Genomic DNA, 72089 nt, shown 5'->3' on the forward strand with positions numbered 1-72089 from the left:
AATAAATGAAATGAAAAATACAGTAGTAGCCATCAATAGCAGAATTACTGAGGCAGAAGAATGGATAAGTGACCTGGAAGACAGAATGGTGGAATTCAGTGCTGCAGAACAGAATAAAGAAAAAAGAATGAAAAGAAATAAAGACAGCCTAAGAGATCTCTGGGACAATATTAAACACAAGAACATTCTCATTATAGGGGTCCCAGAAGGAGAAGAGAGAGAGAAAGGACTGGAGAAAATATTTGAAAAGATTATAGTTGAAAACTTCCCTAACATGGGAAAGGAAGTAGCCACCCAAGTCCAGGAAGCACAGAGAGTCCCATACAGGATAAACCCGAGGAGAAACACACTGAGACACATAGTAATCAAATTGACAAATATCAAAGACAAAGAAAAATTATTGAAAGCAGTAAGGGAAAAACAACAAATAGCATACAAGGGAACTCCCATAAGATTAACAGCTGATTTCTCAGCAGAAACTCTACAAGCCAGAAGGGAGTGGCATGATATACTTAAAGTGATGAAAGGGAAGAAACTACAACCAAGATTACTCCACCTGGCAAGGATTCAAAAAAAATCAGATTCAATGGAGAAACCATTCAGATTCAATGGAGAAATCAAAAGTTTAAAGACAAGCAAACGCTAAGAGAATTCAGCACCACCAAACCAGCTCTACAACAAATGCTAAAGGAACTTCTCTAAGTGGGAAACACAAGAGAAGAAAAGGACCTACAAAAACAAACCCAAAACGATTAAGAAAATGGTAATAGGAACATACATATCGATAATTACCTTAAACGTGAATGGATTAAATGCTCCAACCAAAAGACACAGGCTTGCTGAATGGATACAAAAACAAGACCCATATATATGCTGTCTAAAAGAGACCCACTTCAGACCTAGGGAAACATACAGACTGAAAGTGAGGGGATGGAAAAAGATATTCGATGCAAAAGGAAATCAAAAGAAAGCTGGAGTAACAATGCTCATATCAGATAAAATAGATTTTAAAATAAAGAATGCTATGAGAGAAGGAAGGACAGTACATAATGATGAAGGGATCAATCCAAGAAGAAGATATAACAATTATAAATATATATGCACCCAACATAGGAGCACCTCAATACATAAGGCAAATGCTAACAGCTATAAAAGAGGAAATCAACAGTAAGACAATAACAGTGGGGGACTTTTAACAACTCACTTACACCAATGGACAGATCATCCAGTTAGAAAATTAATAAGGAAACACAAGTTTTAAATGACACAATACAGCAGATAGATTTAATTGACATTAATAGCATATTCCATCCAAAAACACCAGATTACACTTTCTTCTCAAGTGCACATGGAGAATTTTCCAGGATTGATCACATTTTGGGTCACAAATCAAGCCTTGGTAAATTTTAAGAAAATTGAAATCATATCAAGCATCTTCTCTGACCACAATGCTATGAGATTAGAAATCAACAGGGAAAAAAATGTAAAAAACACAAACACATGGAGGCTAAAATATACGTTACTAAATAACCAAGAGATCACTGAAGAAATCAAAAAATACCTAGAGACAAATGCCAATGAAAACACGACGATCCAAAACCTATGCGATGGAGCAAAAGAAGTTCTAGGAGGGAAGTTTATAGCTATTCAAGTCTACCTCAAGAAACAAGAAAAATCTCAAGTAGACAATCTAACCTTACACCTAAAGGAACTAGAGAAAGAAGAACAAAAAAACCCAAAGTTAGCAAAAGGAAAGAAGTCATAAAGATCAGAGCAGAAATAAATGAAATAGAAGCAAAGAAAACAATAGCAAGGATCAATAAAACTAAAAGCTGGATCTTTGAGAAAATAAGCAAAATTGATAAACCTTTAGCCAGACTCATGAAGAAAAAGAGGGAGAGGACTCAAATCAATAAAATTAGAAATGAAAAAGGAGAAGTTATAACAGACACTGCAGAAATACAAAGCATCCTAAGAGACTACTACAAGCAACCCGATGCCAATAAAATGGATAACCTGGAAGAAATGGACAAATTCTTATAAAGGCATAACCTTCCAAGACTGAAGCAGGAAGAAATAGAAAATATGAACAGACCAATCACAAGTAATGAGATTGAACTGTGATTAAAAGTCTTCCAACAAACAAAAGTCCAGACCAGATGGCTTCACAGGTGAATTCTATCAAACATTTAGAGAAGAGCTAACACCCATCCTTCTCAAATTTTTTCAAAAAATTGCAGAGGAAGGAACACTCCGAAACTCATTATATGAGGCCATGATCACCCTGATACCAAAACCAGAACAAGATACTACAAAAAAAAGAAAATTACAGACCAGTATCACTCATGAATATAGATGCAAAAATCCTCAAAAAAATACTAGCAAACAGAATCCAACAACATATTAAAAGGATCATACACAATGATCAAGTGGGATTTATCCCAGGAATGCAAGGATTCTTCAATATATGCAAATCAATCAATGTGATACACCATATTAAAAAATTGAAGAAGAAAAACCATATGATCATCTCAATATACACAGAAAAAGCTTTTGACAAAATTCAACACCAATTTGTGATAAAAACTCTCCAGAAAGTTGGCATAGAGGGAACTTACCTCAACATAATAAAGGTCATATATGACAAACCCACAGCAAACATCATTCTCAATGGTGAAAAACTGAAAGCATTTCCTCTAAGGTTAGGAACAAGACAAGGATGTCCACTTTCACCACTATTATTCAACATAGTTTTGGAAGTCCTAGACACGGGAATCAGAGAAGAAAAAGAAATAAAAGGAATACAGGGGCTTCCCTGGTGGTGCAGTGGTTGAGAGTCCACCTGCTGATGCAGGGGACATGGGTTCGTGCCCCAGTCCAGGAAGATCCCACATGCCACGGGGCGGCTAGGCCCGTGAGCCATGGCTGCTGAGCCTGTGCATCCGGAGCCTGTGCTCTGCAATGGGAGAGGTCACAACAGTGAGAGGCCCACGTACCACACACACAAAAAAAGAATACAAATTGGAAAAGAAGATGTAAAACTGTCGCTGGTTGCAGCTGACCTGATGCTATACATAGAGAATCCTAAAGATGCCACCAGAAAACTACTAGAGCTAATCAATGAATTTGGTAAGGTTGCAGGATATAAAATTAATGCACCAAAATCTCTGGCATTCCTATATACTAATGATGAAAATTCTGAAAGAGAAATTAAGGAAACACTCCCATTTACCAGTGCAACAAAACAAATAAAATACCTAGGAATAAACCTACCTAGGGAGACGAAAGACCTGTATGCAGAAAACTATAAGACACTGGTGGAAAAAATTAAAGATGATACAAATAGATGGAGAAATATACCATGTTCTTGGATTGGAAGAATCAATATTGTGAAAATGACTGTACTACCCAAAGCAATCTACAGATTCAGTGCAATCCCTATCAAATTACCAATGGCATTTTTTATAGAACTAGAACAAAAAAGTCTTAAAATTTGTATGGAGACAGAAAAGATCCCGAACAGCCAAAGCAGTATTGAGGGAAAAAAACGGAGCTGGAGGAATCAGACTCCCTGACTTCAGATTATACCACAAAGCTACAGTCATCAAGACAATATGGTAGTGGCACAAAAACACAAATATAGATCAATGGAACAATATAGAAAGCCCAGAAATAAACCCACGCACCTATGGTCAACTAGTCTGTGACAAAGGAGGCAAGGATATACAAGCAAGAAAAGACAGTCTCTTCAATAAGTTGTGTTGGGAAAACTGGACAGCTACATGTAAAAGAATGAAATTAGAACACTCCCTAACACCATACACAAAAATAATCTCAAAATGGATTAGCGACCTAAATGTAAGACCAGACACTATAAAACTCTTAGTGGAAAACATAGGAAGAACACTCTTTGACATAAATCACAGCAATATCTTTTTTGATCCACCTCCTAGAGTAATGGAAATAAAAACAAAAATAAACAAATGGGACTTAAAGCTTTTACACAGCAAAGGAAACCATAAACAAAAGGAAAAGACAACCCTCAGAATGGGAGAAAATGTTTGCAAATGAAGCGACTGACAAAGGATTAATCTCCAAAGTTTTGAAGCAGCTCACGCAGCTTAATATCAGGAAAATAAACAACCCAATCCAATAATGGGGAGACGACCTAAATAGACATTTCTACAAAGAAGATATACAGATTGCCAACAAATACATGAAAGGATGGTCAACATCACTAATTATTAGAGAAATGCAAATCAAAATCACAATGAGGTATCACCTCACACAGGTCAGAATGACCATCATCAAAAAATCTACAAACAATAAATGCTGGAGAGCATGTGGATAAAAGGGAGCCCTCTTGCACTGTTGGTGGGAATGTAAATTGACACAGCCACTATGGAGAACAGTATGGAAGTTCCTTAAAGAACCAAAAATAGAACTACCATATGACCCAGCAATCCCATTACTGGGCATATACCCAGAGAAAACCGTAATTCCAAAGACACATGCACCCCAATGTTCATTACAGCAATATTTACAGTAGCCAGGTCATGGAAGCAACCTAAATGCCTATCAACAGATGAATGGATAAAGAAGATGTGGTACGTATATACAATGGAATATTACTCAGCTATAAAAAGGAATGAAGTTGGGTCATTTGTAGAGACGTTGATGGATCTAGAGACTGTCATACAAAGTGAAGTAAGTCAGAAAGAGAAAAAAATATCATATATTAATGCATATATGTGGAACCTAGAAGAATGGTACAGATGAACTGTTTTTCAGGGCAGAAATTGAGACACAGATGTAGAGGACAAATGTATGGACACCAAGGGGAGAAAGCAGCGGGAGGTGGGGGTAGTGGTGTGATGATTTGGGAGTTTGGGGTTGACATGTATACACTAATGTGTATAAAATGGATGTCTAATAAGAACCTGCTGTATAAAAAGATAAATAAAAGAAAATTCAAAAGAAAAAAAAAAGCTGGTTTAGTGGTGCTGAATTTTCTTAGCTTTTGCTTGTCTGAAAAGCTTTTGACTTCTCTATTGAATCTGAATGAGATCCTTGCTGGGTAGAGTAATCTTGGTTGTAGGTTTTCCCCTTTCATCACTTTAAGTTTATCCTGCTAGTCCTTTCTGGCCTGCAGAGTTTCCGCTGAAAAATCAGCTGATAACCTTATGGGGATTCCTTTGTATGTTATTTCTTGTTTTTCCCTTGCTGCTTTTAATATTTTTTCTTTGAATTTAATTTTTGTTAGGTTGATTAATATGTGTCTTGGTGTGTTTTTCCGAGGGCTTATCCTGTATGGAGCTCTCTGTGCTTCCTGGACTTGGATGACTATTTCCTTTCCCATGTGAGGGAAGTTTTCAAGTATAATCTCTTTAAATATTTTCTCAGACCCTTTCTTTTTCTCTTCTTCTGGGACCCCTATAATTTGAATGTTGGTGTGTTTAGTATTGTCCCAGAGGTCTCTGAGATTGTCTTCAATTCTTTTCATTCTTTTTTCTTTATTCTGCTCCTTGGCAGTTATTTCCACCACTATGTCTTCCAGCTCACTTGTTCGTTCTTCTGCCTCAGTTATTGTTACTGATTCCTTCTAGTGTATTTTTCATTTCAGTTATTATGTTGTTCATCTCTGTTTTTTATTCCTTAGTTCTAGATCTTTGTTAAACATTTCTTGTATTTTGTCCATCTGTGCCTCCATTCTATTTCTGAGATTCTGGATCATCTTTGCTATTATTACTCTGAATTCTTTTTCAGGTAGATTGCTTATTTCCTCTTCATTTATTTGGTCTTGTAGGTTTTTACCTTGCTCCTTCATCTGTGACATATTTTTTACCATCTCATTGTTTTTTCTTTTAATGTGTGGGATTGTGTTCCTGTCCTACTGGTTGGTTGACCTGAGGCTTCCAACACTGGAGTTTGTAGGCTGTTGGGTAGAGCTGGGTCTTGGTGCTGAGGTGAGGAACTCCGTGAGACCTCACTCTGATGAATATTCCTTGGGGTCTGAGGTTCTCTGTTAGTCCAGTGGTTCAGACTCAGTGTTCCCACCACAGGAGCATCACCCCAACCCGAGGCTCATGACAAGATCCCACAAGCTGCCTGGGGTGGCAAAAAAAAAAGAACAATAACAAAGTAAAAAATAAAATTAAACTAAGAAACCAACAGATATGTTAGGAAGAATATAAAAATAAAAATATGGATGAATAACCAGAAGGTACATCAGTACCACAATAGTAAAATAGAGGAGGAGGGAAAAGAAAAAAAAAGGTGTGTGTGTCAGGTAAAGGCCTTGGCTGCTGAGGGTGGGGCCTAAGCAAGGCCGAGGTTTGGGCTGTGGGTGGGACCAATTCTCAGGACCCACAGGGCTGGAAAAGGTCATGGGGGCTGTGGGGGGTGGGGCTTAGGCTCAAGGAACAGAAGGTGCCCAGGCGTGCCTCCCACCTGGGAGCCCAGCAGGCTTCTTGGGCTCGAGGGCAGGGGACCTCACCTGGGAGCCCAGCAGGCTTCTTGGGCTCGAGTGGGCAGGGCAAATGACCTCCTGTTCTTTCCTGCTCCTCCAGTCTGGGAGGGCCCCTCCTGCCTGACTCTCCTGATCTCCCCTCAGCCTCCCTCCAATGCCCCCAAGGACACATGTGGTCTGGAGGGGGTTTGGAGGGCAGGGGACTGGCCTGGGAGCTCAGCAGTCTCCCTGGGCCGAGTGGGCTGAGCAATAGCCCTCTGCTCCTCTCCTGCTCCTCTTGGATGGCTCCTCCAGCCTGCCTCTCCTGATCTCCCCAGCCTCCTTCTTATGTCCCTGGACCCACACAACATGGATGGGGCTTTGGAGGGGTGGGGTACCAGCTTGGGAGCTCAGCAGACTCCCTGGCCAGAGTGGGCCAGACGATTACCCTCCACTTCTCTCCAGCTCTTCCTGGAGAGTCCCTCTCACCTGTCTCTCCTGATCTCCCCAGCCTCAGGGGTGCCAATCCTGTCTGGCCTCCACTTCCCCTCCCCGCTCAGTCTCCCTGCATCCTACCCATTCACTTTGGGTTTCCTCCCATCTCCTTGGGCATCAGAGTCCTTCACCAGTGGCTGGCATGCACCCTAGTTGTGGGGAGATGCTAACTCCACATCTTCCCATACCACCATCTTGACTCCACCTCTCTTTTACTATTTTCTAATTCGAATGTTTGTTTTTTCAACTGTTGAGGTTTCTTAAAATATTTATTTATTTTTATTTATTTGGCTGCACCGGGTCTTAGTTGTTGCAAATGGAATCTTCATCGCCATGTGTAGGATCTTTGTTGTGACATGTGGGATTTTTTTTTTTTCAGTTGCAGCATGCACGTGGGATCTAGTTCCCTGACCAGGGATCAAACCTGGGCCCCCTGCATTGGGAGCATGGAGTCTTAACCACTGGACCACGAGGGAAGTCCCTTAACTATTGAGTTTTGAGCAATTTTTATAGATTCTGGTGTGTATCCTTTGTTACATCATTTGCAAAGAAAAAATCTTGATGAAGTCCAGTTTATTGATTTTATGGATTATGATTTTAGTGACATATCTAAGAACTCTTTGGTCATCTGCCCTAGGTCCTGATGATTTTCTCCTCTAAAAGTTTTATAGTTCTACATTTAAATCTGTGATCCATTTTGAGGTACTCTTTTGTGTTAAGTGTGAGGTTCAGGTCTAGGTTCATACTTTCGCCCATGAATATCCAATTGCTCTAGCACCATGTGTTGACAAGACTCCACTGAATACCTCAGATCACTTGGCAGTGCTTATGTGGGGCTATTTCTGGCTTCTCTATTCTGTTCCATTGATCTATGTGTCTATCTCTCCACCAATAACAGACTCTCTTGATTACTGTAGCTATACAGCAGGCCTTAATATTGAGTAGAATTGATTCTTCTCACTTTATTATTCTTTTTCAAAATTGTTATTTCCTTTCCACATAAATTTGAGGATAATCTTGTCTACATAAAAAACATCTTGCTAGGATTTTAATAGGAATTGTATTAAACTCATATCAATCTGGGGACAATTGACTTCTTTACTATAGTGAATTTTCCAGTCCATGAACACATTATCTCTCTCCATTTATTTAGTTTTTCTTGATTTCCTCTTCAGTCAATGTTTTGTAGTTTTAAAAATTCAAGCCCTGTACATGGTTTTTAAAAAAATTTATATGTAAAAATCTCATTTTTTCCCCTAGCAGTTGTAAATGGTATTGTATTTTTCAGCTTTATTGAGATATGATTGACAAATAAAAATGGTATGTATTTAGGTTGTACAACATTTGTTAAAGGTGTACAACATGATGTTTTAATAATACATATACATTGTGACATAATTACCAAGTTAATTAACACATCCAGCACCTCATGTAGTTACTGTTTTTTTGTGTGTGGTGGGAACATTTAGAATACACTCTCAACAAATTTCAAGTATACGATACAGTATTACTACCTATAATCACCATGCTGTAAATTAGATCCCCAGAGCTTATTAAACTTATTACTGAAAGTTTGTATCCTTTGACCAACATCTTCCCAAATTGCCTATCTCTACCCTCCATACCCCCTGACAAACACATTTCTACTCTCTGGTTCTATGAGTTTGACTTATTAAATTTATTTATTTATGGCTGTGTTGGGTCTTCGTTTCTGTGCCTGGGCTTTCTCCAGTTGCGGCAAACAGGGACCACTCTTCATCACAGTGCGTGGGCCTCTCACTATCGCAGCCTCTTGTTGTTGCAGAGCACAGGTTCCAGACGCGCAGGCTCAGTAATTGTGGCTCATGGGCCCAGTTGCTCCGTGGCATGTGGGATCTTTCCAGGCCAGGGCTCGAACCTGCGTCCCCTGCATTGGCAGGCAGATTCTCAACCAGTGCGCCACCAAGGACGCCCGAGTTTGACTTTTTAAAACTCTACGTGTTAAGTTAGATAGTACAGTGTTTGTCTTTCTCTGTCTGGTTTATTTCACTTAGCATAAAGTCTTCTAGTTTCATTCATGTTGCAAATGGTAGGATTTCTTTCATTTTTATGGCTGATTGATATCCTATTGTTTATAAATACCACATTTTCTTAATCCATTCATTTGTCAATGGACAGTTAGGTTATTTCTGTATCTTGACTATGTAAATAGTGCTGCAATGAACACAGGAGTGCAGTTATCGCTTCGAGATACAGATTTCACATCCTTTGGATATATACTCAGAAGTGAGATTGCTGGATCGTATGGTAGTTCAATTTTTAACTTTTTGAGGAAACTCCACACTGTTTTCCATAGTGGCTATAACAATTTTCATTCTCATCAACAGTGCACAAAATTTCCATTTTCCCCACACCCTTGCCAATACTTGTTATCTCTTGTCTTTATTATTTTTTTTATAATAGTCATCTTAATAGGTGTGAGGTGATATCTCATTGTGATTTTGATTTGCATTTTCCTGATGATTAGTGATGAGTACATTTTCATATACCTGTTGGTCATTTGTATAACTTTTTTGGGAAAATGTCTCTTCAGGCTCTTTTGCCCTTTTTAAAAAATTGGGTTGTTTTTGTTTTGATATTACATTGTATGAATTCCATATGTATTTTGGATATTAACCTCTTATCAGATATATGGTTTGCAAATATTTTCTCCCATTCTGTATGTTGCCTTTCATTTTGCTGATTGTTTCCTTTGCTGTGCAGAAGCTTTTTAGTCTGATGTAGTCCCACTTGTTTATTTTTGCTTTTGTTGCCATATCCAGAAAATCATTGCCAAGACCAATGTCAAGGAGATTTCTTCCCTATTTTTTCTTCTAGGATTTTTATGGTTACAGGCCTTACATTTAAGTCTTTAATCTATTTTGAGTTAATTTTTATGTATGGCATAAGATAAGGGTCCAATTTCATTCTTATGCATGTGGATATCCAGTTTTTCCAACACTATTTATTGAAGAAACTATCATTTCCCCATTGTGTATTCCTGGCGTCCTTGTCAAAGATTAGTTGACTGCATATGAGTGGGTTTATTTCTGGGCTCTTTATTCTGTTCCATTGGTCTATGTATCTGTTTTTATGCCAGTACTATACTGTTTTGATTACTACAGCTCTGTTTGAAATCAGAGAGTGTGATGCCTCCAGCTTTGTTCTTCTTTCTCAAGATTGCTTTGCTATTCGGGGTGTTTCATGGTTCAAAACAAATTTTAGGATTGTTTTTCTATTTCTGTGAAAAATGCCATTGGAATTATGATAGAGATTGCTTCAAATCTGTAGACTGTTTTGGGTAGAATGGTCGTTTTAACAATGAACATAGGATGTATTTCCATTTACTTGTGTCTTCTTCAGTTTCTTTCATTGATGTCATAGTTTTCAGTGTACAGATCTTCCACTTCCTTGGTTAAACTTATTCCTAAGTATTTTATTCTTTTTGATGCTATTGTTAATGAGATTGTTTTCTTAATTGTGTTTTTGAATAGTTCATTGATAGGGTATAGAAATGCAACTAATTTTTATACATTGCTTTTGTATCATGGAACTTAACTGAATTCATTAAATGATATTGCATTTAAATTTTGTTTTCCACATGTCCATTGCTAATATATAGAAATATGATTGACAGCCACACACAGAAGAGTGAAACTGTACCACTCTCATACACCATACACAAAAATTAACTCAAAATGGATTAAAGACTTGAATGTAAGACCTGAAACCATAAAACTTCTAGAAGAAAACATATAAAGTAAGCTCCTTGACATAGGTCTTGGTGAGGTTTTCTGAATCTGACACCAAAAGTAAATGCAACAAAAACAAGAACAAACAAGTGGGACTATATCAAACTAAAAAGCTTCTGCACAGCATAGGGAACCATCAACAAAATAAAAAGGCAACTTACTGAATAAGAGAAAATATTTGCAATGTCTCATAAGGGGTTAATTTCCAAAATATATAAAGAATTTATATAGCCTAAAAGCAAAAAAGCCCAAACAATCTTGTTGAAAAATGGGCAGAGGACCTGAATAGACATTTTTCCAAAGAAGACATACAGATGGCCAACAAGCACATGAAAAGATGCTCAACATCATTAATCACCAGGAAAATGCAAATCAAAACCACAATGAGATATCACCTCACACCTGTTACATTGGTTATTATCAAAAAGACAAGAAATAACAAGTGTTGGTAAGGATACAGAAAAAAGGAAACAATTGTGCGCTCTTGGTGGGAACATAAATTGGTATAGCCACTATGGAAAATACTAGGGAGGCTCCTCAAAAAGTTAAAAATAGAACTATCATAGGATCCAACAATTCCAAGTTCATTTTCTTTGAATAAATCCAATTTATTTATTCAAAGAAAATGAAAACACTAACTTTAAAAGATATATATGTACCTCCATGTTTGTTGCAGCACTATTTACAATAACCAAGATATGGAAACAACCTAAGTGCCCATCTATAAATGAATGGATAAGGCAATTGTGGTATTTATAGACAATGGAATATTTTTCAGCCATAAAACAGAATGATGCAAATCAAAACTACAATGAGGCATTCACCTCACACCAGTCAGAATGGTCGTCATCAAAAAATCTACAAACAATGAATGCTGGAGAAGGTATGGAGAAAAGAGAACCCTCTTGCACTGTTGGTGGGAATGTAAATTGTTACAGCCACTGTGGAGAATTGTATGGAGGTTCCTTAAAAAACTAAAATTAGAACTAGCATATGATGCAGCAATCCCACTACTGGGCATATACCCTGAGGAAATCATAATTCAAAAAGAGACATGTATCACAATGTTCGTTTGCAGAACTATTTACAATGCCAGGGCATGAAAGCAATCTAAGTGTCCATCAACAGATGAATGGATAAAGAATATGTGGCACATATACATAATGGAATATTACTCAACCATGAAAAGAAATGAAATTGAACTATTTGTAGTGAGGTGTATGGACCTAGAGTCTGTCATCTGTCATACAGAGTGAAGTAAGTCAGAAAGAGAAAAACACACACATATATATACATATGGAATCTAAAAAAAAAAAGGTTCTGAAGAACCTAGGGGCAGGACAGGAATAAAGATGCAGATGTAGAGAATGGGCTTCAGGACATGGGGAGGGGGAAGGGTAAGCTAGGACGGAGTGAGAGAGTGGCATTGACATATATACACTACCAAATGTAAAATAGCTAGCTAGTGGGAAGCAGCTGCATAACACAGGGAGATCAGCTCAGTGCTTTGTGACCACATAGAAGGGTGGGATAGGGAGGGTGGGAGGAAGACACAAGAGGGAAGGGATATGGGGATATATGTATACATGTGGCTGATTCAGTTTGTTGTGCAGTGGAGACTGGCACAGCATTGTGCGGCAATTATACTCCAATAAAGATGTTAAAAAAAAAAAAAACACCAAACAATGAATTCCTGCCATTTGCAACAACATGGATGGACCCCAAGGTCATTATGCTAGGTGAAATAAGTCAGATAGAGAAAGGCAAATACTGTATTATTTCTCTTATATGTGGAATGTTAAAAAAAAAAAAAAAAGCAAAACAAAACCGAAACAAAAAACCAAACTGAAAGATATGGAGAATAGATTGGTAATGTCCAGAGGTGGGCAGTAGGTGATAGGAGAAGTGGGTGAAGGGGATCAAAAGGTAAGAAAAGAAAACATGGTTTCCAACCTCGGTTTCCTTCCAAGGGACGTTGGGAATGGTGGGGATGTTGGGCAGATGGAGCTCTGGATTCTCCACATCTGTTCCAACCAGAGCAGTTCTACTTGTATCTTTTTTATATATTGAAAATAAGCTTTTTTTCAAGAAAGGATTCTGAATTACAAATAGAAATAGAAAGTCACTGGGGAAAACTTGTTATTCTGGCACACAGGGACCCCCACAATCTGGTCTTAATTTTTTCTAGTACTTCCTCACTACTCTTTTTCACAAAGTTTTGCTTAGGTCTGAGTAACTTAATCATTATTTTTGGGCAATCCTTCTTATATCTCATCTCTATCCATTTAGTTAAGCAATTCTAGTAATGAATACTGATTCTGTATCAGCCAGTGTACTATACATTTTATCATATTATAAAACATTATCTCATCTATTATTAATGATAACTTTATGATATAGGTGCTAACGATTATTACCATTTTACAGATAAGGCTTAGAGAAATTAAGAAACTTGGTTAGAGCCACACAACTAATAGGTGGCAGAGCTCAAGGAAAAGGACTTGAGCCCAGGCTTATCTGACTTCAAAGTCCGATGATTATATGTGTTGCCTGACAGCTTTCTCTTCTCCTATACAATACTGCTTTTTTTTTTTTTTTGGTCTATCTCTTCCAAGAAATCTTCTGACTTCTATATCCCGTAATATCTTCCCTTCCATGAACTTCTCAAGAATTACTACCTATTCCATTCATTTGATAATTACCACATACACGTATACTGTCTGCTATATTTTTAGGGGTAAATGTTTTGTTTTTCCAATACATTCTCTAAGGGCATGGAGATTAAAAAGAAAGAAATATGATTGATTTTTGTGTGTTGATCTTGTATCCTGTGACCTTGCTGAACTCATTTGCTAGTTCCGGAAGTTTGTTTTGTTTTTGTTTTGTTTTTTTGTAGATCCCTTGGTATTTTCTACATAGGGAATCATGTAATCTGCAAATAGAGGACAGTTTTATTTCTTTCTTTCCAATCTGTATGTATTTTATTTCCTTTCCTTGCCTTTTTGTGCTGGTTAGATCTTCCAGTACTATGTTCAACAGCACTGGTGAGAGCAGACATCCTTGCCTTCTTTCTCATCTTAGTGGAAAAGCTTTGTTTTTCACCATTAAACATGATATTTACATTTATATTCATGAAGGATTTTGATCCATAGTGTTCTTTTTTGTACTTTTTCTTCTTTTGGTATTAGGGTAATACTAGCTCCATAAAATGAATTGGGAAATGTTCCTTCCTCTTCTATTTTCTGGAAGAGATTGTCTAAAATTTATGTTAATTCTTCTTTAAACATTGGCTAGAACTCTACAGTGAAAATCCTCTGGGTCTGTAGATTTCTGGGAGTTTTAAAATTGTGAATTCAATTGCCTTAACAGTTAAAGGGCTACTCAAATTATGCATTTCATATTGAGTGACTTGTGGTAGTTTGTGGTTTTCAAGGAATTTGCCGATTTCGTCTAAGTTGTCAAATTTATGTGTAGATTTCATGTTTTTTTTTTCTACATTTCATATAAATGTATTAGCATACGGTATTTGTTTTTCTCTTTCTGACTTACTTCACTCAGTATGACAGACTCTAGGTCCATCCACCTCACTACAAATAACTGTTTCATTTCTTTTTATGGCTGAGTAATATTCCATTGTATATATGTGCCACATCTTCTTTATCCATTCATCTGTTGATGGACACTTAGGTTGCTTCCATGTCCTGGCTATTGTAAAGAGAGCTACAATGAACATTTTGGTACATGACTCTTTTTGAATTATGGTTTTCTCAGGGTATATGCCCAGGAGTGGGATTGCTGGGTCATATGGTAGTTCTATTTGTAGATTTTTAAGGAACCTGCATACTGTTCTCCATAGTGACTGTATCAATTTACATTCCACCAACAGTGCAAGAGGGTTCCCTTATCTCCACACCCTCTCCAGCTTTCATTGTTTGTAGATTTTTTTGGGTTTTTTTTTTTTTCGGTACGTGGTCCTCTCACTGTTGTGGCCTCTCCCGTTGCAGAGCACAGGCTCCGGACGCTCAGGCTCAGCAGCCATGGATCAAAGGCCTAGCTGCTCTGCGGCATATGGGATCTTCCTGGACTGGGGCATGAACCCATGTCCCCTGCATCGGCAGGTGGACTCTCAACCACTGCACCACCAGGGAAGCCCTGTTTGTAGATTTTTTGATGATGGTGATTCTGACTGGTGTGAGATGATATTTCATTGTAGTTTTGATTTGCATTTCTCTAATGATTACTGATGTTGAGCATGCTTTCATGTGTTTGTTGGCAATCTGTATATCTTCTTTGGAGAAATGTCTATTTAGGTCTTCTGCCCATTTTTGGATTGGGTTGTTTGTTTTTTTGATATTGAGCTGCATGTACGGCTTCTAATTTTGGAGATTAACCCTTTCGCAGTTGCTTCATTTGCAAATATTTTCTCCCATTCTGAGGGTTCAATTTTCGTCTGTTTATGGTTTCCTTGGCTGTGCAAAAGCTTTTACATTTCATTAGGTCCCATCTGTTCATTTTTGTTTTCATTTCCATTTCTCTTGGAGGTAGGTCAAAAAGGATCTTGTTGTGATTTATGTCATAGTGTGTCCTGCCTATGTTTTCCTCTAAGAGTTTGATAGTGTCTGGCCTTACATTTAGGTCTTTAATCCATTTTGAGTTTATTTTTGTGTGTGGCATTAGGGAGTGTTCTAATTTCATTCTTTTACAGGGAGCTGTCCAGTTTCCCAGCACCAGTTACTGAAGAGGCTATCTTTTCTCTACTGTATATTCTTGTCTCCTTTATCAAAGATAAGGTGATCATATGTGTGTGGGTTTATCTATGGGCTTTCTATCCTGTTGCATTGATCTATATTTCTGTTTTTGTGCCAATATCATACTGTCTTGATTACTGTAGCTTTGTAGTATAGTCTGAAGTCAGGGAGCCTGGTACCTCCAGCTCTGCTTTTCTTTCTTAAGATTGCTTTGGCTATTCAGGGTCTTTTGTGTTTCCATACAAATTGTGAAATTTTTTGTTCTAGTTCTGTGAAAAATGCCAGTGGTAGTTTGATAGGGATTGCATTGAATCTGTAGATTGCTTTGGGTAGTAGAGTCATTTTCACAATGTTGATTCTTCCAATCCAAGAACATGGTATATCTCTCCATCTATTTGTATCATCTTTAATTTCTTTCATCAGGGTCTTATAATTTTCTGCATACAGGTCTTTTGTCTCCTTAGGTAGGTTTATTCTGAGATATTTTATTCTTTTTGCTGCAAAAGTAAATGGGAGTGTTTTCTTAATTTCACTTTCACATTTTTTATCCTTAGTGTATAGGAATGTCAGATATTTCTGTGCATTAACTTTGTATCCTGCTACTTTACCAAATTCATTGATTAGCTCTAGTAGTTTTCTGGTTGCATTTTTAGGATTCTCTATGTATAGTATCATGTCATCTGCAGACAGTGACAGCTTTACTTCTTCTTTTCCGATTTGGATTCCTTTTATTTCCTTTTCTTCTCTGATTGCTGTGGCTAAAATTTCCAAAACTATGTTGAATAAGAGTGGTGAGAGTGGGCAACCTTGTCTTTTTCCTGATCTTAGTGGAAATGGTTTCAGTTCTGCACCATTGAGGATGATGTTGGCTGTGTTTGTCATATATGGCCTTTATTATGTTGAAGAAGTTCCCTCTATGCCTCATTTCTGGAGGATTTTTATATAAATGGGTGTTGAATTTTGTCAAAAGCTGTCTCTGCATCTATTGAGATGATCATATGGTTTTTCTCCTTTAATTTGTTGATATGGTGTATCATATTGATTGATTTGCATATATTGAAGAATCCTTGCATTCCTGGGATAAACCCCATTTGATCATGGTGTACGATCCTTTTAATGTGCTGTTGGATTCTGTTTGATAGTATTTTGTTGAGGATTTTTGCATCTATGTTCATTGGTGATACAGGCCTGTAGTTTTCTTTCTTTGTGACATCTTTGTCTGGTTTTGGTATCAGGGTGTTGGTGGCCTTGTAGAATGAGTTTGGTAGTGTTCTTCTGTCTGCTATATTTTGGAAGAGTTTGAGAAGGATAGGTGTTAGCTCTTCTCTAAATGTTTGATAGAATTCATCTTTGAAGCCATCTGGTCTGGGCTTTTGTTTGTTGGAAGAATTTTAATCACAGTTTCAATTTCAGTACTTGTGATTGATCTGTTCATATTTTCTATTTTTTCCTGGTTCAGTCTCGGAATGTTGTGCATTTCTAAGAATTTATCCTTTTTTTCCAGGTTGTCCATTTTATTGGCATAGAGCTGCTTGTAGTAATCTCTCATGATCTTTTGTATTTCTGCAGTGTCAGTTGTTACTTCTCCTTTTTCATTTCTAATTCTATTGATTTGAGTCTTCTCCCTTTTTTTCTTGATGAGTCTGACTAATGGTTTATGAATTTTGTTTATCTTCTCAAAGAAGCAGCTTTTAGTTTTATTGACCTTTGCTGTCATTTCCTTCATTTCTACTCATTTATTTCTGATCTGATCTTTATGATTTCTTTCCTTCTGCTAACTTTGGAGTTTTCTTGTTCTTCTTTTTCTAATTGCTTTAAGTGTAAGTTAGGTTGTTTATTTGAGATGTTTCTTGTTTTTAAGGTAGGATTGTATTGCTATAAAATTCCCTCTTAGAACTGCTTTTGCTGCATCCTATAGATTTTTGGTTGTCGTGTTTTCATTGTCATTTATTTCTAAGTATCTTTTGATTTCCTCTTTGATTTCTTCAGTGATCTCTTGGTTATTAAGCACTGTATTGTTTAGCCTCCATGTGTTTGTATATTTTAAAGTTTTTTTCCTGTGAATGATATCTAGTCTCATAGAGTGGTGGTTGGAAAAGATACTTGATATGATTTCAATTTTCTTAAATTTACCAAGGCTTGATTTGTGACCCAAGATACGATCTATTCTGGAGAATTTTCCATGAGCACTTGAGAAGAATGTGTATTCTGTTGTTTTTGGATGGAATGTCCTATAAATATCAATTAAGTCTGTCTTGTTTAATGTATCATTTAAAGCTTTTGTTTCCTTATTTATTTTCATTTTGGATGATCTGGCCATTGGTGAAAGTAGGGTGTTAAATTTCCCTACTATGATTGTGTTACTGTCGATTTCACCCCCTTTCTTTTTGCGATAGGCAGGCCTCCCACCGTTGCAGCCTCTCCCATCCCGGAGCACAGGCTCTGGATGCACAGGCCCAGTGGCCATGGCCCACGGGCCCAGCCGCTCCACGGCATGCAGGAACCTCCCAGACCAGGGCACGAACCCGCATCCCCCGCATCAGCTGGCAGACCCCCCAACCACTGTGTCACCAGGGAAGCCCTCAATTTCCCCTTTTATGGCTGGTAGTATTTGCCTTATATATTGAGGTGCTCCTATATTGGGTGCATAAATATTTACAATTGTTATATCCTCTTCTTAGATTGATCCCTTGATCATTATGTAGTGTCCTTCTTTGTCTCTTGTAATAGTTTTTGTTTTAAGGTCTATTTTGTCTCATATGAGAATTGTTACTCCAGCTTTCTTTTGATTTCCATTTTCATTGAATATCTTTTTCCATCCCCTCACTTTCAGTCTATATGTATCCTAGGTCTGAGGTGTGTCTCTTGTACTCATCATATATTCGGGTTTTGTTTTTGTATCCATTCAGCTAAGCTATCTCTTTTGGTTGGAGCATTTAATCCTTTACATTTAAGGTAGTTATCGATATGTATGTTCCTATTACCATTTTCTTAATTGTTTTGGGTTTGTTATTGTAAGTCTTTTCCTTCTCTTGTGTTTCCTGCCTAGAGATGTTCCTTTAGCATTTGTTGTAAAGCTGGTTTGGTGGTGCTGAACTCTCTCAGCTTTTGCTGGTCTGTAAAGGTTTTAATTTCTCCATCAAATCTGAATGAGATCCTTGCTGGGTAGAATAATCTTTGTTGTAGGTTTTTCTCATTCATCACTTTAAATATGTCCTGCCACTCTTTCTGGCTTGCAGAGTTTCGGCTGAAAGATCACCTGTTAACCTTATGGGGATTCCCTTGTGTGTTTTTTGTTGTTTTTCCCTTGCTGCTTTTAATATTTTTCCTTGTATTTAATTTTTGATAGTTTGATTAATATGTGTCTTGGCATGTTTCTCCTTGGCTTTATCCTGTATGGGACTCTCTGTGCTTCTTGGACTTGATTAACTATTTCCTTTCTCATATTAGGGACGTTTTCAACTTTAATCTCTTCAAATATTTTCTCAGTCCCTTTCTTTTTCTCTTCTACTTCTGGGACCCTATAATTCGAATGGTGTGCTTAATGTTGTCCCAGAGGTCTCTGAGACTGTCCTCAATTCTTTTCATTTTTTTTTCTTTATTCTGCTCTGCAGTAGTTATTTCCATTATTTTATCTTCCAGGTCACTTATTGGTTCTTCTGCCTCAGTTATTCTGCTACTGATCTCTCCTAGAGAATTTTAAATTTCATTTATTATGTTGTTCATCACTGGTTGTTTGCTCTTTAGTTCTTTTAGGTCCTTGTTAAAAGTCTCTTGTATTTTCTCCATTCTATTTCCAAGATTTTGGATCATCTTTACTATCATGATTCTGAATTCTTTTTCAGGTAGACTGCCTATTTCCTCTTCATTTGTTAGGTCTGGTGGGTTTTTGCTTTTCTCCTTCACCTGCTGTGTGTTTTTCTGTCTTCTCATTTTGCTTAACTTACTGTGTTTGGGGTCTCCTTTTTGCAGACTGCAGGTTCGTAGTTCCCGTTGTTTTTGGTGTTTGTCCCCAGTGGCTAAGTTTGGTTCAGCGGGTTGTGTAGGCTTCCTGGTGGAGGGGACTAGTACCTGTGTTCTGGTGGATCTTGTGTTTCTGGTTGGAAGGTCCACGTCTGGTGCTGTGTTTTGGGGTGTCTGTGGCCTTATTATGATTTTAGGCAGCCTCTCTACTAATGGATGGGGTTGTGTTCCTATCTTGCTAGTTGTTTGTCATAGGGTGTCCACCACTGTAGCTTGCTGGTCATTGAGTGGAGCTGGGTCTTGGCGTTGAGATGGAGATCTCTGGGAGATTTTTGCCATTGTTTGATATTACGTGGAGCTGGGAGGTCTCTTGTGGACCAGTGTCCTGAACTTGGCTCTCCCACCTCAGAGGCATTTGTTGGAGCACCTGACACCTGGCTGGGGCACCAAGAGGCTGTCATCTACATGGCTCAGAATAAAAGGGAGAAAAACAAGAAAGAAAGAAAGAAAGAATAAGATAAAATAAAATAAAAGTAAAATAAAGTTATTAAAATAAAAAAATAATTATTAAAAATTTTTAAGAAGTAATAAAAACAGAAAAAGAAAGAAAGAAGAGAGCAGCCAAGCCAAAAAACAAATCCACCAATGATAACAAGTGCTAAAAACTATACTAAAACCAAAACCCAAACAAACAAAAAAAGACGGACAGACAGAACCCTAGCACAAATGGTAAAAGCAAAGCTATACAGACAAAATCACACACAGGAGCATATACATACACACTCACAAAAAGAGAAAAATGGCGAGAAGAAATATATCATTGCTCCCAAAGTCCACCTCCTCAATTTGGGGTGATTCATTGTTTATTCAAGTATTCCACAGATACAGCGTACATCAAGTTGATTGTGGGGATTTAATCTGCTGCTCCTGAGGCTTCTGGGAGAAATATCCCTTTCTGTTCTTTGTTCGCACAGCTCCTGGGGGTCAGCTTTGTATCTGGACCCACCTCTGGATGTAGGTCACCTGAGAGCATCTGTTCTTCACTCATACAGGACGGGGTTAAAGGAGCAGCTGTTTTGGGGTCTCTGGCTTACTCAGGCCGGGGGGAGGGAGGGGTAAAGAGTTCGGGGCAAACCTGCAGTGGCAGAGGTCAGCGTGACATTTCACCAGCCTGAGGCACACCGTGTGTTCTCCCGGCGTTGTTGTTCCTGGATCCCAGGACCCTGGCAGTGGAAGGCTGCACAGGATCCCGGGAGGGGAGGTGTGGATAGGGACCTGTGCTTTCACACAGGCTTCTTGGTGGCTGCAGCAGAAGCCTTAGCATCTCATGCTGATCTCTGGGGTCTGTGCTTATAGCCACAGCTTGTGCCCGTCTCTGGAGCTTGTTTAGGTGGTGCTCTGAATCCCCTTTCCTCACGCACCCTGAAACAATGGTCTCTTGCCTCTTAGGCAGTTCCAGACTTTTTCCTGGACTCCCTCCTGGCTAGCTGTGGTGCACTAGCCCACTTCAGACTGTATTCATGCAGCCAACCCCAGTCCTCTCCTTGGGATCTGACCTCCAAAGCCCGAGCCTCAGCTCCCAGCCCCCACCCATCCCGGCGGGTGAGCAGACAAGCCTCTCGGGCTGGTGAGTCCTGGGCGGCACCAATCCTCTGTGCGGGAATCTCTCCACTTTGCCCTCCACACCCCTGTTGCTGCTCTCTCTTCCATGGCTCTGAAGCTTCCCCCCTCGGCCACCCACAGTCTCTGCCCATGAAGGGGCTTCCTAGTGTGTGGAAACTTTTCCTCCTTCACAGCTCGCTCCCACTGGTGCAGGTCCCATCCCTATTCTTTTGCCTCTGTTTTTCTTTTTTCTTTTGCCCTACCCAGGTACGTGGGGAGTTTCTTGCCCTTTGGGAGGTCTGAGGTCTTCTTCCAGTGTTCCGTAGGTGTTCTGTAGGAGTTGTTCCACATGTAGATGTATTTCTGTTGTATTTGTGGGGAGGAAGGTGATCTCCATGTCTTACTCTTCCGCCATCTTGAAGCTCCTTCCCATGTTATTCTTATTATCCTTTTAATGTCTGCACAGTCTGTAGTGATATCACCTGTTTCTTTCCTGATATTAATAATTTCTGTTTCTCCATCTTATCAAGGAACCAACCTTTTATGCTTGTTTTATTGTTTTCCTGTTTTCAATTTCATTGATATCTGCTCTTACCTTTATTATTTCCTGCTTTCTGCTGGATTTGGGTTTATTTTGCAATTTTTCTAATGTCTCTTTTCTAAATAACCATTTACTTCTACAAATTCCCTTGTAACATTGTTTTAGGTGTGTCCCACAAATTTTGCTGTTATATTCTCATTTTTGTTTAAGTTCATTCTATTTTAAAAATTTCCTTGAGAGTCCTCTTTGATCCATGGATTAGTTTGAAGTTTTTTGTTTAATTTCCAAGTGTTGGAGATTTTCCAGTTACCTTTCTGTTATTGATTCCATATGATCAGAGAACACAATATGATTCAATTCTTTTAAATTTGTTGAGGTTTATTTTATGGTCCAGAATATCATCTATCTAGGTATATGTTCTCTGGGTGCTTGAAAAGAATGTGTATTTTGCTATTGTTGAGTGAAGTGTTCTAACAGTGTCAATTAGATCCTGTTGCTGGATGGTATGGTTGAGCTCTTCTATATCCTTGCTGATTTTCTGTCTAATTGTTCCATCAATTATTGAGAGAGGGATATTGAAGACTCCAAATATGATAGTAGATTTGCCTATTTCTTCTTTCAATTCTATCAATTTTTGCTTCACATATTTTGCAGGTCTGTCATTTGTGCACACACATTAGGACTGCTATATCTTCTTGGAGATTGGCCATTTTATCATTATATAATGTCCTTGGTCATTTTCTTTTCTCTGAAGTCTATTTCCCTGATATATATTAACCAAAAGGAAGCTGAAGTGGCTATATTTAGCCACTTCAGCTTCCTTTCGGTTAATATTTGCATGTTATAACCTATTACATCTTTTTACTTTCAAACTACCTATATTATTATATACGAAGTGAGTTTCGTGTGGACAGCATGAGTCATGCTTTTAAATCCCCTCTGTCATTCTCAGTGTTTTTTTAAAAAATATAAATTTATTTATTTATTTTTGCCTGTGTTGGGTCTCTGTCTCTGTGTGTGGGCTCTCTAGTTGCCGCAAGCGGGGGCCACTCCTTGTTGTGGTGTGTGGGCCTTTTACTGTCATGGCTTCTCCTGTTGCAAAGCATGGGCTCTAGTCACACAGACTCAGCAGTTGTGGCTTGTGGGCTCTAGAGCTGCTTGCAGGTTGTGGCTTGCAGGCTCCGTAGCTGTGGCACATGGGCCCAGCTGCTCTGCAGCATGTGGGATCCTCCCGGGCCAGGGCTTGAACCCATGTCCCCTGCATTGGCAGACAGATTATCAACCACTGTGCCACCAGGGAAGCCCCATTCTCTGTGTTTTAATTGGTGTACTTTGATAATTAACATTTAATGTAATTATTGACATGTTAGGGCTTAAATCTGCTATTGTATTTCAAATTTTTCTGTTCTCTTTGTATTTTTTTCCCTTCTTATGTGTTACTTGAGTATTTCCTTCCATTTTGATTTATTTATAGTGTTTTTTGGGTGTATCCCTTTGGGTAATTTTTAAAGTGGTTGTTCTAGATATATTTCTATCTATGTATATACATTTATATCTATCCATATCCATATCTATGTTTATATCTATATCTATTCCACTGTGGTCAAAGAACCCACCTTGTGTGATTTCAAATCTTTTAAATAACTTAACACAGTCTACTGGTATTGATGCTTTCCCAGTTTGAGTGAAGTATAAAACCTTACCTTCCTTATATCCCATTACCTTCCTTCATTTATGATATAATTGTCTTAAATATTTACTCTACATTCATCGAGAACCATATCATATTGTGTTATAAATTTTTTAAAATAAATTTATTTTATTTATTTATTTTTGGCTGCATTGTGTCTTTGTTGCTGTGTGCAGGCTTTCTCTAGTTGTGGCAAGTGGGAGCTGCTCTTTGTTGTGGTGGATGGGCTTCTCATTGCAGTGGCTTCTCTTGCTGTGGAGCACGGGCTCTAGGGCATGCGGCTTCAGTAGTTGTGGAGTGCAGGCTCAGCAGTTGTGGCTTGCGGACTCTAGAGCACAGGCTCAGTAGTTGTGGTTCACGGGCTTAGTTGCTCTGTGGCATGTTGCATCTTCCCAGGCCTGGGCTCAAACTCGTGTCCCCTGCATTGGCAGGCGGATTCTTAACCACTGTGCCACCAGGGAAGCCCAGTGTTATAAATTTTGCTTTAACTGTCAAACATAATTTAGAAAACTCAAGAGGAGAAGAAAAATTTATTGTATTTACCCATATTTTTGTGCTTTTCATTGTTCCTTCTTCTTTACTCTTGTTTACTGCTGTTCTAAGATTCCTTGCAATGCTTTCTGTCACTTCCACCACACTATTTTGGGGAAAAAAAGAGAGGGAAGAATTAGATGTGACACTAAGATTTCCAGCTAAAATCTGGAGAAGATGCAGGAAGAATGCTGAGAAGCCAGGGAGGGGAACCAACCTTTGGAAAAACAGGATGAGATTTTGACATTTTGGACCTTGATACACAAAGGCCCTTCTCCAGACCATTCTTCATGATGCAATAAAACCCAGGTGCAAGTTTTATTTGAGCCTTTCAATTTCAGATCAAATAAGCAGCAGATTAATGCTACATGAATAACACTAGTCAAATGGCAACACATTGCAATTTTCAAACAATAAGGGGCTAGATTCAATTTTTGGGAGAAAGAAACAGAAGTCACATACTTATTGAAAAATTGAGATCTCTCCTAGACTCAGGCTTCCTTGGTTCTCTTAATCACTCTCTAGGTCTGATGATCAGAAGACCTAAGGCTCAAGTTGTAAGACAAGCCTCCTCATAATCACTTGACTGAGCTGTCTGAGGTTGTAAGGTGCAGGATAGCTTAATTCCAAGTCACCCAATCCATTATGGCCAATCAGGGGTAACTGTGAATGGTTTGATGGCACATTCTTTTCAGAGATTAAAAGCCCCAGGTGGGCCGGAGTCTTTGATTTGTTCAGTGAAGAATCCCAAGTGTCTGCTAGGGTGCCTGGTGCATAGTAGATTCTCAATAAATATTGAATACACAAAAGACTGCAATGCATTGGGGAGACAGTCTCAGGCCAGGATTGGAGTTCCCACCAAGGCCAAGTTATTATAGTATAGGTTCTCAGTTTTAGGGCTGAAACCTGGCTGGCTTAGTTAGGGCCTGCCTATTGGGACCAAGGTTTCTTGGAGAGCATCTCACCCCTCCCAAACTGAGAAGCCCTCATGGGGTCATTGGAACAGCCCCTGGATGGAATTTTTAAAGCAAGGTCTTAGCCAGCTAGAACCCGGCTTTTTCTTTTCTGGCTTATTTTATTTTATTTATTTTTCTTCCAGTTTTGGAGCTATAATTGACATATAGCACCGTATATGTTTAAAGTGTACAGCTTAATAATTTGACTTACATACATCATGAAATGATTATCACAATAAGTTTAGTGTATATCCATCATCTTGTACAGACAGAAAAAAGAAATAGAAAAAAATTTTCCTTGTGATGAGAACTCAGGATTTACTCTCTTAATAACTTTCATATATAACATACCACAGTGTTATTTATACTAATCATGTTATACATTATATTCATAGTGCTTATTTATCTTATAACTGGAAGTCTGTACCTTTTGATTACCTTCATCCAATTCCCTCCACCCCCAGTCTCTGTTAACCACAAATCAAACCTATTTTTCTATGAGTTTTTGTTTGTTGACCTATGTTATTTTCTGGTGCCCAGTATAGTGATTTAATATGTCTGTATTTTCTCTTTTTTTTTTGGCTGCACTGCATGGCTTGTGGGATCTCAGTTCCCCAGCCAGAGATTGAACCTGGGCCACAGTAGTGAAAGCCCAGAATCCTAACCACTAGGCCACCAGGGAACTCCTCTATGCATTTCAAAATGATCACCATGATAAGTCTAGTTAAGGTAAGTCACCATACGAAGGTATTACATATTTTTGACTATATTCCCCTCTCTCTACATTTCACATCCATGACTTACTTATTTTGCAACTGGAAGTTTGTACCTATTAATCTCCCTCACTTATTTCTCTCTCTCCCTTTTTTCCTTGGGCAACCATCTCTTTGTTCTCTAGATCTATGACTTTGTTTCTGTTTTGCTGCATTTGTTCATTTGTTTTGTTTTTTAGATTCAGATATAAGTGAAATCATACAGTATTTGTCTTTCTCTGTCTGACTTATTTCACTTAGCATAATACCTTAGAGGTCCATCCATATTGTCACAATGCCAAGATTTCATTCTTTATCATGGCTGAGTAATATCTATCTATCTATCAATTATCTATCATCTATCTATCTATCTATCTATCATCATCATCTATCATCATATTATATCTATCTATCTATCTATATATCTATATATATATCTCACATCTTCTTTATCCACCCATCTATTGATGGGTACTTAGGTTTCTTCCATATCTTGGCTATTGTAAATTGTGCAATGAACATTGGGGTGCACATAACTTTTCAAATTAGTTTTTCTTCCTTTGGATAAATATTCAGGAGTAGAAATGCTAGATTATATGGTAGTTCTATTTTCAATTTTTGAGGAACCTCCATACTGTTTTCCATAGTGGCTGCACCAACGACGCAGGAGTGTTCCCTTTCTCCACATCCTCGCCAACTCTTTTTTTTTTTTAAAGCACCCATTTAAAAAATTATTTATTTATTTGGGGTGCATTGGGTCTTCGTTGCTGCACGCGGGCTTTTTGTTGTGGTGTGCAGCTTCTCATTGTGGGGCTTCTCTTGTTGAGGAGCACAGGCTCTAGGCACGCAGGCTTCAGTAGTTGTGGCTCGCAGGTTCAGTAGTGGCTCATGGGCTTAGTTGCTCCGCGGCATGTGGGATCTTCCTGGACCAGGGCTTGAACCCAAGTCCACTGCATTAGCAGGTGGATGCTTAACCACTGCACCACCAGGGAAGTCCCTTGCCAACTCTTGTTTTTTGTTGTCTTTTTGATAGTAGCCATTCTGACAGGTCGAGGTGATATCAATATACTTTTGACTTGCATTTTCCTGATGATTGGTGATATTGAGCATCTTTTCATGTGCCTATTGGTTATCCATATGTCTTCTTTGGGGAAATGTCTATTCAGATCCTCTGTCCAGTTTTTAATTGGGTTATTTTTAATTTTGATGTTGAATTGTATGAGTTCTTTGTGTATTTTTGATATTAACCCATTATCAGGTATATAATTTGCAAATATATTCTCCCATTCAGTAGGCAGCCTTTTCATTTTGTTGGTAGTTTCCTTTGTTGTGCAAAAGCTTATTAGTGTGCTGTAGTCTCATTTTTTATTGCTTTTGTCTCCCTTGCCTATTTAGGAGGAGACATATCCTAAAAAATATTGCTAGACTGATGTCAGTGAACATACTGCTATGTTTTCCTCTAGAATTTTTAAAGTTTCAGGTCTTAAATATAAGTATTTAATTCATTTTGAGCTTATTTTTGTATATGGTGTGAGAAAGTAGTCCAGTTTGATTCTTTTGTATGTAGCTGTCCAGTTTTCACAACACCATTTGTTAAAGAGGCTATCTTTTCCCCACTCTATATTCTTGCCTCCTTCATCATAGATTAATTGACCATGTAAATGTGGGTTCCTTTCTGGGATCTCTATCCTGTTCCATTCATCTATGTGTCTGTTTTTTTGTGCCAGTACTATACTGCTTTGACTACTGTAGCTTTGTAGTATAGTTTGAAATCATGAGTGTGGTACCTCTGGCTTTGTTCTTTCTCAAAACAGTTTTGGTGTTCAAGGTCTTTTGTGTTTCCATACAAATTTTAGAATTATTTGTTCTAGTTTTGTGAAAAATATCATTGGTATTCTGATAGGGATTGCATTGAATATGTAGATTGCCTTGGGTACTATTGTCATTTTAACAATATTAATTCTTCCAATTCATGAGCATGGTATATCTTTCCATTTGTTTGTGTCATCTTCAATTTCTTTTATCAGTGTTTTATAGTTTTACAAGTACAGGTTTTTACCTCCTTAGTTGGATTCATTACTAAGTATTTTATTCTTTTTGATGCAATTGCAAATGAGATTGTCTTCCTAATTTCTCTTTGTGATAGTTCATTGTTAGGGTATAGAAATGCAACAAATTTCTGTATATTAATTTTGCATCCAGCAACTTTGTGAAATTCACTGATGAGTTCTTACAGTTTTTTGGTGGTGTCTTTAGGATTTTCTATGTATAGTATCATGTCATCTGTCAATAGTACTTCTTCCTTTCCAATTTGTACTTCTTTTCTTTCTTTTTCTGATTGCTGTGACCATGGCTTCCAATACTATGTTGAATAAAATAGTGAGAGTGGACATACTTGTTTGTTCCTGATCTAACAAGGAAATACTTTCAGGTTTTACCAATGATGTTAGCTGTGGTCTGGTCTTGTCACATACAGCTTTTATTATATTGAAGTATGTTCCCTCTATACCCACTTTGTTGAGAGTTTTATTCATAAATGGTGTTGAATTTTGTCAAAAGCTTTTTGTGCATCTATTGAGATGATCATATGGCTTTTATTCTTCAATTTGTTAATGTGTGCAGATATTGAACCATACTTGCATCCATGGGATAAATCCCATTTGTTCATGCTGTATGATGTTTTTGATGTATTGTTGAATTTGGTTTGCTAATATTTTGTTGAGGATTTTTGCATCTATGTTCATTAGCGATATTGGCCTTTAATTTTCTTTTTTTGAGATATTTTTATCTGGTTTTGGTATCAGGGTGATGCTGGCCTCATAGACTGAGTTCAGAAGCATTTTTTTCCTCTGCAATTTTTTTGAAATTATTTCAGAAGAATAGTGTTAACTCTTCTTTAAATGTTTGCTAAGAGGGAAGAGATATGGGAATATAAGTGTATGTATAACTGATTCACTTTGTTATAAAGCAGAAACTAACACACCATTGTAAAGCAATTATACTCCAATAAAGACATTAAAAAAATAAATAAATGTTTGGTAGAATTCACCTGTGAAACCATCTGCTTCTGGGCTTCTGTTTCTTAGGAGTTTTAAAAATTACTGATTCAATTTCATTCCTGGTAATCAGTCTAGTCATATTTTCTATTTCTTCCTGGTTCAGTCTTGAGAGGTTGTATGTGTCTATAATCTTTTTCATTTATTCTACATTGTCCATTTTATGGAGTAAAATTATTCATAGTAATCACTTTGATCATTTGTAATTCTGTGATGTTGGTTGTAACTTCTCTTTTTTCATTTCTGATTTTATTGATTTGGGCCCTCTCTCTTTTTTTCTTGATCAGCCTGGCTAACGTTTTATCAATTTTGATTATCGTTTCAAAGAATCAGCTCTTAGTTTCATTGATCTTTTCTTTTTGTTTCTATTTCCATTATTTCTGCTCTGATGTTTATTATTTTTTCCTTCTACTAACTTTGGGTTATGTTGTTCTTCCTCTAGTTCTTTTAAGTGTAATGTTAATTTGAGTTTTTCTTGTTCCCTGAGGTAGGCTTGTATCTCTATAAATGTTCCTCTTAGAACTGCTTTTCCTGCATCCTGCATAGATTTTAGATTGTTCTGTTTTTATTTTTTGTCTCCAGGCATTTTAGAATTTCTTCTATGATTTCTTTTTGCAGTTTTCCCCCCTTGTAGTTGATTTCTAGTCTCATAGCATTTTAGTCAGAAAAGATATTTGATATGATTTCAATTTTCTTAAATTTACTGAGGCTGTTTTGTGGCCTAGCATGTGATCTGTCCTGGAGAATGTTCCATGTGCACTTGAAAAGAATGTGTGGTCTTCCTGGTGCTTCAGAAAGAACTGCCTGACCTGTGCTGGGGGCTCTCTGGAGTACCCCCCCAATTCTAAAGTTTCTTGGCACTTGGACACATTATGGAATTGCTGATCAAGTTGAATCATTTCCAGGGTTCAAAGAAGTTTAAGGAAGATTTCTTCATCAGATCAGAGCTGAAACTCTGAATCAAAGCACCTGTGTGGACCAGCTCTGCTCGCAGCTCGCAGCTGTGCAGCCCCCCTTGTGAGCTCTCTCCCATGCAGTGGTTGCAGTGGTGGCACGTTCTGCACATCATGTAGCATGCACCCAGCCTGCCATGCTGCTTCGGCCACGCTTGCCACCATCTTGTCCTCAGGTGCCTGCCGCAGCTGAGTTGTGGTGCTCCAGCTGGGTGTCATGCCTGAGGCTCTGAGGTGGGAGAGCTGAGTTCAGGACACTGGACCACCAAAGACCTCCCAGTCCCACATAATATCAATCTGCAAGAGCTCTCCCAGACATCTCTGTCTCAACGCTAAGACCCAGCTCCCCTCAACAACCAGCAAGCTCCAGTGCTGGACACTCAATGCCAAACAACTAGCAAGACAGGAACACAACCCCACCCATTATCAGAGAGGGTGCCTAAAATCATAATAAGTTCACAGACACTGAAAAACACACCATCAGACACAGTCCTGCTCACCAGAAAGACAAGATCCAGCCTCATCCACCAGAACACAGGCACCAGTCTCCTCCACCAGGAAGCCTACAAAACCAACTGAACCAACCTTAGCCACTGGGGGCAGACACTAAAAACAATGGGAACTATGAACCTGCAGCCTGCAAAAAGGAGACCCCCAACACAGTAAGTTAAGTAAAATGAGAAGACAGAGAAATATGCAACAGATGAAGGAGCAAAGTAAAAACCCACCAGACCAACAAATGAAGAGGAAATAGGCAGTCTACCTGAAAAAGAATTCAGAATAATGATAGTAAAGATATCGAAGATCTTGGAAATAGAATGGAGAAAATACAAGCTACATTTAACAAGGACCTAGAAGAACTAAAGAACAAACAATGATGAACAATACAATAAATGAAATTAAAAATTCTCTAGGAGGAATCAATAGCAGAATAACTGAGGCAGAAGAATGGATAAGTGACTGGGAACATAAAAGAGTGGAAATAACTACCACAGAGCAGAATGAAGAAAAAAGAATGAAAAGAATTGAGACAGTCTCAGAGACCTCTGGGACAACATTAAATGCACCAACATTTGAATTATAGGGGTTCCAGAAGTAGAAGAGAAAAAGAGAGGGACTGAGAAAATATTTGAAGAGATTATAGTTGAAAACTTCCCTAATATGAGAAAGTAAATAGTCAATCAAGTCCAGGAAGCACAGAGAGTCCCATACAGGACAAATCCAAGGAGAAACACGCCAAGACACATATTAATCAATCTATCAAAAATTAAATACAAAGAAGAAATATTAAAAGCAGCAAGAGAAAAGCAAAAAATAACATACAAGGGAATCCCCATAAGGTTAACAGCTGAGCTTTCAGCAGAAATTCTGCAAGCCAGAAGGGAGTGGCAGGACATATTTAAAGTGATGAAAGGGAAAAACCTACAGCCAAGATTACTCTACTCAGCAAGGATCTCATTCAGATTCAATGGAGAAATTAAAAATTTTACAGACCAGCAAAAGCTAAGAGAATTCAGCACCACCCAACCAGCTTTACAACAAATGCTAAAGGAACTTCTCTAGGGAGGAAACACAAGAGAAGGAAAAGACCTACAAAAACAAACCCAGAACAATTAAGAAAATGGCATTAGGAACATACATATCAATGACTACCTTAAATGTAAATGGATTAAATGCTCCATCCAAAAGAGATAGCCTGGCTGAATGGATACAGAAAACAAGACCTGTATATATACTGTCTACAAGAGACCAACTTCAGACCTAGGGACACATACACACTGAAAGTGAGGGGATGCAAAAAGATACTCCAAGCAAATGGAAATCAAAAGAAAGCTGGAGTAGCAATTTTCATATCAGACAAAATAGACTTTAAAATAAAGACTATTACAAGAGACAATGAAGGACACTACATAATGATCAAGGGATTAGTCCAAGAAGATATAACAATTGTAAATATTTATGGACCCAACATAGGAGCACCTCAATACATAAGGCAAAAACTAACAGCCATAAAAGGGGAAATTGACAGTAACACAATCATAGTAGGGGACTTTAACCCCACTTTCACCAATGGACAGATCATCCAAAATGAAAATAAATAAGGAAACACAAGCTTTAAATGATACATTAAACAAGCTGGACTTAATTGATATTTGTAGGACATTCTATCCAAAAACAACAGAATACACTTTCTTCTCAAGTGCTCATAGAACATTCTCCAGGATAGATCATACCTTGGGTCACAAATCAAGCCTTGGTAAATTTAAGAAAATTGAAATTGTATCAAGTATCTTTTCTGACCAAAACGTTATGAGACTAGGTATCAATTACAGGAAAAAAAAAACCTGTAAAAAATACAAACACGTGGAGGCTAAACACTGCACTACTAAATAACCAAGAGATCACTGAAGAAATCAAAGAAGAAATTAAAAAAATACCTAGAAACAAATGACAATGAAAATACGACAACCAAAAACTTATGGGATGCAGCAAAAGCATTTCTAAGAGGGAAGTTTATAGCAATAAAATCCTACTTCAAGAAACAAGAAGCATCTCAAATAAACAACCTAACATTACACTTAAAGCAATTAGAGAAAGAAGAAGAAGAAGAACAAAAAAAATCAAAGTTAGCAGAAGGAAAGAAATCATAAAGATCAGATCAGAAATAAATGAAAAAGAAATGAAGGACACAATAGCAAAGATCAATAAAACTAAAAGCTGGTTCTTTGAGAAAATAAATAAAATTGATAAACCATTACCCAGACTCATCAAGAAAAAAAGGGAAAAGACTCAAATAAATAGAATTAGAAATTAAAAAGTAGAAGTAACAATTGGCACTGTGGAAATACAAAGTATCATGAGAGATTACTACAAGCAACTATATGCCAATAAAATGGACAACCTGGAAGAAATGGAAAAATTCTTAGAAAAGCACAACCTTCCAAGACTGAACCAGGAAGAAATAGAAAATATAAACAGACCAATCACAAGCACTGAAATTGAAACTGTGATTAAAATATTCCAACAAACAAAAGCCCAGAACCAGATGGCTTCACAGGCGAATTCTATGAAACATTTAGAGAAGAGCTAACATCCACACTTCTCAAACTCTTCCAAAATACAGCTGAAGGCGGAATATTCCCAAACTCATTCTATGAGGCCACCATCACCCTGATACCAAAACCAGACAAAGATGTCACAAAAAAAGAAAACTACAGGCCAATATCACTGATGAACATAGAAGCAATAATCCTCAAAAAATACTAGCAAACAAAACCCAACAACACATTAAAAGGGTCATACACCATGATCAAGTGGGGTTTATCCCAGGAATGCAAGGATTCTTCAATATATGCAAATCAATCAATGTGATACACCATATTAATAAATTGAAGGATGAAAAACCATATGATAACAGGATAGAGAGCCCAGAGATAAACCCATGCACATACAGTCACCTTATCTTTGGTAAAGGAGGCAAGAATATACAACGGAGAAAAGACAGCCTCTTCAATAAGTGGTGCTGGGAAAACTGGACAGCTACATGCAAAAAAATGAAATTAGAACACTCCCTTAACAACATACACAAAAATAAACTCAAAATGGATTAAAGAACTAAATGCAAGGCCATACACTGTAAAACTCTTAGAGGAAAACATAGGCAGAACACTCTATGACAGAAATCACAGCAAGATCCCTTTTGAACCACTTCCCAGAAAAATGGAAATAAAAACAAAAATAAACAAATGGGACCTAATTAAACTTAAAAGCTTTTGCACAGCAAAGGAAACAATAAACAAGACCAAAAGACAACCCTCAGAATGAGAGAAAATATTTGCAAATGAAGCAACTGATGAAGGGTTAATCTCCAAAATATACAAGCAGCTGACGCAGCTCAATATCAAAAATAAACAAACAACACAATCTAAAAATGGGCAGAAGACCTAAATAGACATTTCTCCAAAGAAGATATACAGATTGCCAACAAACACATGAAGGGATGCTCAACATCAGTAATCAGTAGAGAAATGCAAATCAAAACTACCTCACACCCACCAGAATGGCCATCATTAAAAAATGTACAAACAGTAAATGCTGGAGAGGGTGTGGAGAAAAGGGAACCCTCTTGCACTGTTGGTGGGAATGTAAGTTGATACATTCACTATTGAGAACAGTATGGAGGTTCCTTAAAAAACTAAAAATAGAACTACCATATGACCCAGCAATCCCACTACTGGGCATATACCCTGAGAAAACCATAATTCAAAAAGAGTCAGGTACCACAATGTTCATTGCAGCACTATTTACAATAGTCAGGATATGGAAGCAACCTAAGTGTCCATCGACAGATGAATGGATAAAGAAGATGTGGCACATATGTACAATGGAATATTACTCAGCTATAAAAAGAAACGAAACTGAGTTATTTGTAGTGAGGTGGATGGACCTAGAGTCTGTCATACTGAGTGAAGTAAGTCAGAAAGAGAAAAACAAATACCGTATGCTAACACAGATATATGGAATCTAAAACAAACAAACAAAAAAGGATCCTGAAGAACCTAGAGGCAGGAGGACAGGAATAAAGACGCAGATGTAGAGCACGGACTTGAGGATGTGGGGAGGGGGAAGGGTAAGCTGGGACGAAGTGAGAGAGTGACATTGACATATATACACTATCAAATATAAAATAGCTAGTGGGAAGCAGCTGCATAGCACAGGGAGATCACCTCCATGCTTTGTGACCACCCAGAGGGATGGGATAAAGAGGGTGGGAGGGAGATGCAAGAGGGAGGGGATATGGGGATATATGTATACGTATAGCTTATTCTCTTTGTTATACAGCAGAAACTAACACAGCATTATAAAGCATTTATACTCCAATAAAGATGTTTAAAAAAAAGAATGTGTATTCTCTTGCTTTTGGATAGAATGTTCTGTAATATCTATTAAGCCCATATTCTCTAAAGTGTCATTTAAGGTCAGCGTTTCCTTATTGATTTTCTGTCTTGATATACGTGGGGTGTTAAGGGCCTCTAATATTATCGTGTTACTGTCAGTTTCTCCGTTTTATGTCGTTAACATTTACTTTATGTATTTATGTGTTCCTATGGTGGGTGTGTATATATTTACAGTTACTATATCTTCTTGTGGAATTGGTCCCTTTATCATTATGTAATGCCCTTCTCTGTCTTTTTTACAGTGTTTGTTTGAATGTCTATTTTATCTGATATAAGTATTGCTCCTCCAACTTTGTTTTTGTTTCCATTTGCATGGAGTACATTTTTCCATCTCATTTTCAGTCTCTGTGTGTATTTTAATATGGAGTGAGTCTCATGTAGGCAGCATATATATGGGTGTTGTTCTTTTATTCATTCAGCCACTCTATGTCTTTTAGTCCATTTACAATTAAATTAATTATATTTGATTTGTACTTACCACCATTTTGTTAATTGTTTTTGAGTTGTTTTTGTAGTTCTTTCTGGGAATTCCCTGGTGGTCCAGTCATTAGGACTCCACGCTTTTACTGCTGAGGGCACGGGTTCAGTCTCTGGTCAGGGAACTAAGATCCTGCAAGCCATGTGGTGTGGCCAAATATAAATATATATATATACATTTATGTAAGAACTATATATATTTATATAAGAACTATACATATATATAGTTCTTTTTTTGTTCCTCCTTTTTTTACTCTCTTCTCTTATCATTTGATCTTTGGTGTTATGTTTGGATTCCTTTCTCTTTTGTGTGTGTGTATAGATTTTCCATTTATGTGTGTGTATCTATTACAGATTTTTGGTCTGTGGTTACCATGAGGTTGATATATAGCAATCTATACATACACGTGATTATTTTAAGATGCTGATCTCTTAAATTCAAATGCATTTTAACAACTCTGCATTTTTGCCCCCCCGCCCCCCCATGTTTGCTGTGTTTGACATCATATTTTACATCATTAACTACTTATTGTAGATATAGATGATTTTACTCCTTTTGTCTTTTAACCTTCCTACTAGCTTTATAAGTGGTTGATCTCCTACCTTTACTGTATATTTGCCTTTACCAGTGAGATGTTTCCCTACTAATTTCTATATTTCTAGTTGTGACCTTTTCTTTTCCACTTAGAGAAGACCCTTTATCATTTCTTGTAAAGCCAGTTTAATGGTGCTGAACTATTTTAGCTTTTGCTAGTCTGTAAAACTCTTTTCTTTCCTTCAAATCTGAATAATAGGCTTACCTGGTAGAGTATTCTTGGTTGTAGGTGTTTTCCTTTCATTACTCTAAATATATAGTGCCACTCCCTTCTAGCCTGCAGAGTTTCTGCTGAAAAGTCAGCTGATAGCCTTATCGGAGTTCCCTTGTATGTAACTAGTTGCTTTTCCCTTGCTGCTTTTAATATTTTCTCTTTATCTTTAATTTTTCCTATTTTAATTACAGTGTGTTTTGGTGTGGTCCTCTTTGGGTTGATACTGAATGGGACTCTCTGTACTTCCTATGGATGTCTGTTTCCTTTCCCAGTTTAGGGAAGTTTTCAGCTGTTATGTCTTCAAATATGTTCTCTGCGCCTTTCTCTCTCTCCTCCTGTAATGAGAATATTAGTATGCTGGATGTTGTCCCAGAGGTCTCTTAAACTGTCCTCATTTTTTAAAATTCTTTTTTCTTTTTTTTCTGTTTAGCTTGAGTGATTTCCACTACTGTCTCTTTCAGTTCACTGATCTGTTCCTCTGTATCATCTAATCTACTGTTGATTCCTTCTAGTGTATTTCTTATTTCAGTTATTGTATTTTTCAGCTCTGTTTGGTTCTTTTTTATATTTTCTAACTCTTTGTTAAACTTCTTACTGTGTTCATCCATTCTTCTCCTAACTTCTTTGATAATCTTCATGGTCACTATCCTGAACTCTTTATTGGGTAGATTGCTTATTTCCATCTTGCTTAGTTCTTCTGGTGTTTTATCTTGTTCTTTCATTTGGAACACGTTCCTCTCTCACCACATTTTGCCTAATTTTCTGTTTTTATTCCTATGCATTAAGTAGGTTGGTTATGTTTCCTGATTTTGGAGAAGTTGCCTTCTGTAGGACATCCTAGAGGGCCCAGTATCCCACTCCCCTGTGGACACCAGAGCTATATGCTCTTTGATTACCCTCTATGTGGGCTGTGTGGGCCCTTCTATTATGATTGGTCTGACTACTGTGAGCACACTGGTAAGCATGGCTGATTCCCATCTCAGTTGTTTGCTTAGCCCTGCCTAGTGCAGAGGCTGCCAGCTGCTAGTGGGTGGGACCTGGTCCTTGTGTGGCTGGCTGTATGACCCAGGGAATTCCCAACTTGACCTGCTAGTGGTCAGGGCCCAGTCACCTGGTGGTAGTTGTGGGTCCCAGGGGATCATGGGGCTAGTTTCAGCCCACTGGTGGTTTAGGATCAAGTTCTAGGCTCTCTGGTGGGCAGGGCCAGGTTTCAGGGTTCCTGTGGGACACAGAAGGGTTTATGGCAGCTGGCCTGCTGGTGAGTGGTGCTGTGTCCCATATAGCTAGCTGCTTGGCCTGGGGGGTCTTAGGACTGGTGCTTACTGGCTCATGGGCAAGGCCAGGTCCCAGCCCTCATAAGCTAGAGGGATAACTCCAAAATGGTGCTTGCCAACACCAGTGTCCTTGTGGTAGGATGAGATCCCCAAAATGGCTGTCACCAGCTATGGAGCTTTTGTGTGTGCCTTTTTAAGAGTGGTGTCTCTGTTTTCCATAGCTCTCTGGACCCAATGACCTTCAAAGCCAAACGTTCGGGGGGCTCTTCTTCCTGGTGCACGATCCCTAGGCTGGGGAGTCCAGCGTGGGCCTTGGACACCTCTCCTTGAGGAGAATCACTGCAATTGTGATTACTCTTCTGTTTGTGGACTGCCTACCTGGAGATGTGAGTCTTAACTATACTGCATCTCCATTCCTCCTACTTGACTTGTTGTGGCTCCTTCTTTATGTCTTCATAAAGCTGTAGAAGATCTTTTCTTCTAATCTTCAGGTCATTCTCATTGATAGTGCTCTGTAAATAGTTGTTTTTATGGTGTGTCCTTGGGAGGAGGTGAGCTCAGGGTCTTCCTACTTTGCCCTTTTAGCCTCTTCTCCTGCCTTTCTTTCCTTGAGGAGGAGCTGTGCAGGTTGGCCAGGATGTGGGGCTCACAGCTGCCCCTTGGTGGCCAGCACAGCCCCCTGCTCACTCACTGGTGTCACATCCTTCAAGTCTCAGTCAGGTGGCAACTGTACATCTTAAGATCAATTCCGTTCTGTTCCCAGGTCCCAGATGGTGAGGGAACAGGAATGAGGAGTCACAAGCTATCTTGCTTTGCCTTTCTTTCTGCTGTATCTTCATCAGGAAGACCTTACGGGAGAGCTGGGCTGTGTCTCCCTTCAGCCTCCTTGAAGATCCATGCCAGATCTCCAGCTCCCCTGCTCTCCAAGGTTATTTTTATATGTTCCAGATAGATTCCAAGAGTACCAATTTGGGAGACGACCTCCCTCAGGCCCCTTTTGTCTGGCCTAACCCTCACTCTGTTGCCTCCTCCACTCCACATTTTTTTTGTAGCCTGTAGATTCTATCATGGGGACTCCCACCAGCCCCCTGCCTGTTCAAAGTGTGTACTGCTCTAACGCTCACAAGGGCCTGTGTCTTCAGTTCCAGGCAGGCACTTGCAGAAGGGGGTAACTCTGGGGCTCCCCCACTGCTGTCTTCCTCTCTCCTCAAGGCCTCATGCCCCTCAGCAAGTCTTTCCCAGAAGAGCCCTTTGGATATCATCTCCCAGCAATTGTTAACTGGTGCTCACCCACATTCCAGGGCAACTATAGTAGATGGAGAGGGCCCAAGCCCTCCATATTCTGAATCAGTGAAGGGAATTTATTCCCCCAACATGTTCTGACATGGTTTGACAGGAAGCCCAGGATGAGCTGCCTCCATGGTGTGGGCACCTGAGGTAGGTGGGGTAGGCGTGTGGGGCAAGATAGCTCTTTTCATTCCAGGCTATAGGGTGGGGTCATCATGTACTCAGGCCCATCTGCTTTGTCTGCAGCCCTTTCCTAATCCTCAGGAAAGATGTGGAGCAGGCTCTCTCCAGCTCTTGGGAAAGAGTTTTCACTTCTTTTTCTCTTTCCTCCCTCCTCCCTCCTCCCTCCCTCTCTCATGTCCCCAACCTGACCCATGTACCTGATTTGCAAAGCATCTGACCCCTGTTTTGGCCATGAAAATAGTTTACAATAGGAAAAGAAAACTATCTGTCTCCACCAGACCTAGGTGCCTCTTACCTGCCAAGGAAATATATACAGTGAAGACGTGAAGATTATCTGTCAGTTGATGGGGTTTTACCTAATAAGTTGGCTTTTTTCTTTTTCTTTTCTTTTCTTTTCTTTTTTTTTTTTACTGTTTTCTGGGGTATCTTTATGCACAGGAGGCAAAACAGAGATTCCGGGTCAGCTCTCTAACCCCAGCACTGAGTGCCTGGGGGCCTTTGACTTGAAGGGATGAGATGGTTTCTGCCAGATGGCAGAAACCATCTCATCCCTTCAAGGGGATACACACAGGCTGAGCCTTAGCATAGAGCCGGGTACTCCCCAAGGGCCCAATATTGAGTATTGGGTAGAGAAGAGCAAAGAGCACCCTGTTAGAGAGGTAGTGAGAGGATCAATAAGTTACAAAAGATTCAGAAGGGCACATGGTGAGGCCATGAGAATGGGTAAAGAGAGCATGGGATCTCCCAGCTGCTTTGCGCTGGGGCCTGGTATCTCATGAATGGGGCTCTAAGGGTTAAGATCACTTCTGAGACTGAGATATCCAAGCTCAGGGAGCATTGAGGGGCCAGCCCTCACCTAGTCGGAGGACCCAACCGAAGCAAATTCCAAAGGCCAGAAGTGGGGACTGATGCTGGGTCCAGAGACTCTGGGATAAAAGCAGACTTCTTAGGCATAGGAAGCCCAGGGGATTCAAAGACCCAGGTGGAAGCATCCAATTGGCAAAGCCCTTAGTTTTAGAAAAGGGAATGAAAAAAACGTCATTTAATTTCTGTGCTAAGTCAGTGGTGATTTCCTCAGTGATACATGGGAGATTCAGATACTGGACGTTCAGTTGTTGTCAACCTTTATCGTGCTTAGTGGGCTCCCAAAGCCACCAGGGACTGGGTGGGTATGTATTTCTGCTGTAGAAAAGCATTCTTTTAGCTAAAACATTTTATGGTTTACACAAACATTTTATGGTTTACACAAACATTTTATGGTTTAAGTGATAAAGTGGTGAGGATGGGACCTTTGTTTTTGGCAAAGCCATAAAAAGCCTGGTCCCCAGGAAAATAAAATGTGTCAAAAGCTAAGAGCATGACCTAATCCCTCTGTAGTCAGGCAGGAAACAGGAGAGGAGGCAAATGTTTGGCAAGAGAGATTCCCCTGGGTTCCTAAAGGAGGAACCGCTTAGAAGATTCCAGTGGCAGGAGGTCGGGCCTCAGGATCCATTAGACTCTCACAGACTCTGTCCCAGCTGCTGTGAAAACGCTCTCCCAGTGTCTGGGTCCACATGAGGATAGGCCATCCCCTGTTCTTACCGTGGAAAGATCAGGAGAGAGGCTGGATGCGGACAGGAATAAACTGGATACAGGACTGAAGTAGACACTGTTGGTGCCTCATCAAGGTCCCATTACAGGTCGGTGTACAATCTGTAGTTGTGGTTCATGTTGCTTGCTACTGGCTCACCGCTGTCTTCTTTATTCCCTGCAGAATTACCCAAAGCCCAAAGAGAGCTCCGTGTTTGGTAGGATATATGCCCCTCCCTTGGCAGCCCACAGCCAATGCCTGACTGACATGTAGAAGCCCCGCCTTCTTGGCACCAGGTGAGTCTTACATTATCACTTAAACCAAAGGGAGTTTGTGACTTTTCAGAAGCTGAAACCACATTTCTGTCTAGCAGTGGGGGTGGCAGAGACCCTTTCCACTGTAGATATGAGGGAAGGAGAGCCGTTGACGTGCTCCTGGGGCCTCTCCTGCCCTTGGCCCCTGCCTACCCACCCAAGCTCAGAGTCCGCCTCATCTTTGCTCTGTATTCCACGATTGGGAGCCAGAGAAAGGATGGAAGCAAGTCCACTGACTCTGTTTTGCCCCCTCGTGGATCTGGTGAGAACTTTGGTGATTCCCAAATCGTATTTTTCTTTTTTCTTGAGCTTTTTTTTTTTTAATTAAAGAACTATTATAGAATTTTTAAAGGTTACACTCCATTTCCAGTTATTAGAAAATATTGGCTGTATTCCCTGTGTTGTGCAATACATCCTTGTAGCGTATCTTACACCCCATAGTTTGTACCTCCTACTCCCTCACCCCTATATTGTACACACCCCCGGCCCCACTGATAACCACTAGTTTGCTCTCTATATCTGTGCATCTGCTTCTTTTTTTTTGTTATATTCACTAGTTTGCTGTATTTTTTAGATTTCACATATAAGTGATATCATACAATCTTTCTCTGACTTATTTCACTTAGCATAATGCCCTCCAAGTCCATCCATGTTGCTTCAAATGGCAAAATTTCTTTTTATGGATGAGTGGTATTCCATTGTGTTTGTGTGCCACATCTTTTTTATCTATTAATCTGTTGATGGACACTTAGGTTGCTTCCATATCTTGGTAATTGAACATTGGGGTGCATGTAGTCTTGAATTAATGTTTTTGTTTTTTTCAGATTAATATACCCAGGAGTGGAATTGCTGGATCATATGGTAGTTCTATTTTTAGTTTTTGGAGGAAACTCCATACTGTTTTTCACAATGGCTGCACCAATTTACATTCCCAGCAACAGTGCACAAGGGTTCCCTTTTCTCCACATCCTCACCAACATTTATTATTTGTGTTCGTTTTGATGATGACTGTTCTGACAGGTGTGAGGTGATATCTCATGGTCATCTTAATATGCATTTCTCTGATGATTAGCTAAGTTGAGCATCTTTTCATGTGCCTGTTGGCCATCTGTATATCTTCTTTGGAAAAATGTGTATTCAGGTCTTCTGGCAATTTTTTAATCGAGTTGATAGTTTTTTTTTGATGTTGTACAAGCTGTTTATATATTTTCGATATTAACCCCTTATTGGTCATAGCATTTGCAAAATATTTTCTTCCATTCAGTAGGTTGTCTTTTCATTTTTTATTTTTAATATATAAATTTATTTATTTATATTTTTGGCTGCATTTGGTCTTCTGTTGCTGTGCGGGGGCTTTCTCTAGTTGAGGCAAAGGTGGTGGCTTCTGTTGTTGGGGAGCATGGGCTCTAGGCGCATGGGCTTCAGTAGTTGTGGTGCACGGGATTAGTTGCTCCATGGCATGTGGGATCTTCCCGAACCAGGGATCGAACCCGGGTCCCCTGCATTGACAGATGGATTCTTAACCACCATGCCACCAGGGAAGTCCCTATCTTTTCATTTTGTCGATGGTTTCCTTTGCTGTGCAAAAGCTTTTAAGTTTAATTAGGTCCTATTTGTTTATTTTTGCTTTTATTTCCTTTACTTTAGGAGACAAATTCAAAAAAACTATTGCTGCAATTTATGTCAAAGAGTGTTCTGCCTAAGTTTTACTCTAAGAGTTTTATAGTATCCGGTCTAATGTTTAGACCTTTAATCCATTTTGAGTTCATTTTTGTATATGGTGTTAGAGAATGTTCTAATTTCATTCTTTTACATGTATCTGTCCAGTTTTCCTAGCACCACTTATTGAACAGACTATTTTCACCATTGTATATTCTTGCCCCCTTCGTTGTAGATTAACTGACCAAAAGTATGTGGGTTTATTTATGGGCTATCTACATTTTTTTAAATTTAGGAGAGCTGGGAGAGGGGATCAGGGTGATAATTTTTAGCTGGCAAAATTGAGGGTAGTGTTTCAAGCAAAGGGTTTTGTGGGTTTAATAGGGGAATGCATGGTAATTTGGCTCAGAAAACCTTGGGTCCCATGACGGTTAGGCATGGAAGCTGGCTTGAAGGGACTGGTTGGTTCTGTGAGTGACTTCTGTAGTCTTGAGCCAGGTATCACCTCTTTGGATCACAGATTTCTCTTCTGTCAAGTGGAGAGAATAAGCTCAACTCCTGTAACCTGGAGGTCATACATGAATTTAGTGTAATTACAGATTTGAGAGAGTTTTGCTGTCTCAACAGTGGCTTATGAATTTCCATCATATGTCCCATCTTAACTATGTAACTTTGTATTTGAGTATCTATTTTCTTTTTTGTATGTACTGTGACCGCTTCCTACTGGTCTTCCAGCTTCCATGTTGCACATTGCAACCAGGACTCTCTTACTCAAAACCATTTAGCTATGACAATAAAAAGTTTTCAAGAGTCTCCCACTGCACCAAAAGTCCGAACTATGTTCTATGACCCCTAAATCCCTGCATGACTTAGAGCCTACCTATTTCTCCAGTCTCGCCCCATACCTCTCTCCTCCTTGCTCACTCTGCTCCCACTCCTTCTTCCTTCAGTTCCTTGACCAGCCAAGCTCTTTTCCATCTAAGGGTGTTTTCACTTGCTATTCCCTCTGCCTGGAACATCTCTCCCCACACCCTGACCTCTCTCTCTCTCTCTCTTTCTGGTATGTGTTGCCAGCTCCTTTTCACTTATTTATATCTCAGTTTAATTATTATCTCATAAGAGGAGACTTCCATGATTATACCCAGTTTCCCTTTGTTTATTTCCTTCATAGTAATTACCACAATTTAAAATTACCTGCTATTCTTCTAACTGGTATATATCAGTTGGGAATATGTTTGGCTGCAAGTAAAAAAAAAAACCCAAATTGTGGACTTATCAAATAGGGGTTTATTTTAGCATGGACTTAACAAATAGGGGTTTAATTTAGCCACCTAAGAAGAAATCCAAAGGTAAGCAATTGCTGGTACTGTTTTAGTGGCTCAACAGTACCATCAGGCACCCAGGATCTGTCTATATTTCTTCTCCATTACCCTTAGCATTTTGCTGTTTCTCCCCTCATTTGTTACCTCAAGGTCACAAGATGGCTACCCCAGATGCAGGCATCACATGTAAGATTGGAAGAAACAAGGAAAGATGGTGCTAGCCATGTCTTCTTCTATGGGAACAAAAGTTTTCCTAGGAGTCTCAGAGCAGATTTTCCTTCACATCTCATTACCCATAACTGAGTCAATAGCTCTATCTTCAAGGGAGGTTGGAAAAACAGGGAACATATGATGGTTAATTTTATGTGTTAATTTTACTGGGCTATAGGGTGCTCAGATATTGGCCAAACATTATTCTGGGTGTTTCTGTGAGGTTGTTTTTGGATGTGATTAATATTTACATTGGTTGACTGAGTGAAGCAGATTGCCCTCCCTAATGTGGATGGGCTTTATCCAATCAGTTGATGACCTGAATAGAACAAAAAGGCTGACCCTCCCTCAAGTAAGAGAGAATTCTTCCTGGCTGATTTCTTTCAAACTGGGACATCAACTTTTTCTTTTCTTCAGACTTGAACTGGAACATCAGCTCTTTTGGGGTCTTGAGCCTCCTAGCCTTTGAATGGGAACTATACCATCAGCTCTCCTGGGTCTCTAGCTTGCTTACTTACCCTGCAGATCTTGACCTTGCCTTCCTCCATAATCATGTGAGCCAATTACTTATAAGGAATAAATAAGTAAATGAGTAAATAAGTAAATAAATAATTCCTATTGATTCTGTTTCTCTGGAGAACCCTGACTAATGCAGAATAATATTGTCATGACTGGTTCAAAGCAGTGCTGTCCAATAGAAATATAATGTGTCATATGTATAATTTAAAATCTTCTAGTAGCCACATTAAAAACATAAGGAGATGAAATTACTTTTAATAATATATTTTATTTAAACCAATCTTTTCAAAATATTATCACTTTGATAGGAAACTAATATACAAATGAATAAGGAGATATTTTACTTTTTCTGGCATTAATTCTTCAAAATCTGCTGTGCAGATTTATACTTATGGCACATCTCAATTCAGATGAACCACATTTCAAGTGCTCAATAGCTACATGTGGCTAGGGCTTACCATATTGGCCAGTGTAGGTTTAGACCATCAAGATACATTATCTAGGGCTGGGCATATTGCTACCCCAAGGAAAGTTGGGAGCATTGTTAGGATATTGGTCATGAAACTAAAAGATGAACTTCAGATATTCAATATGTATTTGTTGATTTAATAAACACAAATTATCCCATGATTTCTGTACCCCTAGGCAATGGTAACTTCCTCTCTATCTTTCACATTTTGCTGAACATAACAAAGGTAAGATTCACACACACACACACACACACACACACACACACACACACACACTTCTGTCAAGATGGACTGGATTTATAGTCCTACCTGAAACAACTAAAAAACTTGAAAAGATATGAAACAATGGCTCTAAAGACATTGAACATTAGACAATAAAGGACAGTGATCACTGAGAAAGAGGAAAGAAATTAGTGACCCAGATTATTGTCTAAAGAGAGTGTCCAGGCTGAAATTCAGGACACTAGAACTTGCCCAAAAGAGCCTAAAGGAAGACCTGAAAGCATCAAACCATTTCTAATGAATTTAACTATATCCAAGAACAAAACTCAAGAAATTTCCAGATGTGCAAAAAATCTGGGGAGATGACCCATTAACGGGGGAAAAAATAAAACCAACCCAGAAAAACACAGATAATAGAATTAGTGGACAAGGAAATTAAAATAGTTATTGTGATTGTATTCCATATATTAAAGAAACTAGAGGCAAGATTGAACATGACAAGCAGGGACATAAAAGATATTAAAGAAATGCAAATCAAATTTCTAGAGATGAATACTACAATGTCTGAGATGAAAAAGGCACCAGATATGATTAATGGCAGATTAGATACTGAAGAAGAAAATTTTAGTAAAATTGAAGACATAGAAATAAAAACTATCCAAAATGAAACAAACAGGGGAAAAAAGACTGAAATTAAATAAATAGAGCATAAGTGAACTGTGGGACAACTTTAATCAGCCAAATATATGTATAATTGGAATCCCTGAAGGAGATGACTGAGAAGAGGGAGTTGAAAAGATATTTGAAGAAATAATGACCAAAATGTTAAAAAATATGACAAGAACTAAAGACCTCAGATCCAAGAGCACAATAAACCCCAAGCAAAGGAACCTTGAGTAAAGCTACACTAAGCATACCACAATCGTATTTCTTTTTTTTATAAATTTATTTATTTATTTATTTATTTATTTTTGGCTGCATTGGGTCTTCGTTGCTGTGTGGGGGCTTTCTCTAGTTGTGGCAAGCTGGGGCTATTCTTCACTGTGGTGCGCAGGCTTCTCATTGTGGTGGCTTCTCTTGTTGCAGAGCACAGCTCTAGGAGTGCGGGCATCAGTAGTTGTGGCTCGTGGACTCAGTAGTTCTGGCTCATGAGCTCTAGAACGCAGGCTCAGTAGTTGTGGCACATGGGCTTAGTTGCTCCACGGCATGTGGGATGTTCCCAGACTAGGGCTCAAACCCATGTCCACTGCATTGGGAGGCAGATTCTTAACCACTGCACCACCAGGGAAGTCCCCACAAGCACATTTCTTAGAAGCAGTGATGAAGATAAAATCTTAAAAGCAGTTAAGAGAAAAAAAAGATACATAGCATATGGAGAAACAAAGATAAAGTTTAAAGCAGATTTCTTGTTGGAAACAGTGCAAGGTAGAAGACAGTAGATTAACATCTTTAAAGTACTGAAAACTTACTAACCTAGAATTCTTTTCCCAGAAAAAAACATATTTGAAAAGTAAAGACAAAATACTTTTTCAGATATACAAAAGCTGAAAGAACTTTTCACCATCAGACCTGCACTACGAGAAATATTAAGGGAAGTCTTTCAGGCAAAAGGAAAATGGTGCCAGATAAAAACCTACACAAAGGCATAAAGAGCACTGGAAGTGACAACTACATGAGTAAATACAAAGACTTTAAAAAATATTATTTAAACTTTCCCTTTAAAAGATAATTGACTGCTTAAAGCAAAACAAATAACAATGATTGTGGGATTTATTACATATATAGAACTAAATGTATGACATTTCCAAAATATTGAAGGGTGGGACTACTTCCCCTGAGGCCAGTATTATTCTGATACCCAACCAGGGACTGATATTACAAGAAAAGTAATGTTCAGGCCAATATCCTCATGGACATGTATGTAAAATTCGTGTTAAAATTTCAGCAAAGCAAATCCAACAATATGTAAAAACAGTAATAGATCATGACCAAATGGGATATTTAATAGGAATGCAAGGTTGGTTTAACATTAGATTGTCAATTAATCTATGACAAAGGAGGCAAGAATATATGATGGAGAAAAGACAGTCTCTTCAATAAGTGGTGCTGGGAAAACTGGAGAGTTATATGTAAAAGAATGAAATTTAGAACATTCCCTAACACCATACACAAAAATAAACTCAAAATGGATTAAAAACCTAAATGTAAGACCAGATACTATAAAACTCTTAGAGGAAAACATAGGCAGAACATTCTTTGACATAATCGAGGCAATATCTTTTTGGATCCACCTCCTAGAGTAATGAAAATAAAAACAAAAATAAACAAATGGGACCTAATGAAACTTAAGCTTTTGCATAGCAAAGGAAACCATAAACAAAATGAAAAGACAACCTGCAGAATAAGAGAAAATATTTGCAAAGGAAGTGACCAAAAAGGGATTAATCTCCAAAATATACAAGCAGCTCATGCAGCTCTATATATTTAAAAAAACCCAATCAAAAAGTAGGCAGAAGATCTAAATAGACATTTCTCCAAAGAAAACATACAGATGGCCAAAAAGCACATGAAAAAATGCTCAACATCACTAATTATTAGAGAAATGCAAATCAAAACTACAGTGAGGAATTACCTCACACCAGTCAGAATGACCGTCATCAAAAAGTCTACAAATAATAAATGCTTGAGAGGGTGTGGAGAAAAGGGAACCCTCCTGCACTGTTGATGGAATGTAAATTGGAGAACAGTATGGAGGTTCCTCAAAAAAACTAAAAATAAAACTACCATATGACCCAGCAATCCCACTACTGGGCATATATCCAGAGAAGACCATAATTCAAAAAGATACATTCAGGGACTTCCCTGGCAGTCCAGTGGTTAAGACTTTGCCTTCCAATGCAGGGGGTGCTGATTCAATCCCTGGTCAGAATCCCACATGCCTCGGGGCCTAAAAACCAAAACATAAAACAGAAGCGATATTGTAACAAATTCAATAAAGACTTTAAAAATGGTCCACATTAAAAAAAAAAGTTACTTGCACCCCCATGTTCATTGTAACACTATTTACAATAGCCAAGACATGGAAGCAACATAAACGTCCATTGACAGAGGAATGGATTTATTACTCAACCATAAAAAGAATGAAATAATGCCATTTGCAGCAACATGGATGGACCTAGAGATTATCATACTAAGTAAATCATACAAAGACAAGTATCATATGATATCACTCATATGTGGAATATAGTTAAAATTTATACAAACGAACTTATTTACAAAACAGAAACAGACTTACATATATCCCAAACAAACTGATGGTTACCAAAGGGGAAACATGGAGCAGGGGGAGGGATAAATCAGGAGCTTGGGATTAACATACACACACTACTGTATACAGTAAGTCCCCTACATACGAAACTTCAAGTTGTGAACTTTCAAAGATGCAAAGGTTGAAGACCTGATGGAATTGGAGGCCCAGAGGAAGGGTGAAGAGAGACAAGAGGAAGAAGAAGTAACTGAGAACTGAAGAGATTCATGACACGAAATGGCAAGGGGCTTTTCTTTATTTGAGGAGGCACTGTTAGGTTCTGAGGCACAGGACCTGAACGTAGAGTGGTACATGAAGGTTGCAGCAGCTGTTCAGAGTGCAATCCAGTGCTACCGTGTCATCTATGATGAGAAAAAGAGAGCTACTACCCATATATCACTGGATCATTTTTTCAGGAGGGTAGATAGAATTGAATCCAGCAAGGAACCAGAACCTGTGTCATCAACGTCAGGCGTGAATGAAATTGCAGCTTGCCCTCCATCTCCTGTTGCTGATGATCCTTCAGCTCTACCATCTCCCACCTCCTCTCCCTCCTCCAGTCAGTAACTTTTCTTGCCTGTTCACTCGATGCCAGATGCTGTGTGCCAGCTGTTGTACTGTACTGTACTACTGTACTTTTCAAGGTAATGTACTGTAAGATTAAAAAGGTTTTCTTTACTTTTTGTGTTTGTTTTTTATGTATTATTTGTGTGAAAAGTATTATAAACCTATTACAGTACAGTACCATAGAGCCGATTGTGTTAGTTAGGTACCTAGTCTAACTTTGTTGGACTTACAAACAAACTGGACTTACAAATGCACTCTCAGAATGGAACTTGTTTGTATGTAGGGGAATTACTGTTTAAGATAGATAACCAACAAGGAACTACTGTATAGCACAGGGAACTCTACTTAATATTCCGTGATAACATTTATGAGAAAAGAATCTGAAAAGAATGAATATATGTTGTATATACATATATGTATATAACTGAATCACTTTGCTATACATCTGAAACTAACACAACATTGTAAATCAACTATACTCCAATAAAATTTAAAAAATTAGATTGTCAATTAATGTAGTTCACTTATAAATAGACTAAAAAAGAAGAAATATATGACCATTCCAATAGATGAATAAAAAACGTTTGACAAAACCCAACATCTATTTCTGATAATAACTCTCAGAAAACTAGAAGTAGAAGGGAAATTCCTCAACCTGATAAAGTGCATCTATGAAAAACTTTCAACTAATATCATACTTTGTTTTAAATAATAAATACTTATAATAAATACTTAATAATAAATACTTTCTCCCTAAGCTCATGAACAAGACAAGAATGTGTTCTTTATTTCTCCTTGACATTGTGTTGGAGGTCCCATTCAGTGCAAGAGGCAACAAAAGAAGACATACAGATTGCATAGAAGTAAGGCTGTCTTTATTTGCAGATGTTAAGTCATCAAGTTATCTGATTGTTTACTTAGAAAATCTTATGGAATCTACAAAAAAGCTACTATAATTAATAAGTGAGTTTGTCAATTTTGTAATATACTAGATCAACATAAAAATCAATTTTATTTCTCTACTAGCAATGAACAAGAAGAAATTGAAATGAACAAAAACAAAACCACTTACAATAGCATCAGGAATATGAAATGCTTAATGGCTAAATCTGATAAACAATGTGCAAGACTTGTACACTGAAAATTACTTATAAGAATTAGTGGAGAGGGCTTCCCTCGTGGCGCAGTGGTTGAGAGTCCGCCTGCCGATGCAGGGGACGCAGGTTCGTGCCCCGGTCCGGGAAGATCCCACATGCCGCGGAGCAGCTGGGCCTGTGAGCCATGGCCGCTGAGCCTGTGCGTCCGGACCCTGTGCTTTGCAACGGGAGAGGCCACAGCAGTGAGAGGCCCGCATACCACCAAAAAAAAAAAAAAAAAAAAAAAAATTAGTGGAGAGACATGCTGTATTCCTGACTTGGAAGACTTGATATTGTTAACATGTCACTTCCCTCCAAATTGGCCTGTTGATTCAGTACAATCCCAATAAAAATCCCAGAGGAGTTTTTATAAATAGAAATTGGCAAGCTTATTCTAAAATTCATACAGAAATGCAACAGTCCTAGAATAACTGAAACCACTTTGTAAAAGAAAAACAAAGTTAGAGGACTTACACTGCTTGACTTTAAGACATAAACTGACATTAATCAAGACAGTGTGGGATTGGCAATAAGATAGGAAAAGAGATCACTGGAATATTATAGAGTCCAGAAGTAGACTTACACATATCTGGTAAGTTGTTTCTGACAAAGGTACAAAGGCAATTCACTGGAGAAAGGATGGTATTTTCAAAAAATATTGCATGACCAGTTGGATATCCATATGCAGAAAAATGAACTTTGATTCATACATGGCAACATAAAAAAATGAACTCAAAAGTGATGATAGCCCTAAATTTAAAATTTTAAATTATAAAATGATTAGAATAAAACCTAAGAGAAAAAATTTGTGACTTTGTGTTAGGCCAAAAATTTCTCAGAAAAAAACACCAAAGCACAATCTGTTAAAAAATTTGATAAGTTATACTTCATCAACATTAATAACTTCTGCTCTTTGAAAGACACTGTTAACAGAATGAAGGCAAGCCAAAGACTGGAAGAAGAATATTTGCAAATTACATAACTGATAAAAGACTTGTATTCAGAATATATTTTTAAAAACTCTTAAAACTCGATAATAAGAAAACCAAGAACTCAACAAAAAATGAGAAAAGATATGAACTGATACTTCACCAAAGAAGAGATACAGATGGCAAATAAATGCATAAAAGGATGCTCAACACTCAACCTCATTAGTCATTAGGGAAGTGGAAATTAAATCACAATGAAATCTCACTATATATCTATTAGAATGACTGAAATAAAGAGAAAGACCATACCAAGTATTGTTGAGGGTGAAGATCAACTGAAACTCTCATACAGTGTTGTTGGGGATGAAAATGGTAAAACCACTTTGAAAAACAGTTTGGCAGTACCTTAAAAGGTTAAATAGTACTTCCCTGGTGGTCCAGCGGTTAAGATTTTGTGCTCCCAATGCAGGGGGCACAGGCTCCATTCCTGCTTGGGGAAATAAGATCCTGCATGCCGCAGGGTGCAACCTAAAAAAAAAAAAATCTGAAAAAAAAAGGTTAAACATATACTTACCATACGATTAAGCCATTTCATTCCTAGGTATTTACCCAAGAGAAATGAAATGTTCATACAAAGACTTGTATGTGAATGTTCATAGCATCTTTATTTGTAATAGGCAAAAATTACAAACAACCCAAATGTCCATCAACAGATGAATGGGCAAACAAATTGTTGTATAAAATGGGATACTGCTCTGGAATAAAAATTAATTATTGATACCTGAAACAACATGGATGAATCTCAAAATAATTTTGCTGAGAGAAAGAAGCCATATTAAAAAGGGCATTTAAACTGGTCCAAGGTGACAAAGCTATGACAGATGGAGAAGGAGGTAAGGTATGCATCTTGAAGGAATAGCCTTGTGGATCATGTGTGGAGTTAAGCCTTTAAGGGCAGGTCCTGAAAGATACGATCCCCTTAATGGCAGCTGGGCAGAACAATAATAGATCAAGTCCAAGTGTAGATTTTGATCCATTCAGAGTGATAATAAACATGATTTGTTTGCTCACTTTCTGGCTTCATATCCCTTACCATGAGGACCTAACAAGACTGAAGCTAGAGCAGTAATTCTTACACTTGGCTGTACACTAGAACCACTTGGGGACATTTAGAAGTTATTTTGCCATCTGCAGAGATTCTGATATAATTGGTCTGGGCTGCAGCTTAGGCATCAGATTTTTAAAAGCTCCCCAAGGGAACAACAGTGTTTGAGACCATGGCTCTGGAGGATGGTTAGAAAAACTATGCCTGGACCCTGAAGGAAAGAGAAAGAAACAGTTAAGAAGATCCTCAAATCTAGCAAACACTGTTGACCCTAGACATGGCAGAGAAGGAAAGAACCTAAGAAGCAGGTTAAAATGTTCAAACCCAGCTGGTGCCCTGTTCCTCAACAAACTTTCATATGATATTTTGAGCATCCATTGGTAATCCTTATTCTAATTATTTCACTGGGGGTTGCAGGATTGTTATTTACTTATTCTATCAGTCCTTTGACATTTGTTTATTATTCGTTGAATTCTTCTTTACTTTCTCTTTTGTTTTGAGTATCACTATGAATTCATGGATTTTTTTTAAAAAGAATGTTTTATAATCAATTATACTTATTCTTGTTGGTCAATGGAAAATCCCTTCAAGCTAACACCTTTACCTATTCAACATGAATAGGTAACATGACCCCATTGATTTTTGAGCACTTCCTTGCTTTCTGCACTAGGAGATGCCAGGTCCAGTGGGAACAGAGCATTTATGTGATGTGAAATTAATACCCCATCACTTTTTTAATTGTTATGGGAGAAGCATTCCTATACATTAGAAAGATCTGGTGGTCACCATCTGTATTCACTTTCTAGGGCTGTCTAACAAATTACCACAAACTGGATGGCTTGAAACAACAGAAGTTTATTCTCTCATAATTCTGGAAGCTAAAAGTCTGGAATCAGGAGGGTTGGTTTGTTCTGGAGGCTTTGAGTGAGAATAAGTTCTGTGCCTTCCTCTAATTTCTGGTGGTTGCCAGCAATCCTTGACATTCCTTGTCTTATAGATACCTCACTCTTATCTCTACCTCTGTCATCACATTGTGTTCTTTCTGTGTGTCTCTGTGTTTTTGCGTCCAAATTCCCTCCCATTTTATAAGAATACCAGTCATGGATTAGGCCCAATCTAATCCAATATGACCTCATTTTAGCATGATTGCATCTGTAAAAATATTTTTCCAACTAACATCACATTAACAGGTACCGGAGATTAAGATTTCAACACATTTTGGAGGGGGGACACAGCTCAACTCACACCACCTTAACTAGTGATCAAACTTAACATCATTTGTAGTCAGACAACTGAACATTGTGAGTGATTCTTCTGATATAATGCAATATGATGTCATAGTACCATCTTTGAAGTACTCTTGCTAAAACTGTTTAGCCCCAATCTAATTAAGCCTATTGAATTAACTTCTAGATTATAAGAAATATAGAGGGTAGAAAAATAAGGTAAATGACACCATGATGAAGGAGTCTAACAAGCCTAGAATGGGGACATTCTGTTAAGACACCTAGTCTGGTGACCTCAAAAAGCCAATGTCACAGGTAAAATAAGGTGGTGTGTGTGTGTGTGTGTGTGTTCAGCACTGTCCAATAAAGTGAACCACAAATGTGAGTCATGTATATAATTTAAAATTTTCTAATAGTCACACTAAAAAAGTAAAAAGAAACACGTAAAATTAATATTAATAATCAATTATTACCAATTATTAGTATTAATTAACAATAAATAAGTATTCCAATGTAGTAGTTTTCTACTGCTGCTATATCAAATTCAGTTCCTTAAAACAACACAAATTTATTATCTTACAGTTCTATAGGCCAGAAGTTGAGTATCGCTGGACTAAAATTAAGGTGTAAGTAGGCTCTCTGAAGATTCTAGGGAGAATCCTTTTCTTGCTCACTTGGGTTGTTGGCAGAGTTTAGTACCTGCTGTTAAAAGGCTGGGGTCCTAGTTTTCTTGGTGGCTGTGAACTGAGGGCCATTCTCAGTCTCTAGAGGCCACTGAATTTCTTGGCATCTGGCCCTCTTTCTTTATCTTTGAAGCCATCACTATTCATGTTGAATCACCCTTACTCAGTTGGGAAAGATTATTTGCTTTTAAGGATTCATGTGATTAGATTAGACCCACTTGGCTAACCCAGCATAATTTTTCCATCTCAAGATCTTTAACTTTAATCACATCTGTGAAGTCCCTTTTGCCATGTAAGGTTCCAGAAATTAGAACATGGCCATCTTTGGGGGGCGTTAGTCTGCCTGCCATACTAATATATCTCAAAATGTTATCAATTCTACATACATATAGAATATATATAAAATATAAAAAGAAATTTATTAATGAGATATTTTACTTTTTTTGGTACCACTGTGCACTTTACACTTACAGCATATCTCAAGTTGGACTAGGCACATTTCAAGTTCTCAAAGCCACTTGTGGCTAGCAGTTACTGTATTGAATGATGCAGTTCTAGATTAAAAGAGACTAAAAAGATAGAAACTAAATACAAACAATGATTAGATCCTCATTTTAAAAGACCAATGCAGCTATAGAAGATATTTTGGAGATAAATGGGAATTTGTATATAGACTAGATAACCAGCACCACTTACGGTTAATTTTCCTAGGATTGATATTAGCATTGGAGTGATGTAGGAGAATGTTATGACTTTTAGGAGATGTGTGTTGTTGTGATTACCCCACAGATACAGGGTGGACTCCCCTACCCACCCACAGTTTTGTACTTATGTTGAGATTGATGATGCTGTACATCAAGAAGGTATGAAAATGTTTATTACTCATATAACGAGAGCAGGGCAGGTTCCTAAAAGGACCCAAAAATGCCTTGAGAAAACTGAAGTGGTGACTGGCTTGGTGTTTGTGTGTGTGTGCATGTGTGTGTGTGTGCGTGTGTGTGCATGTTTATGTTTGGAAGTGAGGGTGGGATGAGGATTCCTACCCATGGGCTAGGGCTTGCATGGGTTGAACTTACTGCCGGCACCAAGGGAGGGAGCACCTGGGCGTTTTTATTGGCTTGCTCAGATGTAAGGCAAGTGGGGTAAAGGGAGAATGGGTCTTGACAGTTTTCAACAATGAAACATCAAAAATGGAGTCAGGGTGGAGGGGGAAGATGGAGGAAGAGTAAGACGCGGAGATCACCTTCCTCCCCACAGATACACCAGAAATACACCTACACGTGGAACAACTCCTACAGAATACCTACTGAACGCTGGCAGAAGACCTCAGACCTCCCAAAAGGCAAGAAACTCCCCATGTACCTGGGTAGGGCAAAAGTAAAAAGAATAAACAGAGACAAAAGAATAGGGACGGGACCTGCACCAGTGGGAGGGACCTGCACCAGTGGGAGGGAGCTGTGAAGGAGGAAATGTTTCCACACACTAGGAAACCCTTTCGCAGGCAGAGACTGCAGGTGGTGGAGGGGGGAAGCTTCAGAGCCGCGGAGGAGAGCACAGCAACAGGGGTGCGGAGGGCAAAGCACAGAGGTTCCCGCACAGAGGATAGGTGCCGACCGGCACTCACCAGCCCGAGAAGCTTGTCTGCTCCCCCACCAGGGCGGGCAGGGCTGGGAGCTGAGGCTCGGGCTTCGGTTGGAGCACAGGGAGAGAACAGGGGTTGGTGGCGTGAACACAGCCTGCAGGGGGTTAGTGCACCACGGTTAGCTGGGAGGGAGTCCAGGGAAAAGTCTGGACCTGCCGAACAGACAAGAGACCTTTTCTTCCCTCTTTGTTTCCTGGTGCGCGAGGAGAGGGTATTAAGAGCACTGCTTAAAGGAGCTCCAGAGACGGGCGCGAGCCGCAGCTAACAGCGCGGACCCCAGAGACGGGCATGAGATGCTAAGGCTGCTGCTGCCGCCACTAAGAAGCCTGTGGGCGAGCACAGGTCACTATCCACACATCCCTTCTGGGGAGCCTGTGCAGCCTGCCACTGCCAGGGTCCCGGGATCCAGGGACAACTTCCCCGGGAGAACGCACGGTGCGCCTCAGGATGGTGCAAAGTTCTGATGGCCTCTGCCGCCGCAGGCTCGCCCCGCATCCGCACCCCTCGCTTCCCCCGGCCTGAGTGAGCCAGAGCCCCCAAATCAGCGGCTCCTTTAACCCCGTCCTGTCTGAGGGAAGAACCGACACCCTCAGGCGGCCTACACGCAGAGGCAGGGCCAAATCCACAGCTGAACCCCAGGAGCTGTGCGAACAAAGAAGAGAAGGGGAAATCTCACCCAGCAGCCTCAGAAACAGTGGATTAAAGCTCCACAATCAACTTGATGTACCCTGCATCTGTGGAATACATGAATAGACAACGAATCATCCCAAATTGAGGAGGTGGGCTTTGAGAGCAAGATTTATGATTTTTTCCCCCTTTTCCTCTTTTTGTGAGTGTGTATGTGTATGCTTCTGTGTGAGATTTTGTCTGTATAGCTTTGCTTTCACCATTTGTCCTAGGGTTCTATCTGTCCGTTTTTATTTTCTTAAAAAAATTTTTTTCTTAATAATTATTTTTTATTTTAATAACTTTATTTTATTTTATTTAACTTTATTTTATTCTATCCTCTTTCTTTCTTTCTTTCTCTCTTTGTTTCTTTCTTTCTTTCCTTGTTTCTTTCTTTCTTTCTTTCTTTCTAGTTTTTCTCCCTTTTATTCTGAGCCGTGTGGATGAAAGGCTCTTGGTGCTGCACCCAGGAGTCAGTGCTGTGCCTGGGAGGTGGAAGAGCCAACTTCAGGACACTGGTCCACAGGAGACCTCCCAGCTCCACATAATATCAAATGGCAAAAATCTCCCAGTGATCTCCATCTCAACACCAGCACCCAGCTTCACTCAATGACCAGCAAGCTACAATGCTAGAAACCCTATGCCAAACAACTAGCAAGACAAGAACACAGCCCCATCCATTAGCAGAGAGGCTGCCTAAAATCATATTAAGTCCACAGACACCCCAAAACACACCACCAGACGTGGACATGCCCACCATAAAGACAAGATCCAGCCTCATCCACCAGAACACAGGCACTAGTTCCCTCCAACAGGAAGCCTACACAACCCACTGAACCAAATTTAGCCACTGGGGACAGACACCAAAAACAACAGGAACTGTGAACCTGCAGCCTGCAAAAAGGAGACCCCAAACATTGTAAGATAAGCAAAATGAGAAAACAGAAAAACACACAGATGAATGAGCAAGGTAAAAACCCACAAGACCTAACAAATGAAGAGGAAATAGGCAGTCTACCTGAAAAAGAATTCAGAATAATGATAGTAAAGATGATCCAAAATCTTGGAAAAAGAATAGAGAAAATGCAAGAAACATTTAGCAAGGACCTAGAAGAACTACAGTTGAAACAAGCAACGATGAACAACACAATAAATGAAATTTAATATACTCTAGAAGGGATCAATAGCAGAATAACTGAGGCAGAAGAACGGATAAGTGACCTGGAAGATAAAATAGTGGAAATAACTACTGCAGAGCAGAATAAAGAAAAAAGAATGAAAAGAACTGAGGACAGTCTCAGAGACCTCTGGGACAACATTAAACGCACCAACATTTGAATTATAGGGGTTCCAGAAGAAGAAGAGAAAAAGAAAGGGATTGAGAAAATATTTCAAGAGACTGTAGTTGAAAACTTCCCTAATATGGGAAAAGAAATAGTTAATCAAGTCCAGGAAGCACAGAGAGTCCCATACAGGATAAATCCAAGGAGAAACATGCCAAGACACATATTGAGCAAACTATCAAAAATTAAATACAAAGAAAACATATTAAAAGCAGCAAGGGAAAAACAACAAATAACACACAAGGGAATCCCCATAAGGTTAACAGCTGAGCTTTCAGCAGAAACTCTGCAAGCCAGAAGGGACTGGCAGGACATATTTAAAGTGACGAAGGAGAAAAACCTGCAACCAGATTACTCTACCCAGCAAGGATCTCATTCAGATTTGATGGAGAAATTAAAACCTTTACAGACAAGAAAAGTTGAGAGAGTTTAGCACCACCAAACCAGCTTTACAACAAATGCTAAAGGAACTTCTCTAGGCAAGAAACACAAGAGAAGGGAAAGACCTACAATAACGAACCCAAAACAATTAAGAAAATGGGAATAGGAAAATACATATTGATAATTATCTTAAATGTAAATGGACTAAATGCTCCCATCAAAAGACACAGATTGGCTGAATGGATACAAAAACAACACCAATATATATGCGGTCTACAAGAGACCAACTTCAGACCTAGAGACACATACAGACTGAAAGTAAGGGGATGGAAAAAGATATTGCATGCAAATGGAAACCAAAAGAAAGCTGGAGTAGCAATTCTCATATCAGAAAAAATAGACTTTAAAATAAAGACTATTACAAGAGACAAAGAAGGACACTACATAATGATCAAGGGATCGATCCAAGAAGAAGATATAACAATTGTAAATATTTATGCACCCAACATAGGAGCACCTCAAAACATAAGGCAAATACTAATGGCTGTAAAAGGGGAAATCGACAGTAACACATTCATAGTAGGGGACTTTAACACCCCACTTTCACCAATGGGCAGATCATCCAAAATGAACATAAATAAGGAAACACAAGCTTTAAATGATACATTAAACAAGGTAGACTTAATTGATATTTATAGGACATTCCATCCAAAAACAATAGAATGCACATTTTTCTCAAGTGCTCATGGAACCTTCTCCAGGATAGATCATATCTTGGGTCACAAATCAAGCCTTGGTAAATTTAAGAAAATTGAAATCGTATCAAGTATCTTTTCTGACCGCAACGTTATGAGACTAGATACCAATTACAGGAAAAGATCTGTAAAAAATACAAACACATGGAGCCTAAACAATACACTACTTAATAACGAAGTGATCACTGAAGAAATCAAAGAGGAAATCAAAAAATACCTAGAAACAAATGACAATGGAGACACGACGACCCAAAACCTATGGGATGCAGCAAACGCAGTTCTAAGCAGGACGTTTATAGCAATAATATCCTACCTTAAGAAACAGGAAACATCTCGAATAAACAACCTAACCTTGCACCTAAATCAATTAGAGAAAAAACAAAAAACAAAAAAACCCCAAAGTTAGCAGAAGGAAAGAAATCATAAGGATCAGATCAGAAATAAATGAAAAAGAAATGAAGGAAACAATAGCAAAGATCAATAAAACTAAAAGCTGGTTCTTTGAGAAGATAAACAAAATTGATAAACCATTAGCCAGACTCATCAAGAAAAAAAGGGAGAAGACTCAAATCAATAGAATTAGAAATGAAAAAGGAGAAGTAACAACTGACACTGCAGAAATACAAAAGATCATGAGAGATTACTACAGGCAACTCTATGCAAATAAAATGGACAACCTGGAAGAAATGGACAAATTCTTAGAAAAGCACAACCTGCCAAGACTGAATCAGGAAGAAATAGAAAATATGAACAGACCAATCACAAGCACTGAAATTGAAACTATGATTAAAATTCTTCCAACAAACAAAAGCCCAGGACCAGATGGCTTCACAGGCAAATTCTATCAAACATTTAGAGAAGAGCTAACACCTATCCTTCTCAAACTCTTCCAAAATATAGCAGAGGGAGGAACACTCCCAAACTCATTCTACAAGGCCACCATCACCTTGATACCAAAACCAGACAAGGATGTCACAAAGAAAGAAAACTACAGGCGAATATCACTGATGAACATAGATGCAAAAATCCTCAACAAAATACTATCAAACAGAATCCAACAGCACATTAAAAGGATCATACACCATGATCAAGTGGGGTTTATTCCAGGAATGCAATGATTCTTCAATATACACAAATCAATCAATGTGATAAACCATATTAGAAAATTGAAGGAGAAAAACCATATGATCATCTCAATAGATGCAGAGAAAGCTTTCGACAAAATTCAACACCGATTTATGATAAAAACCCTCCAGAAAGTAGGCATAGAGGGAACTTTCCTCAACATAATAAAGGCCATATATGACAAACACAGCCAACATTTTCCTCAATGGTGAAAAACGGAAAGCATTTCCACTAAGATCAGGAATAAGACAAGGTTGCCCACTCTCACCACTCTTATTCAATATAGTTTTGGAAGTTTTAGCCACAGCAATCAGAGAAGAAAAGGAAATAAAAGGAATCCAAATCAGAAAAGAAGAAGTAAAACTGTCACTGTCTGCAGATGACATGATACTATACATAGAGAATCCTAAAGATGCTACCAGAAAACTACTAGAGCTAATCAATGAATTTGGTAAAGTAGCAGGATACAAAATTAATGCACAGAAATATCTGACACTCCTATACACTAATGATGAAAAATCTGAAAGTGAAATCAAGAAAACACTCCCATTTATCATGGCAACAAAAGAATAAAATATCTAGGAATAAATATCTACCTAAGGAGACAGAAGACCTTTATGCAGAAAATTATAAGACACTGATGAAAGAAATTAAAGATGATACAAATAGATGGAGAGATACACCATGTTCTTGGATTGGAAGAATCAACATTGTGAAAATGACTCTACTACCCAAAGCAATCTACATATTCAATGCGATCCCTATCAAACTACCACTGGCATTTTTCACAGAACTAGAACAAAAAAATTCACAATTTGTATGGAAACACAAATGACCCCGAATAGCCAAAGCAATCTTGAGAACAAAAAACAGAGCTGGAGGAATCAGGCTCCCTGGCTTCAGACTACACTACAAAGCTACAGTAATCAAGACAGTGTGGTACTGGCACAAAAACAGAAATATAGATCAATGGAACAGGATAGAAAGCCCAGAGATAAACCCACGCACATATGGTCACCTTATCTTTGATAAAGGAGGCAGGAATGTACAGTGGAGAAAGGACAGCCTCTTCAATAGTGGTGCTGGGAAAACTGGACAGGTACATGTAAAAGTATGAGATTAGAACACTCCCTAACACCATACACAAAAATAAGCTCAAAATGGATTAAAGACCTAAATGTAAGGCCAGAAACTATCAAACTCTTAGAGGAAAACATAGGCAGAACACTCTATGACATAAATCACAGCAAGATTCTTTTTGACCCACCTCCTAGAGAAATGGAAATAAAAACAAAAAATAAACAAATGGGACCTAATGAAACTTCAAAGCTTTTGCACAGCAAAGGAAACCATAAACAAGACCAAAAGACAACCCTCAGAATGGGAGAAAATATTTGCAAATGAAGCAACTGACAAAGGATTAATCTCCAAAATTTATAAGCAGCTCATGCAGTTCAATAACAAAAAAACAAAACACCCAATCCAAAAATAGGCAGAAGTCTTAAATAGACATTTCTCCAAAGAAGGTATACAGATTGCCAACAAACACATGAAAGAATGCTCAACATCATTAATCATTAGAGAAATGCAAATCAAAACTACAATGAGATATCATCTCATACCGGTCAGAATGGCCATCATCAAAAACCTAGAAACAATAAATGCTGGAGAGGGTGTGGAGAAAAGGAAACACTCTTTCACTGCTGGTGGGAATGTGAATTGGTACAGCCAATTTGGAGAACAGTATGGAGGTTCCTTAAAAAATTACAAATAGAACTACCATATGACCCAGCAATCCCACTACTGGGCATATACCCTGAGAAAACCATAATTCAAAAAGAGTCATGTACCAAAATGTTCATTGCAGCTCTATTTACAATAGCCAGGAGATGGAAACAACCTTAGAGTCCATCATCGTATGAATGGATAAAGAAGCTGTGACACATATATACAATGGAATATTACTCAGCCATAAAAATAAACGAAATTGAGCTATTTGTAATGAGGTCGATGGACCTAGAGTCTGTCATACAGAGTGAAGTAAGTCAGAAAGAGAAAAAGAAATACCATATGCTAACACATATGTATGGAATCTAAGGAAAAAATAATGTTATGAAGAACCTAGGGGTAAGATGGGAATAAAGACACAGACCTACTAGAGAATGGACTTGAGGATATGTGGAGGGGGAAGGGTAAGCTGTGACAAAGTGAGATAGTGGCATGGGCATATATACACTACCAAACGTAAAATAGATAGCTAGTGGGAAGCAGCCACATAGCATAGGGAGATCAGTTTGGTGCTTTGTGACCACCTGGATGGGTGGGATAGGGAGGGTGGGACGGAGGGAGGGAGACGCAAGAGGGAGGAGGTATGGGAACATATGTATATGTATAACTGATTCACTTTGTTATAAAGCAGAAACTAACACACTATTGTAAGGCAATTATACTCCTATAAAGATGTAAAAAAAAAAATGGAATCAGACTCTTTGTTACCACTCACCCTTCATGTGTGACTGATGAGTGAAATGTGCCATGTTTCATTTGATTGAGTTTGAACTTGTTTAAGTAAGCCATTTTGGTGCTCTGTGAGACCTGCAGTCTGAGTCTGATAAGGGATGTGAAAGTTCTGTTAGATGTCTTATTTAAGAGTCCAGTGTTCATCATCACAATTAAAAGTGTTTGTGCCTCAAACGATACCAGAAGAAAGTAAAAAAACAACCCACATAGTGGGGGAGAAATTTTGCAAATCATATATCTGATGAGGGATTTATCTATATATATAAAGAACTAGAATCTTTATTCTAGTATCAGAATACATAGAATCTAGTATATAGACTATATAAAGAACTTTTACAACTCAATAATAAAAGACAAATAACCCAATTTACAGAAATGAAGACTATCAATAGAGTGAGAAAGCCACCTATAGGAGAAAATATCTGTGAATCATATAAAGGTTTCATACCCTGAATATGTAAAGAACTCCTGCAATCCAACAACAAAAAGACAAACAACCCAATTTTAAAATGGGCAAACAACTTGAAAAGATATCTCTCTAAAGCAGATATCTAAATATATCTAAAAGATATATCTCTAAAGTAGATATCTAAAAGATATCTCTCTAAAGGCCCATAATTACATGAAAAGTTGCTCAATATCATTAATCATTAGAGAAATGCACAACAAAACCACAACGAGCTACCATTTTACACACACTATGATGGCTGTAATTTAAAAAATGGAAAATAACAAATGTTGGTGAGGATGTGGAGAAATTGAAACCCTTGTGCATTCCTAGTAGAATGTAAAATGATACAGTCACCATGGAAAACAGTTTGGCAGTTAGAATTACCATATGTCCCAACAATTCCACTCCTAGGTATATACCCAGAAGAAATGAAAACAGGAACTCAAACAGATAATTGTACATGAATGTTCATATCAACATTATTCACAATAGCCAAAACATGAAAACAACCCAACTGTCCATCAACAGATGAATGGATAAACAAAATGTTGTATATCCATACAATGGGATATTATTCAGCCATAAGAAGGAATGAAGCACTGATACAGGTTACAACATTGATGAACCTTGTAAACATTATGCTAAGAGAAATAGGCTAGATACAAAATGACAATATTGCATAATTTCAATATTGTATGACAGGTGAAGTAAGTCAGACAAAGACAAATATCATATGCTATCACTTACACGTGGAATCTAAATAAATGATACAAATGAACTTATTTACAAAACAGAAATAGAGGGACTTTCCTGCTGGCACAGTGGTTAAGAATCCACCAGCCAATGCAGGGCACAAGGGTTCAATCCCTGGTCTAGGAAGATCCCACATGCTGTGGAGAAAGTAAGCCCGTGTGCCACAACTATTGAAGCCCACAGGCCTAGAGCCCATGCTCCGCTACAAGAGAAGCCACCGCAATGAGAAGCCTGCACACCACAGCGAAGAGTAACCCCTGCTCGCTGCAACTAGAGACAGCCCACGCACAGCAACGAAGACCCAACACAACCAAAAATAAATAAATAAATTTATTAAAAAAACCAAACAGAAATAGACTCACAGACATAGGAAACAAACTTATGATTACAAAAGGGGAAAGGGGGGAAGGATAAATTAGGAGCTTGGGATTAACAGATACTACTATATATAAAATTGACAAAAAACAAAGATCTACTGTATAGCACTGGGAACTATATTCAATATCTTGTAACAACCTATAGTGGAAAAGAATCTGAAAAATTAAAAAAAATACATATATAACACTATATGCTGAGAGAATTACTTAATAAGCAATTAAATTTTTAGTAAATTTTGCCACTTGAAATAAACATTTTTTGGGTAAATGTAAACTGGTTACATTACTCCCAGTAATCTTGGTTAGAATAAACACTAAGACAGAAAATGTGCACTTATTACTGCATGTGAAAAGGGAATTCACCCGCTGTCTTCTTTTACCAAAGAAATACTCACAAATCAGTGTAACTGAAATACAGCTCCCATCTGAATTAGTATCAACTACAAAAGCTACCAGGTATTTTCTGAGCCTCAGAATGGGGCAATGTAAACCATAGAGCTATTTAATTTGAACTTTGGTTTGGAGACATCTCTTTTAACTGTGGCAGTGTTTTCCAGAGTTAACTGAACATGAAAAAAAATTTGAAGTAATAATTTACTGATGGAAAACTATCAGGAGTTAATAGTTCTATGTACACTTGAAGCAAAGAAAACTATAAAAATGATCACATTGATGAAATAATTAATACATAATTTACATATGCTTAGGAAAATTTAATAATGATAAAATAACCAATTATTAGAATTACATCATTTTGTTATTAAATACAAAAGCATTTCCATGCAACTTCCAGGTATTCTTGTGTTTGGTATACCATGTCTTTCTTAAAATTCTTGCATCATAACAACATAAATACATTATTTTTTAAATGTATTTATAAATATATTTTATTTCAAATCTATCAATAGTGTATGTAGCTTATAACACATTTTGGGAAATGCTAGTTTATATGGCAATATTGTGTTATTTTGGATTGTTTTGGATTGATTAAAATAAAGTTAGAATGAAATTAGGAGCCCAATATAATGATTAAAATAGAGATCCTCTTGTATAGTATTCTTTAAAATGGTATCCCATTGAATCTTGAATAAAACGGAAGATAAATAGAATTTTAAGAGGTATGTACGATAGATTTTCTATTTCAATAAAAACTATTATTTTCAAAAGTGTAAAAAAATTGTATGACTGTATGTAGTTCGTATAAAAAATATAAAATACGTTAATTCATAGAGGCAGAGAGTAAATTAGAGGTTTCCAGGAGCCAAGGGGAGGGGTAAACAGAGAATTATTGTTTAATGGGTACAAAGTTTCTTTTTGGGTGATAAAAGAGTTCTGGAAATAGATAGTGATGATGGTTATTCAACATTATGAATATACTTAATACCGCTGAATTGTACCTTTAAAAATGACTAAAATGGGGCTTCCCTGGTGGCGCAGTGGTTGAGAGTCTGCCTGCCAATGCAGGGGACACGGGTTCGTGCCCGGGTCCGGGAGGATCCCACATGCCGCAGAGCGGCTGGGCCCGTGGGCCATGGCCGCTGAGCCTGCGCGTCCGGAGCCTGTTGCTCCGCAACGGAAGAGGCCACAGCAGTGAGAGGCCCGCGTACTGCAAAAAAAAAAGACTAAAATTGTAAATTTCATATTATATAAATTTTACCACAATTAAATTTTTTTAAATAGGCAAAGAATTGAATAGACATTTCACCAAAGATGATATACAAATGGCCAATAAGCACATGAAAAGATGTTCAACATCATTAGCCATCAGAGAAATGCACATCAAAACTATGAGATACCACTTCACACATATACAGGTGGCTGTAATAAAAAAAAAGATAGACAATAACATGTGTTTATGAGGATGTACAGAAATTATAATCTTTATACACTGCTGGTGGGAGTGTAAATGAGTGCAGCCACTTTGGAAAACAGTCTGGCAGTTCCTCAGATGATTAAACATAGAGTTATCATATCATCTAGCAATTCTTACTCCTAAATACATATTCAAGAGAAATGAAAATGTACAAACATACAAAGACTTGTACATGAATATCCACATCAACATTATTCATAATAGTTATTCACATTGAGTTGTGAATGTCCATCAACTGATGACAGGATAAGAAAAATGTGATATATCCATACAATGGAATATTATTTAGCCATTAAAAGAATGAAACCTAATACATGCTACAGTATGGATGAACTTTGAAAACATTATACTATTTATATATAAAGAATTCATATACAAAAGACCTCATAGAGTATAATTTCATTTACATGAAGTACCCAGACTAGACAAATCTATAGAGACAGACAGCCCTGTGTAGGGCTGGGTGAGTGATGAGGAGCTAGAGGGGTGATAGCTAAGGCATACAGAATTCTTTTTGGGGGAATGAAATGTTCCAAAATCGATTATGGTGATGGTTGCACAAATCTGTGAATATACTAAAAGCCATTGACTTGTATACCTTAAGTGGGGAATTATATGGTATGCAAATTAAATACCTTAATAAAGCTGGTTTTTTTTTTTGAAGCTGAGTATTGTGTATTCTGAGAAGAGAAATGGGTAGCTTTGTAACTATCAATGATGCCTGGAATTCCTAAGGGGATAAGGAACGTTTTGATGAGGCATTGTAAACTTGTGGTTTTAGTGTGTGCAGAAATATGTGTGACTTTGATTTACATTTTGAGTATCTGTGAAGCAAGAAAGTCTCAGAATTCCTTACCCCAAAGGGGGGTGACCTTGCATAAGGAATTGTTGCTGCCATTGGTCAGACCAAATAGCAAGACCACTGGCAATGGTCCAAGAGTCTTAAAAAGTGTGTAGATAGGGCCAATTGTTGGCCAAAGTATCCAGTGCTAAGATGACTACCTGAAGTTTGGCCAACTGTGCTGACCCTTGAGTCCTGTCCTTTATCAGGGTTATCCTGGTTAAGGTATGAAAAGCAGCAACTTTCCATTAATCTCTGTTTTGTGTGATGGTGTCTGTAAGATATATGGACTACCTTTCCTATTATTCATTCGATTCCAGGGGCTGCCCAGGTAGCCAAGGGGTGACCTCATTCAGCATCATGGCTTTTGGCAAGGGACTGAGGACAGGGGCGACCACTGCCTCCTGCAAGTAGAACTCACCAGAGGGCCCCAATTTAGCTCTATTCCATAGGTACCATTTCTGTTTTTGCAAGAAGGCCTCAGTAAGTTATGCTGAGCTTTTGGGGGGCTGCTTCCATGACCCAAGGCATAATGGGCAGCTGGGTATGGAGGGTCACAGGCTCAGAGTCTGTGAGAGCCTCTGTTTCCAGAAGAGTTCTGTATGCAGCCAGCACTTGCCATTCTAATGGTATATGGGGCTAGGGAGGGCAATGCATAAAAACCCATGGACAATTCATGACCATTGTGGTTGGTCCAGAGACTTTGGGAGGCATGAGAAAGCCTCTATAGTGAAGGAGTCTTTGGAGGAGGGGTATGAAGAGGAGTGCCTGTTGTAATGCAATTTGGACATGTTCTAGAGCTTTCTGTTGTAAGCTCCCCATTCAAGGTGGGCTGATTGGTGAAAAACAGTATACAGGGGCTTAAGAAAAATTTGTAAATTAGGAATATGTTGCTTCCAGAATCCAAAAAGACATAAAAGATATCAGGCTTCTTTTAATGTTGTAGGTGCTAGAGTCAATAGCTGTTTCTTAACAGTGTCAGGGACAAAGTGACCCTTGGCTGACCAGATAAATTCAGGTGATGGGTCTTGTACTATGTGTGGGGCAATGGCCTATTCCCTTAGTTGTGAATTCCTTTGTATTTTTATGTCCTGAATGAGTGTGTCAAATGAATTTCCTTGGAGGAGGAGGATGTCACCAGTGCGATATCATGCCTGTGCTCCTGGAAAAAATTGGATGTGGTTAAGATCTTGCCTGGAAAGATTGGGTGTGATGGCAGAGCTGTGGAAGTACCCCCTTGGAGCCAGGTAAAGGTGAATTGTTTCTCTCTGAAGGGGAAGAAGCTGTTGAGATAGGTACTGAACAAAACACATTAGCCAACTCTCTAATAGCAAAATATGTTCTAGTTGCTGATTGGATTTAGTCAGTAATTTAAATATTGGATATGGGGGTCTTATTAGGCAAGACCACAGTATTAAGATTATGGTAATCCACTGTGAGGGACCATTAATTCTTTCTAGGTTTATGAACAGGCTGTTAAATGGAAAAACAGTGGAGAATCACCCCTTCTCTAAAAAAGTCTTGTATAATGGGTTTTTAAAAAATTTTATTTATTTACTTTTGGCTGCATTGGGTCTTTGTTTTTGTGCACGGGCTTTCTCTAGTTGCGGTGAGCGGGGGCTACTCTTCGTTGCGGTGCATGGACTCAACTGCAGTGGCTTCTCTTGTTGCAGAGCACCAGCTCTAGGCATGTGGGCTTCAGTAGTTGTGGCACATGGGCTCAGTAGTTGTGGCACATGGGCTCAGTAGTTGTGGCACCCGGGCTTAGTTGCTCCACGGCATGTGGGATCTTCCCAGACTATGGCTCAAAACCATGTCCCCCGCATTGGCAGGCAGATTCTTAACCACTGTGCCACCAGGGTTAGGGAAGATGGAAGTCTATTGGGTTCCATTTTGCCAAGCTGATTGTTAAGTGCCAAAGACTTAATTTAATTGTATCAATCATTGGGCGAGAGCATCCATGCCCACTATGGAATATTTTAGGGCAGTGGGTGCTATGACTGTAGAAAATTTAGTCAAGGCAATGGTTAAGGTGAGGCATACCTGTTTCTACTCTATTTTATGTTTAGTGACTGCCCCCTAAGATTATAGAGGGTATCTCATTTAAATTTAGTGTGATTCCCTGGTGTAAGTATAATTTGAACTCCTGTCTTAAGGCATGAAAGTTTGCCAATTGGTGATTTTCAGCAGATGTGAAAGTTAATTCAGAACCCATGTTGCAGACTTGCAAAAACCTATTAGCACCCTTATATCCTTTTACTGTATATATTCTTTTTTTTCGAATCATTTTTATTTCATGTTAAATTCTTTAAAACTATTTTCAACTATGAAACATTTTTAATATACATAAAAGTATAAAAATAATATAACAAATACCTTTGTACTCACCACTGAGATTAATAGAGGTCAACTTTTGTCATATTTGCCTTAGAGCTTTTTTTTAAAATAAATTTATTTATTTTATTTTATTTATTTTTGGCCGCATTGGGTCTTCGTTGCTGCGTGCGGGCTTTCTCTAGTTGCGGCAAGTGGGGGCTACTCTTCGTTGCGGTGTGCGGGCTTCTCATTGTGGTGGCTTCCCTTGCTGCGGAGCATAGGCTCTAGGCTCGCGGGCTTCAGTAGTTGTGGCTCACGGGCACTAGAGCCCAGGCTCCGTAGTTGTGGCGCATGGGCTTAGTTGCTCCGCAGCATGTGGGATCTTCCTGGACCAGGGCTCGAACCCGTGTCCCCTGCATTGGCAGGCAGATTCTTAACTACTGAGCCACCAGGGAAGCCTGCCTTAGAGCTTTTTACAATAAAAAAACTAAAAGTCATCCTCTTCTCCCTCTCTTTCTTTTTCTCTCCCTAAGGGTTACCATTATCCTGAAATTCCTGTGTCATATCCATGCATGTTTTACTTTTACATTTTATATTTACTTAAATGTACTACATTTAAATGATATATATGTGAAATTTTTACATAAAGTATTTTACATTATATGAATCGTTTTGCAACTTGAAACAATGAAAAATGTAAAGCATCTAATTGTCCCTCGGCAAACAAAAAGGTAAGCAAACTATGATTTAATCATACTATAGAACGTTTAATAGTAGTTAGAAATGAATGAACTAGTCTATTTTAGCAACATGATAAATGAAAAAGGCAAGTTGTATGTATTCTTTTAGCAAATTTTGGATTTCCAGTCAGGTCATTTCGAATTTAGACTTATGTTTTTATTTTCTCCCCCTGTATCCAGGTATCTTGTGGGGGAGGTGGTTAGTGACTATACTTTGGGACAGATCTCCTCTACCCTTCTCATATTTATAAATTTCTTCCTCTAGAGAGCCTCAAATTAGCATCATCAGGGTTAGAGGCCTCCTGCCTGGTAACTGTCACCTTATTGGCTAAGGAACCACAGCCTAAGCAGGGAGCAGAGTTGTGTTGATAAGACATCACACTCAGTTGATGTCAGAGTCTCTTTTGGTCCCTTTTACAGTTGTTCAATGGGGTCATGGTATCCTCTAGCCCTTTAAGAGGGGCAGGGATAAAGCATTTGAGGCACTTTTCACGAGGGTTTGTGCCTTGGGGTGCCATGGTGTCTTCTCCATCACCTTTTGCACTGACAGCAACAGCAGAAGAACTTGAAGCTCATAGGTCCTAGTGAACCCCCTGCTTTTAGGAATGTGGTCCTCAGCAGGACCACATTCCTAAAAGAGGACATAGTGACTGTCCTCTTTCACATGAGCGAGCATCACTGGGTCTGACTATTGCACAGGACATTGGTCACACAACCAATAGTTACAGTGTAAGAGTCATTCCCCTGAGCCTAGTGTCAGCCATAGTTTTTGCTGGAATTGAGACATACAATTCAATGAGACACATATCTAGGTCCACGCCAAGGTACACAACCCAGGACCATTTTAAGGAGGGCCCCAATCTCATACTTCTGTCCCTAAATGCCAACGATTGAAACTTCCCAACATAGGCTGGTAAAATCTATAGCTGGTGCTCAATAGGACTCAGCAAATGCAGCACAAACACCATAGCTCAAAACACAAGCTAAAAAGCAAGCAGCAGAGCCAGTTAACATGCCACAACAAGAGAAGAGAGACCTCCTGTAGTTGTGGTCATCACTTAGGCACCCTGCTTGCTATGCTATGCTGGGGTTCATCCTGACTCCTTGGGTTGATAACACATGTTGAAATATTGAGGAATGATGTGTCATGATGTCTGCAACTGGCTTTGAAAAGCTTCATCCTGAAGGCAGTGGGGAGCCATTGAGGGCTTTAGGCAGGGGAGGGACAGGTTGATTTGGACCAGAGAAAAATCACTAGTGGAGGGGAGCAATGTGCTGCAGTGAGGAGGAAGGGATGGAAGTGGGAGAAGTGTGGTGGGATGAGTTTCAGGTAACCATTTGAACAGTCCAAGAAGAGCTGAAGAAGCTCCCACTCTGTGGTGGTGGGTGATGGGGAGGGAGGCAGTACAGGGGAGGGAATGAGGGCAAGACTCCCTCATTTTGGGGAACATAGTACTAGTGGCTCAAAAAAAAAAAATGTAGCTCGGAGCCAGTCTACTTGGGTTCAGGCAGCAACTGGGCATGTTATTTAACCTCTGTGTGCCTCAGTTTCCTTATTTGTAAATGGGATGTACTCATTTACAAGGGCTTCCATAACAAAGTACCACAAACTGGGTGGCTTAAGCAACATAAATTTATTTTCTCACAGTTCTGAAGGCTAGAAGTCTGAGTTCAAGGTGTCAGTAGGCTTGGTTTCTTCTGAGGCCTCTTTTCTTGGCTTGTAGATGGCCATCTCCTCCCTTCTCTTCATATGGTCCTCCCTCCATATGTGTCTGTCCAAATTTATTCTTCTTATAAGGACATCAGTCATATTGGTTTAAAGCCTACCCTAATGACCTCATTTTAACTTTTTAAATTTTTTCTTTGTTGTGGACCATTTTTAAAGTCTTTACTGAATTTGTTTCAATATTGCGTCTGCTTTATGTTTTGTTTTTTTGGCCCCGAGGCAGGTGGGATCTTAGCTCCCCCAACCAGGGATTGAACCCGCACCCCCTGCATAGGAAGGTGAAGTCTTAACCACTGGACCTCCAGGGAAGTCACCTCATTTTAACTTAATTACCTCTTTAAAGACCTTATCTTCAAACACAGTCACATTATGAGCTTATTGGAGGTTAGGACTTCAAATGTGAATTTTGGGGAGACACAACTCAGCCCATCCAGGAGGATAATAACAGAATTTACTTCACAGACTTGTGAGAATTAATTGAATTAGAACATGTAAAGTCTCAGAACAGTGATGAAAAATGTTTTCTATTGCTAAAGATGACATATAAAATGACGTGGAAATGAGGCAGCCATTTCACAGATGCCCCAAAGCTCCTGCCCCCTCCGGAAGTGGCTCGTTTGAGTCCTAACAGTTCTCAGAGCCCAGAACCTTCAGAAGCATTCCCCATTTGCTTTGGGTGTCTCTGAGATTGTAGCTCTCAAGGGTCAAAATCCTCTTTAATCCCCTTTTTCCCACTGGGCAGCCTGACAGGGTAGTCCCATGAAAGCAACTAAGCCTATGGTTCTCAAAGTGTGGTTTCTAGACCATCAGCATCACCTGGAAACTTGCTAGAAAGGCAAATTCTTGGG

General features: G+C 38.7%; 1 long non-coding RNA gene across 2 annotated transcripts; it reads right to left on the reverse strand.

The window, feature by feature from the left end:
- Positions 1–23625: 23625 nt before the first annotated feature.
- On the reverse strand, positions 23626–40260 carry LOC113605459 (uncharacterized). 2 transcript variants are annotated; one of them, XR_003427228.1, is made up of 3 exons: positions 40075–40260; positions 23801–23894; positions 23626–23676 (listed from the first exon to the last, which is right to left on the reverse strand). It is a non-coding gene; the product is annotated as an uncharacterized LOC113605459 (long non-coding RNA). The 2 variants fall into 2 exon arrangements; XR_003427227.1 differs by lacking the exon at positions 23626–23676 and having other exon boundaries at positions 23769–23894; positions 40075–40254.
- Between the last annotated feature and the right edge of the window lie 31829 nt (positions 40261–72089).

This window comes from Aethalodelphis obliquidens, unplaced genomic scaffold (assembly GCF_003676395.1).
Source record: "Aethalodelphis obliquidens isolate GAN/ISIS:26980383/991018 unplaced genomic scaffold, ASM367639v1 scaffold42, whole genome shotgun sequence".
Classification (NCBI taxonomy): Eukaryota; Metazoa; Chordata; class Mammalia; order Artiodactyla; family Delphinidae; genus Aethalodelphis; species Aethalodelphis obliquidens.